Source organism: Thermobia domestica, chromosome 3 (assembly GCF_964235325.1).
Source record: "Thermobia domestica chromosome 3, izTheDome1.hap1.1, whole genome shotgun sequence".
Classification (NCBI taxonomy): Eukaryota; Metazoa; Arthropoda; class Insecta; order Zygentoma; family Lepismatidae; genus Thermobia; species Thermobia domestica.
Window position 1 is genome coordinate 143,793,739 of NC_137456.1, and position 72,089 is coordinate 143,865,827.

The following is a 72,089-nucleotide window of genomic DNA, read 5'->3' on the forward strand; positions in this document are numbered from 1 at the left end:
CCACAAATTGCACAGAAAACCATCAACTGGGGAGTGAATACAGGCTCCACAGAGAGGCAGTACATAGCAGGAGGCAAAGGCTATTTGTGAACCGTAGCTTCCTGTCATTCTGTGATTCTCAATTCGTAGGACGTGCATAATTTTTTGTTTCATGTATTTTCATCCACACTCCTGAGTTCTATGATCATATCTTACGTCATAGAGATCAGTGACATCAAACAAGGAGACAAATTTATCTCTGCATGTGGTAAATAGCCATCGATGAGGTCATTAGTATAGCTTTGCTGATGTTTGTGTGCTAAAGACAAGAAATAGTTTCCGTGCTTTGTCTCTTTGTCTGCGTCATTTAATGTCGGCTATCACAACAAAGGAGCTTCAAAGGAACTTTTGCAAGTAGCCATGTTTTTAAAGAGATGCGTTAATTTTAAGAAATATATTTGCATTTATCAATTTCACTTTTTCTTTAAGTTTGAAAATAACTCAACGATTAAGTTTCCTGATTGCTAATAAAAAAGTTCTTTATCGATTTTCCCAATTTATAAGTTCACACTTCATTTAGGTCTACTTAACTGCAGTGTAGTCGTTAATGCTTTCGTCATTGATGCCAGAGGTCGCGGGTTGAATTCCCGGAGGGGACGCTCAGTCGGAACTGTATGAAAAGCCTTCACGCCAGCCTTCTGAGAGAGGTTTCCCTAGATTTTCTGGAAACATATGTCGGTATGGGAGGTAATATAAAGGAAAGGTCACTTCCTTATTACATTATCCATTTCTTTCTTCTCCACTTCCCCGTGTAGTGTGATCATCGACGAACGTCATCCCTCATATATGACGGGCTTACATTGCCATAGATGCTGAAGGATAGAGCGTCGAATTTCTGATTTCTAATGTACTTAATATTAACTTCAAATTAAAACGTAGCAAGTTTGTTTCGCGTATTTCTCCCTAAATTCTTTTTCTTTTCTTTAAATGTGTTACCAATTCGTGATTTTTTCCCTTACAAAATCTGCAATAAGTAGAAAAATCAACTTTGATGACCAATAACTTGGAAAGCAGAAGTCGGCATTAAAGGCATTTCAAAATGTGTATACCGCACTGAAGCAAATCAAGGTTTCCCTGAATTCCAGGCTTGGACATGATCTGACGAGTTTTTAGATCGCATACAATCTAATCGTTCTTGCGGTTATTATTACATTATTTAGAAAAATCGAATGAAAGATAAATATTTAATAAATTGAAATATGAAAAAGTAAGTGACTACAATTAAAAATTACTACTAAAATTGAACAAAACCACGTACATCACGTGCACACCACGTGAAATAGTTTGTTTTTTATGGCATGATACTGAATTAATATTGAGACTGAAATCACTTTACATTTCTATCATTTTCGGTTTTAGAAGAGATATTAAAGTAGATATGGAATATATTTTTGGGACACTTAATTGATAGCAGAAATCTGCTTGTCGCTATCTGTTAATTTTTACTCTATACTGATCAACGTTAAACTGAAAGTGATTGATTTCTGCTACTTCTGGTTTGAATAGAAGTTTAGGAGAAAACCATAGATAACTACTCTTAGAACGCAAAGTCGATTCAAAATAATAAAAACTATCACTATGTTATCTGTTTTTACTCTATGTAGATCAATATTGAGACCGGAAGTTTTAACCAGTGCCGGATTCAGGTTTGATGGGGCCCTAAACTATTGAAAGGGACTCTTTATACGTCGAAGTTTCTTTTTCAGAGACAAAATGTCGCTCTTTTTTTAGGTTTGAATATATGCTATACACTAATTTATGAATCTAACGGATATCTAAATGGGAACAAGGGTCCATTACAAGTAAGGCTGAGAAACGGGGGCTCCATTTGCAAAGTTGTATCTAATTTTGCAAAAAGAAATTTGGCTTTGCCTGAACGATTGGTTAAGAGCCATTGTCGTTTGAATATGTTTCGGAGGTTATTATATTTATTAAGCTAGAATCAGGCGAGGATGAGATTCCAAAGAAAGTATAAATTAAATAGGAATTTCTCACTGTTATGCATAAGCATATCTTTTTTATTGACGGCGAATTTTAAATAACTTCCATATTACTGTATTCACTCGAATGTAGGCGCTTCTATTTTTTTTCAAAATATAGGGCTTAAATTCGTCAGGGGACTTATAATCACACAATAAGTTTTTAGACAAATAGCGTTAGAGATACCGGTAGATGCATTTTAATTGATTTTTATAACATTGTTAACAATAACAGTGATTTGAGAATTTGTCAATGGAAAGTTCTAATGTCTGTTGTTTAATTTTCAGTTCAAAAACAGTCAATGTAAATTCGAGGATATTATTTTTCAGAATGGATAGAGGTAGTACTAGTAACTATCTGGAAGGATATTTGTAACAAGTCAGTGGTTTTGCAGCCAATGGATACTGTTTGTATAGGCCCAACGAACATATTCTCTAAACCGACACAATTTCTTTTACAGGATCGTTTATATTTGAGGGTCGTTTATGTTCCAGTAAATACGGTAATTCGATAAATAAAATTTTTGATATTGTTTCTGTGTTTATTTCATTAGACTGAAGTTTTAACGCTCGGACTTCATTTGTTCCAGTAAATACGGTAATTCGATAAGTAACATTTTTGATATTATTTCTGTGTTTATTTCATTAGACTGAAGTTTTAACGCTTGGACTTAATTTATCTTCATAGTTGTACTAATTTCAGGAGATGTAGTAGTGTGCCGGTGCTGTGCCATCAGTTGTAGCTCAGAATACTTATCAAATGAACGCAACCAAATGGGGATCAAACTGATGCACAACACGGTACTTAACTGCAAAATTGTGGTTGAATTTAAATAAAATTCAAATGTTTCTAATTTTGAAAAATGACTAGTTTTGGGAAATAGGTGAGAGAGAGAAAGGATGTAGTTAAGAAATAAAGGAAGAGCACTATCCTGATAATTCCAACGAGGCTGGCGTCATCTTGGTCATCTGGAACGATGAAGGGTTTGCCTTGGAGGAACCTGAATGTTCTGGTATCAGCCAACAACTGGAACTTAATCCTGTTGGACTGCTAGGGGCGTCGAATTCTCTCTGTGATACGTCTCTGCGATAATGGTTCTTTGGGCTGTCTTCTTACACCTTCATTACACTAGTCTCAACTGACAAACTCAAAAGTGTCTGTGGCGATGAACCGGCAGAATGGTATTGTTTAGACATGAAGTCGGTCGTCCTCCAATGGTGGGATCTGCTTGTCTCCGATGATCATGCACCTTCCTCAACTTCGTGGCGAATACGGTACCCCTTGTTGTTGTGTCCCCCTTGGTTTTGTGTCGCTGAAGAATGATGACTTTGGAGTTCAAAGGCAATGAGGAAACTAGGCGAATTTATTAACAAATATGTGTTTACAGAGGCTGTCTGGGAATGTACAATCTTGATCAAAGTTTTCTTCCGATGAATTTGAAAGAGTTCATGATTCTGTCGTTGATAATGCAATTTAATAAAATAATTGAATTTAGCGAATTTAGTTAGGAGTTTATACAACTATCTCATGGTCACTTCACATCTAAGACACAGCTACTTCACAGTAGAGTTATTGTGCTATAATTTTAATTGTTGCATTGTTATACAGTAATTTGATATTCCAATATTTAACAACCAAATATTACGATGAATTGCAGTTTGATTGGTTACACTTTTGCAATACGAAATCTCTGCTTTACATGAAAAATATGTTTTTCTTATGTATTTGGCATGATAAAATCAAATCTGTAATTACTTTTTATATATCACTTACCAATTTTGTGAAAAATTGGAAAATTTTAAATTTTGTACTGTGATATACCATATTTTTACGGTGGTGAAATATGATTAATGTATGGTTTGATTATTGAAATTTTGCGTACCTTTTCAGCAGTGAGCCTATATGTGACCTGGTTCTAGAATTTAAGGTGGAATCCAAACCACTGAGTCGCTCAATGTTCCGCCGGGAATGTAACCCAAGATCCCGTGTACCGAAGGCGCGCGTAATACCAGCGGGGAGGACAAACATGTGCTTGAGATAAAAATTGTTGCATATGTAGTATGCCTTACAATATACGCTCATTCAAACATAATCCAAGTGACAATTTTTCTTCTTTACTGAAGGGGTCAACTTGAAGATTTTAAATGGCAAAGGGAGCCGAGTCTTGAATAATATATCGTTGGAAAGGTCTCGACAAGAGAAATATTTTGTCGAAAGTTTCAAGTCCCGATGTTGACTCCATCCAAAATGGACGGGGTTCACATTTTGTGTCCGTAAAATCCGTTGCCACCCCGTGTATCTTCGAAACAACTGAGAATATGATAAAATGAAAAAAAAAAAAAAAAAAGACTTCTCGTAACCCTATCTGGGGATCTGGGATGGACCTTTTATAACTCAAAATAAAAGCCCCTTAAAATAATGGATTTGTATTTTTTTGCGTTTTCTTATATTCACAGTCGATTCAAAGATACACTGGGTGGCAACGGACTTTATGACCACGAAATGTGAACCCCTACGATTTTGGATGGGGTCAACATAGGGACTTCAAACTTTCGGGTAAATATTTCTCTTGTCGAGTCCTTTCCAACGGTATATTACTCGATCCCCTTTGCTATTTAAAATTTTCAAGTTGACCCCACGTACCCCTATATAGGGGTGTCTGGCGTTTACCTTTTATAGGGGCTCAAAACTCATGCCCCTTAAAATAATGATGGACGTCTTTTTTTTTTTTTTTTACGTTTTCGCAGTTGTTTCGATGATACACGGGGTGGCAACGACCTTTATGGACACCCTGTATATACAAATTTTATATGATATATATGCAATTTCAAATCTTTTTCGAGTTCGCTTATCTTTCTTGATTTTGTTTGCGATTCAGATACATCTAAGAAATTCAACTTTAGACTCAAACTCATGGCTTTCGGGGAATACCCACGAGTTGAAATCCGCGACGCAGAAACCACACAACGGCCTTAGTCACCTTACAGTCCATCTCTGTGAAAGTTACAGCACAAACTCAAATGCACGCTCTTTCTTGTTCTGTCAAATCTGTCGATGACACGATATGTCTTTGGATGGATTGTGCTAAAACTCTGTCACGAAATTCAAACACCTCGTAAGACATTTTACCGAACCACCCTACATTTTCCCTTCCCTTTTACGTTAAGTGAAAAAAAAAAACACTCAAACACATGTTTAATTATTTTAAATGAAAAATCAAATGACCAACTTTCATGCCTCTAACCGTAAAGGATCCCGAGATATGGGCATCTTTAATAATAATAATAATAATAATAATAATAATAATAATAATAATAATAATAATAATAATAATAATAATAATAATAATAATAATAATCCAACCCCTTTCCTTCCCTTCTAGGTAAAATATCAAAAACGCTGAAGTATGTATTGAATTATATATTGATATCTTATTATAATAATTGCAATCCCTCTCCCGTTTTCTTTCCACCTCTTTCCCCCCCATTTTACTAAACTATCCAAAAACGTTGAAAAGCGTGTAAAATTACTTTAAATGAAAAATCCTGATACCAAATTTCAAGTCTCTAACGTTAAGAGATTCGAGGAGATTATCATCTCATTAAAATAATTTCCACTCCATTTCGAATTTCCAAAAAATCCTTCCTTATTGATACTCTGCGTCACAAATCTTATCTACTCTCCGAATTTTAAGTTTCTAGCGGTTTGGCTTGTGCGAAGATAAGTTATTCACTCAGAACTGTCTTTTATATATGAATTACAATAACAGCTTATTTTCCAAGAAAAGATGAAATGCCATTAAAAGTCACAATGAATCCCTGGTTCCTTCCTAATGTTTCAGTGTTGAACCCCAAAAGTCACGGCTCTCTATGTTGGTCTAGTAGCTATCGAACGTATACCTTTGATCCTTGATGTATGAGGTTCTGTGGTTTGATTCCCGGTGAGTGAGCATCGAACTCATTACAGTGGTTCAGATCCAACTTTAAACTCTAGCTCTCGTTCTGGAAAGCCACGATTTTCACAAACGACGTAAAGACATACCAATCAATCAACCAACCGAAAAGTCTCATCTCAGATTCAGAGAGCATTTCGGTAAGGAGCGCTGAAGATTCTATATTTCTCTTTATTCAAGGTAAAGGTAATTGAAGTTTCGGTACCCAGATTCCAGTTCCATATCCTTTTTCTAGGACACAATTTTAAGATATAAATTTTTAGTTCAAAGAGTGAACCGTCTTACCCTCCTTCCTACAGCTGCTTGTCCAACAAATGAATCATATCCTTGCTCCTTTAGGGCTTTTGGTGACTGCCTCAAGAAACTAGGGAAAGAAGTATTCACCATTCAAATAAATTGTCTGTATTGGGTACTATTAAGTACCACACACTTTGATTAGATTCTGCTAGGCTTGTCACACAGATTGGATCGGTCGGGAACAGACATTTGTATTTCCCAACGCTAAATGGTGGAAGTAAAAAAAAAAAAAAAAAAAAATCTTTGAGGTTGCCCTTTCCGCCGTCCCTTGGATCCGCCAGTGTTTTTATTTGAGTTGGATAGCCGTGACAAAGATAACCACTACGTCCGTAAATACTGGCCTCAAAGCCAAGATTTCATTCGTGGCACCAAGAACATATCTTGAAAACCAATTGTGAAACCTCAAGATGCATTTTTTGTCACCATTACATGTCAAGCTTGGGTTGTTGAACACGGAGAACGGTTTCATCAGGGCATTGCCACATTTGAAAAGCGTTACAGTGGAAAATGGACTGAAAGTATGCTTGCTGAATATTGTTGATCTATCATCAGAGAGAGTCGAGAAGATGTCCACAAGCGTAAGCGACCAAAGAAAATATTTTAAAGGGTAAGTCAACAAAATAATATTAGTGTAAAACGGCTTCCTAGTTTACATTAGAAAGTAAATATATGCAAGCATGTACGTTTCGTATAATATGTTGTGGTCTATACAACAAAAACGTTGACGTGATGGAACATTTTGGTTTCTACCAATGAATTCAGCACCTGTCATTTAGTTAAAATCACATAATTTCATTTGAAGGACAGAAAAAAAGTTTAAATTTGTTGCACAGTGTTATTTTTAGTATTAACAATTTTCTCAAACATTGCTATTGCTTTCGTTCTCCTCACTATTTTTTTAAATAATGAATTACTATAAATTTCACCTAATTTCAAACTTTCCTTTGTATTCAATATGTTATCGCATACTTTTTTTCTATTTATTCTCTCTAATAACGTTTGATAGCCATGAGTTTGTCTACGTATCAGAGATGGAGTGGGTTGGTGGGTCAAGTTTTCTGAATGGGTTAGTGGATCGTGGTTCAACAGCATGTGACCCACTGTAACCCACTACCCACCGTGACCCACTGCGACCCACCATGACCCACTGCGACCCACCGATTCAGTCTGACCTACCGACTCACTCTGCTCACTCATTCTGAAGACTGGTAAATTTGTCTACGTTTTACTTTCAAGACCTTCATTTCCCTTCCTTTTCCATTTGTTTCTGTATATTTACCTGAGGTGAGTATTTCTAAGTGAAAAAAGAACTTCAGGCATTTTTGGATATTGATATTTGTAATTGTAATAATAGCAATGTGACTTATACTACTATTTGGCTTTCGAGACCTGGAGTTTTTAGAGAAGCTAACTACTGGGAAAAAGTACATTTTAGAATTACTGTAATATATAAATTATTATATAAAAAATTGAATGTAACTATGTGTGTCTGATCATCACGGGCAAATTGCAAAGTCAAGTGAAATGACTTTTGGTATATAGTTAGGCCTTAATCCAAACTGGGATGTTATATTACTTTCATTATAATACATATCCTAAGGAGGTAGTGAGGATCCGAATTTTTGCAAAAACAAATTGATTATCTCGCAAGCCGTTAAACTTACGGAGCTGAAATTCAGCGTATTAACTTTTTATTGACAATAAACGGAATATGTCCTAGCATTTTTTAAGAAATTATCCTTTATAATGGAGGGGAGGGGGGACTTTCTATATATGGAAAATTGGTAGTGAGTTGATTTGTAAAAATGATCAAAAACGATTTATATTAGTTAAGCAAAAATTCTTGGTAATGACATCAAACCTTCATGTGTATTACAAAAAATAAATTTATAAACAAATAAGAAATCATCAGTTTATCAGGCTTTAATTGATAATTTATGCACAAAATTCCTTATCGAAGGTGTGGTAGATGAAGTTTCTGTTCTCCCCGACATTGTCGACATTGCCAACTGACATGGTCGATATGGAAAAGATGTTGTATGGTGATAGAGAGATGATACTTCTTGCTGAGTATTTCAAAACTGACCGAGAAAAATCGTTATCAGACTCAAGTCTAACAAGCAGATTGTAGATGAGGAGTTGCAGAAATCGGGCAGAAGTATCAATTTCCACGACAGAGTGCGAACGGGGATTTTCCCTTATGAATTTACAGATGATTGATATTAGAAATAGACTAAGTGCTCAAACATTGTCTAACTTGTTGTTCATCAATGTTAATGGCCCACCGCTAGACAAGCTCAAAATAGATGAGCTACTTATCTCTTGGCTGAAGGATGGACATCATTCTGCTGCTGATAATTTACGTTGACAGGAAAGAAACCTGATTTCAGATTTGTTTTAAGGTGGCAAATTACGAATTACGGAAAATGTATACTTGTATTACTAATGGCTTATTTGTGTTATTCAACTTTTTACCTAATTTTTAATGTCTCTTGTTTGTTTTTTATAAGCTAGAAAGTAAACTTCTTTGAATAAATATTCATAATAATTGCAACTATGCATATTTGTAACTTAAATTTAACATGGCGTTTTGGTGATTACACAAATTACAATTATGAGCATACTTTACGGAGATGCTTTCACAGAGGATACCCGAGCACCTTCATACGCTATGAAAAACTGATTTTTCAAGTCTTTTGTGAGAAAATTACTGTGAACTGAGAAACCATAACCTTTTCCATATTGTACAGGGGTATTTTCCTGCGAATAGAAGTTTCTTTAGGAATGCGTTGAGAAATTAACACCTGCAAGAATACTCTCTTACTAGTTAGTACAAATGGGAGAGATAGCATTTGACAGTTGACAAATTTTCTATTGTTAATAACTCGGGAACAGATGAATTAATTTGGATCTTTTTGTTGCTATCCTTAGAATAGTTATAACTTGATAACTTGCCAAAATCGGTACTCTAATAGATTATTTTTTGTTGAGTTCTTAGGATAAGAAATTTTGTCAACTAAAGAATACTTTCTTACGTGACTGTACAAGTATATTTTAGGCACTCACTAATTTCCCCCACCTCGAAGTGCTTCAATTTCTACACTGACAAACACTTTACCATTTTATATCGTAAAGGTAAGATGCACCGTTATTGTAACAGAGTGGTGCTTGAGCGATTGACCGTAGAAATTCAAACTCCGATTAGTGACAATTTTACATTCTTCTTTTATTACAAGTGTAAACTCTCAGTAGAGAAGAGGCCGTGGATCATTTGTCAGAGTTGATGATGATGGATTTTGGTAAGTCACAGTGGATGAGAGTGGTTCATGGTGGGTGGTGGGTCAGAGTGGGTCACGGTGGGTGGGTGGTCATGGTTGGTCACAGTGGGTCGTGGGTCAGAGTGGGTCATGATGGCTGGTGGGTCAGAGTGGGTCATGATGGCTGGTGGGTCAGTGTTTCGTGGATCAAGTTTTCATTGACCCACGCCAAATCTGCTACGTATAACCGACGTATTTGCAAATATACAATTCTGAAGATAAAGAGAGTAGGGATTGCAATTATTATAATAAGATGGCCATATCTCGAAATCATTTAAGGTAGAGATACATTAGGGATATCAGAAGTGCGAGGTCGTAGGCCGAGCAAATGGGGAGGTCTGGGAGCGAATTTCCCAGTTTGCCGAAAGCTAGTCTCTCTATATAAAAGTAGTCCTGACTGACTGATTGGTTGATTAACGCCCAGGCCAAAATTTGGACAGGAAATAAGATTTGTGACGTAAGATCTCATTAGGGAAGATTTTTGGAAATTCAACTGAGAAAGGAAGAAGAGGGGTAGTAATTATTATCTTAAAGTGTCCGTATATCGAAATCTCTTAATGTTAGACATGAAATTTGATATATTGACTACTCATTTAAAATAAAACGTTAGTTTTCAACGTTTTTTGATAGCCTATTTGCTCTAGAAGAGAAGAAAAAAGGCAAGGAGAAAAAATAGTAGGCTTGCAATTATTATGATAAGATGGTCAGATTCCCTCGAAACCCCACAAGATTAGAGTTATGTCAGGGATATGAGAAATGCGAGGCCGTAGGCCGAGCAAATGTGGGTGTCTTGGAGTGAAGTCCTCAGCTAGCCGAAGGCTAATACTCGGTATATTTATCAAATTTTGAAAACACTCTACCTACAGTTCTGCGCTTCATATTTACATCACAATACTGACTATTTTAATACTTTAAAATGATTTTCATATATATCTTTAAACCGTCTGTGTTACACATGCGTCATCAATAAAATTATTACCGGTATGAATGCTTGAAACATTCTGAAAAGTTCTTTAAGATTACGTCAAAGAAGATCTGTGTTACTCATTAAATTTAATACTCCCTGTTTTGTTTGAAATATTTTCTCTCAACCACTTTTCTAAGTTCTGAGATCTTCAAATACAATTTTAATTTCCAAGTTTGCTTATATTTCATATGATTCATCCTTGCTTTGTTCTGTAATTTCCTAAGTTTCCTTGAAGTCATGTGCGCCGACTCTTGTGGGTGCGGTAAACCCACAAGATTTTTAGTTTGGACCCGGGTTTGAACCCATTTCTCTTGCGTGTAAGTCAGCTGTGTTACCGACTGAGGTAGGGCAGCTCAACTTATGGTACCGGCATATTTTACTTTATCACAGTATAGCCCTTTATGACAGTGTTCATAAAAGATTTTATCTAAAAATAAATCAATCATCGAGACTTCCATGTAAACATGTAGGTTAACAAGTCATGCCATTGATATGCACCCACATAAATTTTGGAAAGTCTGCGCCGTTGCTTGTAGCCGTATTCCATGAGGAACATTTGTTCTTATTACCATTTTGAAAATAAACCTTTGGCACATTTTTCTCTGTGTTTTACTAAAACAAAATAAATAAATAATACTTCACCATTTTTACTCTGTTATATATATGATCTTGCAGCAAGTCAATGCGATTCTGGGTCTTGACTGCCAGTTGACGTCAACTTCGGTGGTCGCCAACCTAGCTCTCAATCTCACCTCAGAGATGTCTATCCCCATTGCGCCTTTCTTGTGATCAATCATCACACTACCAAGTGTACACTTCAGCAAAGTGGCTTGTATATAAGCACACTGCTGTTTGTTAGTGTCCAACTTGGTGATGTACTTATTCAAATACCTCGTTGTCAGATCTTCGCATGGCATCACTATGAGAACTATCTCCACCTTTAGATAGGATAACTAAATGCCTACTCGTTCGCTAAGAGTGTATATTCACGATTTTTGGTAAGGTTCGTGTTGGCAAGAATGGTTTTATTTGTGATCTCCATTTCAACGATCGTTATCTCGTTCTTTAACAAGTCGTGTATCAGTAAATTTGGATTATTGCTCTCTATCCTCAGCTCCATCTGAGCTCGTTCTATACGTTAAGAATCAATTTTTAAAGGAATTGTAATTATCAAATTTAAGAATTCTTCACAATTTTATCTATTGAGATTATGTGCAAATCTAGTTGCATGTTTCTCTTTATGTATCTCTTTCTTATATCTCAACACAGTTCATCATATTTTTCTAGGCATAATCCCGTTTCATTATCAAATTTGCTAAGGGAATTAGGCTAAACATTCAGCCACAGGAAATCATTTTTTTGTTAACAAAATGCAATTAACTTATGAGAACACTATAACTAATGATCAGTGGAACTATTGATAATGCTTAACGTTTTAAAATACGTTACAGCGTAATTCATTGATTTAACATAAAATACATTTATTTAACAGGAATACACATTTTAGGAAAGATTACAAAGTATATACATTATTCTGCTACATTTATAATTTTACTAATACACTATAAATTGTGAAACATATTATATTTACAATCTGCATCATAGTGATTAAAACTAATGGTGCTATTAATAAATTTTTATTTACAACACATGTGGCCGAGTGAGGTGATAATTTCTACAGTAAATCTGCTATAATATTTTCAAAAAACAAGACAGAAGATCACCATGTACAGTCTTTAAAAAATCTTGTCACTTACGCCTCTTTAAAAACTCATACTATAATGCAACATTAAGTATACAATTTTAATGTTTTGACTTGGAACAAAGATTTTACTTGGCCAATGAAGAGTCACATTTGTTTGCAATTTACAGAGAAGAACAAGGGGATTGCAAAACAAAGGCTGGAGGCTAAACTTATTATTACAAAATTCTATATTTTTTTTTTTTCATTTCAATAAGGGTTTGTGTACACAGTAGTTTAGATTCTGTTATCATAATATCTGTCTTCTGAAGCAGTTACGCATTGTCATTTGACAGCATGCTTAAATTTGTAGAGAAAAAAGTGTAATTGTAGATATAGATATCATGATTGTAGGATATCATAATACAGGAATTAATCGCAACATTGGTGCTAAAAATTAAACTTTAGAATAATTAATTCAAAACCGCTAAGTGAACTATTTCCATCTTAAACCCTAATGAATGTGAGTATGGAGAATACATTTATTTTTAATTAAAAATATGTATCATTGTTATTAGAAGATGTAATGAAAGAGCAGAGAAAAATATATCTACTAGTCAATACGTTGTAACGAATAAAGGAGAAACAACATAAAGGAAAAATAATAAAAGTAAACCTACTGATTAAACAGAAACAAAATAAAAGGATAAGTAATGTTGCTAAGAACTTGGAGTCAAGCTTGATCAGAAAGTTACGTAAAATGAAACGGTTTAAAGTGAAGCACAGCACAATTAATTCTCTTTGGCAATTATAGCTTATAAAGCAATAAATATTGACGTGGTAAAGATATAATGACAATTTTGAGGTATAGATGAAATTATTAGATCATTGAATACTTATGCTTCTTTTCTTTGGTTGCCTTTCCCTTTGTTCTTGTAGGACTAACAGTTAACACGGACTCATCGTTAATTACTGTTGTTGTTACTTTATCTCCATCTTCTGGTGACACACTTGTTTCTTCTGAAGTGTCTTCTGATGTAGTTGTTGCTGATGTTTCTTCTAATTTTGTGGTTGCTGCTTCTGTTGATGTTGCTTCTGCTGCTGATGATGTTGCTGTTGTTTCTGATGCAACCGTTTCTGTTGTTTCTGCATCTGACGTAGTTGTTGCTTCTACTTCTGTTGTAGTAGTTGTGGTTGTTCGTACAGTTGTTGATGTAGTTGTACTGGTCTTTGCATCTTCAAATTCACAAATATAAGCCAGTTTCGTTGGGCAGAGCATATCATTAAGGAGACCTTCTCTATTTATGGATCCACAATCTTCATCCCAGAGCTCTCCGTTATAAGGATAATGATAATTGCTCGGTTCTCCTTTTGACCATTTTTCAAATCCTGCATCTTGTAATGAAGTACCTGAAGTAAAAGTAACGTATTATTGGTATATGTTGATATTTACGGATGTTAGGGAAACTGTGGAGATGGGTGATATTTAAACAAATAAGTAGGTTATTTTTCTTGTAAATTCTACTTGTAAATGATTGTTATTCAGAATAAATATTGCGATTAATATATGTTTAAAGTATGTAGCATTAAGTAGTATTATATGCAGTATTATATGTTGCTACATGTAGCATTATATTAGTTATATCGCAATGGATATTGTTCCAATTCACCGCTGTTCATTCAGTATTTAGAACTGTTATTTAGTATTCTATGAACGATATACTATTAACGATATTCAATATACAGCAGAATATAGCCTCTATTTCTTTTACGATATGAAAAATGTGACAATAAAAAGTACTAACAATTTACATTTTTACTACGTACAAAATAGTAAGCATTTGTGAGATTTTCAACTGCTTAATAATACGTCCCAAAAATATTTATGAGCTTCTTCGTGGCTATATGTTTTTTTAGGGGGGGGGGGGTAGAAGTTTAGAGTTTAGCGTCTATTTTCAGCTTCCATTCTATGAGATGCAACCACAATTTAAAGTGGAATCCGATCTACATAATGATTTCAATCCTGTTCCATCTGTAATCAAACCCGGGACTAGTGTATACACGAGTCGTGTACGTCTTTGCTGCAGGAGACTTAAGTTAGATTCTAAATGGCAGCGCATGTAGTTCGGATTCTATGTTACCCTGTTGGTGCACATTTCATATAGCTTCGGCGTTGAAAGGAGCGCTAAACTTCAATCCAACCAAAGAGGTGATATAATAGATTTTGGTAACATTCTGCTCTACAATGAAACATACAAATATCAAAACACCGATCAAAGCGAACATCAAAACATTATATATTAATTAGTAACTACATAAAATTGTTCAAAGTTTAAATGGTGTTCGTGAATTTTTTATATGCATCAATGAACATCATACTCATTGCTCAATGATCGCTTGTATGTATAAACGAATGCTTCCTCCATGACTGCAATTCAAATTTTAGATTGTCCAAATTAGAGGGGAAACTTAGTGTCCATACCCAAACCTTTGATGAATAAATAATTAAATTTGCGATGTATGTAATCACAACTTAAGTATTTCATCTTGCCATACTCTCCCCTATCTGGAAATTTGTTAATTATCTGTATATAAGATCAATTGAATCAGTAGTTTTGAAAAGGTCATGAGTCAGATAATTTAGATTTTGCTTTAGTCCAACATTTTATCTATTTATTTTGGAATTCCTCACAACAAGTTGTTCATTTCGTACAATGACAAGAAAATTCTACTTTCTCAAACAGAGGTCCATCATTTCATGTGAGTTATGTCTATCAGGATTTTCAAAAATCATTTTTCCCATGTTTTCATAATTTTAGCTTCCTGACTCATGACTTTTCCAAAACTACTGATTCAATTGTACCTCTTATTCTGCTTTATGATAATTTCCTATTCGACTTTATGATTCCTAATAACACTTACCTAGAACAGTTACAAACTTCCCTTCTATTTTTATATCATTAAATCCTATATAAGCGAATCTACTATTGGCTGCATTTGGAATGCTTGGAAATTGATCGAAAAGATAGGCCAGTGCTTCAGATTCTTCGTCAGAGTTGATTACAGCCAAGTGTGCTCCAGATGATTCACATATTCTTTTGGCAGTGGTCCAGTTTTGAGCGTCCAGATTAAACCTGTATCTGCTTAAGTTATAGGAGGGGAAAGGTCCCGCTGAAATTCAATAAGTAATACCCACTTTATCATAATTGCTATATAATATATAAACGGTTAAAATATTAAACATTAATAACAGTAACATACAATTCAAAATAATTAAAAATGAAACTATTAATCAATAATGATGAAATGAAAAAAAGTCAGTAATAAAAGTTGAACATTACGGAATTAATAGAGCTTTCGGTTCTACAAGGAATGTGCAGAAATTAAATTGAGAATATCTCAACAGAAAAATGGAAATTATATAGCTAAAATCTATTTTTATCAAAGAATCACTAATGTTTAAGGAATTTTATTAATACAAATAATAAAGCTATAACTGTAATACTCCATAGTGAAAACAACTATCACTAACACTTAATATGTACTTATTTAAGTTTAAAGTGTTTTAAGGTTCTGGGACTTCAAATAGCGCCCGCCTCTTCACCTTCGAAATCTAACTGTGCTACTCGTCGCCTTCGCTTGCGATGCTTGGTGAAGCTCTTGCGATTCCCAGTGGGTTACGAAATAAATTTTCCTATGAAGCACGCGTAGAGAAATGGGAATCCTATAACAGAATTAGTCTAAGTTCAGAGATGAATTTTGGCAGACGACACTATTGGTGGATTCATATGTATGCCGGGCAATGTCAGGAAAATGAAAGGTTCCATATTCACAAATTCGGTGTTAATTTCCATACAGCAAAGATTATGCTAGTATAGCTTACCGAAAAATGCCCTTCCTCAGTTTCACTTTCTTACACTCAATTTTTGTAGTAAAATATTCATTATATTTATGTTTTTATTTAATTTCTATAGGTATGTAAATATATTTATTATTGTGCAGAAGTATTACCTTTGAACTTTTAACTGGTTTCATTTCCCCACTCTTGAGAAAATAACAAAAGTAACTAATACTGTATTCAGCATAATATTCTTTCATTACTTTCTTACTTATTTTTCTGAAGAACTGACTGGTAAAAAGTCCTTGTCACTTGACTTTCCCGCCAATTTCCTATCCTGCTTTACTTTTCTTTCAATGTTCTCAACTAGTAGTCGGAGCAGTGTTCATACCTATCACTGTATGAACACTGTAAAGTTAGATTTAAGGGTTGAGGTTTCCACTCAAACACTGTAACTGCTTTAGCAGTGAGTTAGCAACACTGATTTATCACGCTGTAACGCTAACTTAAAGTTTAATCGCTAACCGCCTTATGCAGAGTCGTTTCGACGTATGATTAGCGTCATACTAAACTACTGAGTACTGCAGGAGACTTATGTTAGTCGAACTCTTTAGTGTGGCACTAATCGCGCTTCAAAACGACTCTGCATAAGGCCCTAAGATTCTAAAGATGGGGATCTTGGGGTGGAACCAAATGGTGAATTCACAACGCATACAAAATGATGTTAGATTAGATTTCACTTTAAAGCCCTAAATGAAGGAATTTCAAAGTTTGTCTCAAAAAATCCCATTTTCAAAGTTTTGCACCTTCTGGAGTGGCCCTAGGTAAGAGTACATCAATTGCATGTGTTGTAGGTGTAAATGAGTGATAAACAAGGCACATAAACCTTCTTATCCCCTTTGTTGAGAAGAAACCGATAATAATTCTGCCATCCCATTCTGTCCCCTATGGCTGAATATATGTAATTAATAAAGCATGTATTCCTTGTGAACTGGATGCAGTCTTACTACGAACCTTCATATAATCCAGTACAAGGTTTCCTCCCTTACTACTCACTCTACAATGATGACCGAGGCTATCTTCTTCATTAGTTTCATATCGTGTAATTCGTTTATTTTATATTTATTACCTGCCGTCTGCGTATCCTCATGTTAATATTAACCAATACGGGTGATATACGGATAATTATGCAAGTGAAAACAGAAAAACACTATCTCGTTTACACAGGGCAAGAAATAAAATACAGCCATACACTCATTTTTTCACTTTCTTCGCAAATATGAAACTAGTTGAAGTAGATTTGGAATAATTTTCAGAATAACTCACCTTGTACTACACCAATTACGGTAAAAGAATATTCATCATCTCCAGTATTGTCCGTAAAATCAACGTTCCAATCAATTGGTGGCTCTGAACCATTATAATTCAGCTTCACATCTTTCTCCCAAACTCCAGACGAATTCTTATGTCCGTTCACAACCAGCTGAATAGTAAATGTACCTCCATTTGTGACGGCTGAACAACCCGTAAACAGAACACATAAAGTGGAAAATGCAAGAATACAGAATACGATTGTTTTATTTTCCATTGTTTTGTACGGTTACCTGTTGAGAGGAAAAGAGAGAAGAATACAGAATAAATACCACTTTAGGTATAAGGTAATAATTCAATTTGAAAATACAAACAGAGGTAACAGTGGATCAGAAAGGTAGGGGGACGCATGACGTCACTACGTCCCCCGTGCTTATCTTTGCCCATTGTATTTTTTTTAGGAAGTGGAAGGACCCATAGATATTTTCTGGATGTGGGAGAACGTCGTCCACCCGCGTCCCCAACACTTTTACCCCTGAATGAGATACTTATCAATTTAATGTAAACACTATGAAAACGCGACTTACCAGATTAATATGGTGTTCAGCCACCTTTCGCACTCGGAACAGCTCTGATGTGATTTGAATGGAATCATAGAGGTCGTGAATGGTATAAGGTGAAATACCACACCATTCCCCGTGCAGTGCGTTACTCAGTTCCTTGAGAGAGAGAATGAAGACGGAAATGAATCACAGATGTTCAGGTCCGGAGGTTACGCAGACTAGGAAAGGTGCTTAACACTTCATCCTGATGTTCTTCAAACCTCGCAGTAACAATTTCAGTTGTTTGAATGAGAGCATTATCATCCACGAATATTGCTTCATTGCTAGGACATTATGAACCATATAATGCACGTGGTCATTTAAAATAGCGTATAATCACAAGCAATAGAGTTAGCACAGGACCCACTGAAAACTAGGATATCGCGGATCTCAGCATCACAGAACTGCCGCCATCTTCACGATTGGGCGGAGACACTGAGAATTATACACTCCTTTGGATGTTCGCCACACATAAACATGGTCCGTTTTTGATCGAAGGTGAACAATGACCATGCTAGACGTTTCCAGTCATTAGCGGTTCATGTTGGTTACTCACAGCACTATTTGTGTCGTGTTAAACACTTCTGATCTCATATCAGCTGTCTCATCCTACAATCCGACCTCTTATGGCTGTGTTATGAAACTCGCAGCGGATTATGATTGTCGACATAGGTTGTCGGAGATGATGCTTGAATTTATCCGTCATTTGCATTGACGTTGTAAGACTGTTCTGAATCACTATTTGGTTTAATGTCCACCAAAATCTGTCAATGAGAGTTTTCTCGCGGTCACTGTTTCTCTTCATCGATGTAGTTTTGCCGTAAGTTTTGTAGGCCACCATCGCGACTAGAGAGATTATTTGACGCTTATACGTATAAAAACATGAATTATATGGTGAATCAATACATCCCAGCACGCACTACTCCAATCACAAGGAACCATGAAGCTAGCATCCCCTAATACTTTAGACTTCCTGCTGACATACTCTGTATTCCTGCTATTAAGGCTTACCCTTTGTCTATGTTGGACCCACTTTTAAGTCAGAAGATATCTCTAAATTCTGTTGGAACCATGTCTGGGAATTATCTAGTGCACACATTCCATATTGCTGAAATACGCATTTTTGGATAGCATATGTGTGACTTAGCTTAGGCTGATGTGAATCCACGGTTCCACTACTACACATTTCTTGTATTCCTAATAACATGGGCTGCAGTGGAGATTTTCCACATTTTCGGACATCCCTAGATGTAAAACAAAGCACTTTTCTCCATAGGTTTATATAAACATTTTTTTTTTATCTTGGTGTCAGGAATCATCTCCCAAACATTGTCGGTATTGTTTTGAAACATCCTGTATATCTGGGTAACTGGCAACCATTAAGGAATGAGGACCCAAGAATCTAATCCAGGCTTCCTACACCGAAGACACATACGTTAATCATATAGCCACGGCGCCACAAGGGAGTTAATTAAAGTAGATCGAGAAGGTGGAACTATAATACACAGGCAGATGTAAGGGAAGTGAATGTAGGAGTTCTGATTGTATTGATGTTCATGAGATAGGATTCATTGACGGACTTTTGTATCATGGATCTTTTGATTTCTTATAACTTGAAGAAAGCCAATGCAAGACAAGTTCGCAAACATTCGACACTGTGTTTGCGCAAACATTCGGCCATACACGGTTCAACTGTTTGCACAAACTTCAGTTCAATTTTGATTTTGATCGCCTAAACATGTGACTGAAGCAGCTTGTTTAGCGATAGTAATTGCTTGTACTTTGGAAGCGGAAAGACCTGCGAAACTAAAACGGAAAAAGAGGGTGTGGATGAAAGAGTGGTTCAAGAAACGGTCTAAGTTTAATCATCACAATTTAATATCCGAGCTTGAGATAAGTTCGACTGTGGACTATAAAAATTATTAACGAATGGATTCAACTACATGTGGTGAAATACTGGAAAATTGATTTTATTCCTCACTGACTCTCTATCCGCCTTCTGATCTATTTTCTTCATTTTATCCACCAATTTCTCATATACCGCATTTTTCAGATTCCTGTTTTTATAATCTTTACTCCTTACCTTTTACAGTTCAGTTAAATTTCGATAAAGTTCAATAAATTCTCTCCAGAATTCTTGATTCCTATTCATTGACGAGATATCGCAAGAAACAAGCGTCTGTACACTAGGCTTCCTACTCGGAAATAAACCTCGTGTTTGCACAAACATGCCCATACACGGTCCACATGCTTACGCAAACATCATGTTCGTGTAAACAATTTTCGAACGAGTTCGATGTGGTTTGCACAAACAGCCTTGTTTGCAGAAACCGTGGACCGTGTATGGGTCCTATACGTATCTTAATTTTAATGTTACCGTGTCAGTACAAATTGTAAAAAAAAAAAAAAAAAAAAAAAAAAAAAAAAAAAACTGCCATTGCTTCTACTTTAATTTGTATGTGATTCGTAAATCAATAAACTGTCACTTAGTGTCACAGTGGTTCAATATTGCATTAAATTATTTGTTTGATGTTTTATTATACGGATTATTCGTATAGTTCATAGAGGTTATTGTATTAGCTCAAAATTATTTTATTTTCTGTAACTAGTGACAACCCATTTTTGTAAACAGAAATTACAGTGAAGATAAAATATTTTCACTATATTTTCTTAATTGATTCTTGTTCCTCACGTATAAAAACAGGAGGGCAATGGTATTAGATTAGAATCTGTCCCAATTATGTTTATTTATAATTTTACGTCCTCTTCAGCAGTGATACGCACATACACTTTTAGGTTTATAATGTGATATTCATATTACCGTGTAAACCTAGCAAACTAAAAATGTGAGAAAAAGGAAGACAAAAATATAAGAAAGACATATTTAATAAACATTCATGTAGTAAACACCTGTATGCTTATTACATATTTATTTAAATAGTTGAGGGTCAGAAATATGGTAACTAAGCAAAAATAATGAAAAACTACTGGAAGCTTTCGAAATGTGGGTGTTGAGAAGAATGGAGAAAATTAGCTGGGTCAAGCGGAAAACGAATGAGAGAGTGTTAGAAATGGTGGGTGAGAAAAGAACACTTTTAGATATTATTAAGAAGAAGAAGAAGAGAAACGGGTTGGGACATTGGCTAAGAAGGAAATGTGTCATGAGGGACGTGTTGGAGGGTATGGTGGCATGAAAGAGAAGGAGGGGAGAAGGAGATTAAAACAGGATGAATTAATGAACGAAAAATCGTATATGAAGAGAAGAGATTAAGGAAAGACCGTGGAGCATGGAAGCTTCTCAACTGCATAAGTGACCTGTCAATAATGGCAGAATACCTATAATGATGATTTAAATGTGAATACTACATGCAATTCGTTAAATTGCTCTTATCAATAGAGAAAGTTAACAAGTGATTACGAATTTTGAGATCCAGTAATCGAAACTAATTACCTAGTCAATAATGCCAATTAACAAGATTTCCTTCTGAATACTAGAGAATACCACTAGTATACTGGTATTCAAAACGCTAAGTTAATCATTTAAAAAATCAGGTTAGAGGGCGTTGCGTTGCTACAGTATCTGCGGGCTTAACCGGTGCTTTTGATGTGGGCACGCACCCAGAAAAGGGGATTTGCCGATCCCTGACAAGGACCATGAAACACTCCAATAGGTGCAATGTTAATACAGTAATTTATCAACTTCATTGTGTTTATTTACGCATAGCTTCGACATAGATAATATGCCGATTTTGATTCTCCGTTTTTGTTTGTTTGTTTAAAAGAACATATTTTTCCGATGATCTGAAGTAAATTTAATTAGGATCTAATAATAGTCTTTGGGCCTAAACCATGAATCACCTCAACAAATGCAGAATATCGTAATTTATAACTTCATTGTGTGTGTTTACCCACAACTTCGATATAAGTGCACGGATTTTGATGATTTTTCTTTCCTCATTCATACTTCCGTGGCGGTCTTGTGAAAATTTCATTAATATTTAGAGTAAATCTTCGGAAATCATGGGAATCCTCAGAGAGTAACAGTGTTAATACCGTACTTGAGTGTGTATGTTCACTTATAATTCCGTAACGCTTAGATAGAATTGAAGAATCAAAAATGTTTCGTAAGCCGATCCAATTTATGGCAAGTTAGGTCGCATCTTTAGTTTAGGTGTGTACTTAAACTGGTGGGATTACGAATAAGTGAAAAAATAAAAATAAACATTAGAAAACTTATCAACTTTAGAAAATCGCTAAGAAAAAATATAGCTTTTAATAAACAAGAGTTTCGTTCCACAATATGGAACTACAGTAGACTTAGAAACTACATATGGGAATTCAAAACTCAAGCTTGAAGTAATACATGTATAGCTACTGGTTGTAATAAATTAATGAGATCAAAGATTGAATCTATTCATCGGACACTGAATATATATCAAAAAGCCATTATTTACTATGCCTTACTGTTTCTGTCCTATGCCTTAAAAGTTAAAAACGGAAATCACTAATTTGAACCCTTCCAGATTGAACAGATAGTTAAGGGAGGAAATAGAACATACTCTTGAGTCAACTGGAAAATACTGTGTTTTGACATCTCTTACCGTTTTTGGTCTACGAAAATCAGTATTGAAACCGGAAGTAGTAGTAAATTTCAACCAATTTCGTTTTTGTTAGTGTGTTTTGGGATAGTCATGATGCGTTACCTTGAAAGGCCGAATCGTTTGCAAAAATCCGCTTCTCCCTATCTGTTACAGTTTTCGTTTTATGGCGTTAAACGTTGAAACCGGAAATGACTAATTTGAATCACTTCTGGTTTGAATAGACAGTTAATGTAAGAGATGGAACATATTCTTGGGACGCAGAATCATTTGCAAGAAACCGCACCTCAATATTTCTTACCATTTTTACTCTGATACTTGCCAATAGACGGACGCATTAAAGGACAAAACCGACATTTATACATAGCATAAAATGGAAGTCTATAAATATTAACAGATTTAATAAAAGCGCTAAAGAAGAAAAAAATAATTTTGTAAAGCACTAGAAAGATGAAAATAATTTTATAAAACGCTAAAAATGTTACTATTATCATTAAAAATTTTTGAAGGCTGTGCCAAGCGAAACAACTTAGTGGGTAATAAAATTACCATTAACTGATAACTCCATATTAGTCACAGATAATAATTTCTGTGACTTGGCACAATTTCAGTTTTCTTTTAAAGTTGATAGTAGTATTGCTTTAGCACTTGATATAATTAATTTATCCTTTTTAGTGCTTCTTAAATTTATTTTATGCTCTTTAATGATTTTCTTTGAAGTCGGTTAATGTTTTTCTTATAAACGTTTTTATCATAAGAACTTTTTTCATAAATATTTTCCCATAAGAATGTTTTAAGTGGATCCTATAATAATAAAATTTTATAATTGTTTTTATAGTTTCGGTGTTTTTTTTTTGGGGGGGGGGGAGATATGGATGTTCTTGAAGAGTGATAAGCAGAAAACTGTTTCATGTTTTTCTTATTAGCAGACTAACATGTGAGCACATTTATTGCCCTTTGTGACTGAACTAGTCCAAAACTCTGTGAGCACATAAAAAAGTGCTGCACGGTGATAGTGGATTTCATAGTCCAGAGGAATAATGACCAAAAACTGTCTAGGCCTATCATGCTTAGTATTAGCAATATCAACATATTTCTTCATAATGTATTTAAATAGCTCGAGAATCTACATTAAGCAAATTACACAGTAATATAGTCTATTCTAAGCGGAAGACTGTCTTTAAAATCAGTAGATTGAAGTCATAATTTGTTCCTTCGCTCATCAAAGAAGTCCAAAATTTTATTAGCTACGTTAAGTAAACTTTGCACGGTATTAATGAATTGAATGGTTTCAAATCGAGATGATCATGACTTTTGGAAATAAAAGATAAGGACCAGAGCACTAAATTTTTGGAACTAAGTCATGTTATTCTGCGATTACTAATGACACATTTTCTTGTGAAATACAAACAAAATTATAAGGCGTTTTCGCATAACTTCACCTGAAGAAAACTTGTTCCTTGTGGACTTTTTTTTAAAATAAGAAATGACCTATGTCATACGTTATGATTATTAGGAATAATGAAATATTTATTTATAAGATATCATTAATCTTATGAGTCGTATTTGGGAAAACTTTAAAAAATGATAAAAATACTTTCAAGATAATAATAACATATGTATTTATGAAATGTGAAGTACCCCCTAAATAGCCTGAGTTGTTTCTAAGAAAATCATCCGAAAGAGGCCCCTCTTGTATATTTTTCCCAGAAAAATGATTTACACTATAACTAATGTTATTTTCTAGTACGGAAAAAGAATCAAGTGCAAATTGAGAAAGTGTGTGTTCTGTATAAGTTCGAAACTTTTAGAATGAAATCTAGTATTTCATAAAAGAAAAGGAATATATAAAAAAGCAATACCTTCCTTTCTTGTTACATAGAACTAAAATAATATGAGATATCTGGTAGCATATGGCAAACAACTGCACAGTCCACACCTAGAACATACTCGATGAGCTCAGCAAACGATCTAGAAGTGACAAGGAACTAAAAACCTAACTCATTGTGGTGCCCTTCTGCCTTCGCTTCTGCACCCTTAAACTCCATCCGATCTGCTACGAAGGCTATTATTATCTGTGAACTCGGCTAGGAAAAAGTGAAATCGCTAATTTAATAAGGGGTCTTAAAGCATTAAGAGGATAGTTTATACTTCTTTCAACAAAGAAATAATATTAGACCTGGGATACGGACAAAATCTCGTGCCCGAAACATCGCCACCCAAAATCTCGCCGGCCAAAACCTCGCAGGACAAAATCTCGCCGGGCCAAAACCTCGCGTGACAAAATCTCGCAGGGCCAAAACCTCGCCGCGAATGAAACTTTTCTTTAAAATTTACCCAATGAGTTTCTTAATATGCAATTCCACATTACAAATAATAATAATAATAATAATAATAATAATAATAATAATAATAATAATAATAATAATATACAAAACATCGTGTGCGTGGGCTTTCTCGGGTTATTCCCGTTTCCTTCCACTTTCTTTATTCGATCATTTCCTGCACCTTGGTCATCTACGTCTCCTTTAACCTACGGGACATAATCAAGGGAAGTCATAAAAACTCACATATTATTTCATACTTTCATAAATATTATTAGATTTTTGTTAAAATTTTAAGTTTTTGAATGTTCCAAAGTTCATGAAACTACTTTCCTTATGCAGACTTTCTTTCACTATAACCAATTTAAAAACATCCTGTCGCCCTACCTTCACATTGAAATCCTCTGATACAGAAATAGAATTTTCATATGGTATCGCGGGACTTGGTCAAATACCTGTGATACTTCTTCTGAAACAGCGTCTTTTATACCGTCATCCTTATCATCTGTTGGAACATTTACATTTTGGTCAGGCGAGATTTTGGGTATGGCGATATTTCGGAGTGCGAGGTTTTGGAAGAAGAGGTTTTGGCAAGGCGAGGTTTTGGCCCGCGAGGTTTTGGGTGGCGAGGTTTTGGCCAGGCTGGCAGACCCTATATGCGAGTCATTACATAATTCGTCCCATATTTTTAATCTGCACAATGTTGGAATATATACCAGAATTCAAAAGAACAATGAATCAAATAATGTTAATTAGAAACAGTAAATCATATTATCGAAGTATTTATAATTCTTGCGGGAGATGCTAAAAGCGTGATTACAGTAACTCAGTTCCAATAACTAGTGGATCCAGAATGGTCGTTTGGGAGGGGGGCAGATCTCCTCCTGGACATTGCGAGGCTTGAAACACGGAGTTTTACATTGAATCAGAATAAAGTAGCGCAATATTTTATATATGGGCCTATAAAAATGTAGCTTTTTAGTGGAAGCAACCGTTCTTCTGGTGAATCCACCAGTGGTTCCAATTTTATTATTTACAAGAAATGTCCTTTGCATAATTACATTTTTCTATAAACATCAACAATCACATTAAAGTTTGCTACAGACTGAAGTTTATTTCCAATGTTTATTTCCAATGGTGGAAAATAAAAAGTAGTATTATATTACTCTTTTTACATTACTATATTTAGAGGTGCAAACATTAAACAACACAACATTCCTTTGATATTACGCCTATTTATATGGAGTTACATGCATATCAACATGTTCACTTCGCTTTTAGAGAGAAGGGCCATCTATTCTTAATTTCTAACCTTAAACATATGTTTTTCCTCTTTTCCTACTTCTACGACTTTTACATTATTGGAAAACTTTAAATTGGAATATCAAATTAAGTGCATATTGTCTGCATAGATTACATAGTCTAAATTTTTTATATTATCTACGTGTTACTTACGTGTAAACATAGACAATTGATTTTTTACACGTAGACGCATGTCACTGTGTGAAATAAAAACAAAATCGTCAGAGACGTTTTCGAAAAAAATAATAATTTCTTATGTTCATCCTTCAATAAACTATTCTTAATTTTGTGGTAGAAAGATAATTCGAACCCCTTCTTCTACAAGCCATGAAACGTTTAAATCCGTTAAAATCTCGAATACGATTATCGTCGTTCGAAAGTAAAAAGGTGACCGAAAAAGTGTACCACAGATTTAGTGAACAAGATTCAACACACTTTCGTTCCTCTGTGATTGAACTAGTCAATAGCACATTGGTAATAGTTATAGAGTAGATGGTTGTAAAACACGATAATAGCTATCTTTGAGAAATGGTAGGAAAATCTCTTCAATAAAATTAAAATTAACAGATTAAAGCATCCTAATCAAGTTAATCCAAGACTGCTTTACCTTTGATTTTTGATTTGTGTGAACAAGAACATTAATGTGACGTACATGTGTAATTAAACACAGAAAATAAATTAAAGTCAGTTCCATTGTCGAAATAATAATAATAATAATAATAATAATAATAATAATAATAATAATAATAATAATAATAATAATAATAATAATAATAATAATAATAATAATAATAATAATAATGTTTTATTTGTAGTGCTATGAACAACGGTCAGCCAACGTACAACACTATGTCAAAATTGTACATTTATGCATTTACAATTGTAAACATTTGTGAATTTTTTCTCCTATTTAATAAAGACATAGGAGAATTGAAAATATTCGCATGCAGCTTGACTTCTTATGACATAAACTGTTAATACATGTGAACTCATGATAGAGCAATTATCTTAACTTTCTCTATTTTTTCCCTTTTCTTTTGAGATTTTTAAATTACAGTTTTTTTTGTTTTCTTTTAGTGAAATACCTAAAAACTTATTATGCCATTTAACATATTTAATTCCCTGTCTTGTTCTCACATTATGAACTTTCAATAAAATGTTTTATAATATATAAGTGCTGGACAGTTTATTATTTTCAAAAGTTCTGTACTAGTATTAATCATGTAACACACGTCTCTTTTTCAATAGGTCAGGTTTTAAAAATATGGTCCATTGTTCGTATTTATAAGCACTAAAATCGTATTTGCTTTGAAAACACAGCTTCATTTGCTCCAAAGAAAATCTCATACAATGAAATATATGCGTGAACATTAATACAATAAAATATATGCGTGAACATTATTAAACCTCTTGTAGTAAGTTAATAGAAGTCCTTAAAATTTCATCTCTACCTATACACGTTCATCAAATAAAAAATTCTCGTCAAATATTACACCTAAATCTACTGTAATTCTAATTTTTCTAAGTTCTAAGTTCTAAGTCTGTTTATACTCTATCTGGCCATCACATAAGTTAGTTTTCTCGTATATGACATAACTTTTGTCTTATTTACATTAATACAAATTTTATTTTCATTAGCTCAACATTTACACCATGTTGGAGACACACTACGCCAGGATAACCTTTGATAACGTACTATTTAATATCGTCTCCATACATCAAAATATCAACGTCATTAATTAATTCAGATAAATCATTTATAAAGACTGAGGAGAGTTTTTGGGAAATTTCTGTGGTATTCCTCTTTGTATTTTTCCAGCATCAGAGAGCGTTTATATGTTCTTCCTGACAATAAATAAATAAATAAATAAATAAATAAAAAAAATAAATAAATAAAAAAAATCTTTGGAGTCAATCCTATAGCTGATAACTTGTCGAATAAGAGGGGATGCAGACAGAATCAAAAGTTTTGACAAGATCTATATATATAAAAGATCCAATTGTAATCATACAGAGATAACCTTTCAAATTTTTTGGGCTAGTTTATGAAAATTGGAGACGACTTATTTAAAAAAAAAAAAATGTTGAAACTCATGTAGCTAACACTAAAGGCGCCTATCCTGGGGGGGGGGGGTCCCCCAAAGCTCATGTGGGCCCCATATTGTATTTATGAATATACAATATTTGACATAATTTGCATGCAATTTGTCTTAAAATCCTCATATACCTGCAGCTTCTGAATGAGCCCCCCAAATTCACAGATAAATCGGTGCTCTTGTTAACACTTCATTTTAAATGTGAAACGTGTTAGTCTGCGCGTTACAATTATTCCCAACAGTAAACATTACGGTAAGAGGTGTCGCTACCTGTGCTGCCTCTCAAATAGCAATTTGCCAAATGTAAACTATGGTGATAATTTAATAGCAACTTAAAAATGTATTGTTTCAATTTAATCATTAAAAATTAGGATAAGGAGAGTGACCATATGTATTTCTACTGTTATTGCAGAGTCTGTCCGTGACTAAATTAAGTATAACTCACGCGGCGCAAAATAAAGTGGTCATTTTCCTGGGGGCTACTAGAATATAATTTTCTGGTGGACTGCATATCTAATAGGATATCCTGCTGATCTTTTGGGTTGGGTTGCGTTGAATTCACGTAGAAATTCGGATAAGTTACTTTACTTTGATATATATGCCAATGATCATAAAACATGTTGTCTGTCTGGTTTGTAATACTACTACTAATAATAATCATAAATAATAACAGTGCTTGGTTTTATCATTATTATCATAGTACATGGTGAGTGGTCCACAAAACATTGAAAAAGACATATAAAATGATTGGAATTGAAGAGAAAAACATGAAGAAAGTACAGAAGAGTATGATATTGGACATATGTAGCCTTCCAGAAAGTTTGTGCAAACCTCAGAATGAAGGAAAAAACACAGACGAAAGAAATATACTTGGCTAGTCCACATATTACTATATCGCCTTGGCGAAAATGAGAAATAATAACAATAATAATGTTTATTTCTGTGCCATGAGCAGCCTAACGGCTAAAATACAGCACCTTATCAGACAAAAATAAACACTTATTGCATACAATGTAACCTGCCTACTGAAACAATAAAACATAATGATAAAATAAACTATTATCTAAAATAGTATCGAATTAATAATTCCTTGTTAAATTAATACTAAATATTTTTAGACTCAAAATAGATAGGCCTACAGCATCAAAAATACTATAAATAACATTTATCAAACTCTAAAATTCATGCTTCTGTACTGATAAATTAAACTAAATTAAATGAATTGGTTATTCTTTTTTAAATTCAGATTTTGGATTCAAAGTAACCAACGTTGATCCATTTCTCGTATTATACAATAGTATCTTTATAACTATATTATGCAAGCAATGTTCACTATGACACCTATTGTCTAGTATTTTCTGTATAAAATCTCTATCAATAAGTTTTCTCCTGTCACTTAATGCCTCTAATAATAATAATAATAATAATAATAATAATAATAATAATAATAATAATAATAATAATAATAATAATAATAATAATAGTGATGAGCAAATGCAAGACCAAGACCAAGACCGGGGTGGTCTTGGTCTTGGTCTTGTTCTTGCACATCCAGTCTTGGTCTTGGTCTTGCACTGGAACCCTTAGTCTTGGTCTTGGTCTTGTTCTTGCACACCCAGTCTTGGTCTTGGTCTTGGTCTTGCATGCAAGAGTCTTGCAAGTCTTGCAAGTCTTGCATTTAAGAAATCTCAAGCTTTTCCTAGGTAAATTTTACTATGGATATAAGGGATAATAAACTCTACAATGCGCCAATAGTGACGGAAATATAATACGTGTTTCTAAATGTAATATAATTTAACTTTGTGTAAGTATCATGATAGTGTACAACTTCCCACGCTTCACTACTTGTAAGATATGCCTAAATCACAACGTTTCGTAATATGTTTATATTTTTTAACAGATCCAACACTCCTCTGGTTCCCAAACTAGGGATGCTATCCCTGAACGCATGAAAGAAAATCAAGACGGCACAGTTTATTGATATACCATGAAATGCAAAATTATTTTTACACTCTAAAGGCGTCAGATTTTTCTTTTCAACCACTATTAGCTAATCCTTGTATTAATCAAACTTCCAATGAAATATTGAGATTTTGTTTTACAGATTCCAATATGTACTCTATGGGCAGAAACTTGACATTACGCAAAAATGATGAAAAAATTGCAGGCTTTCGATACATGGGCATGGAGAAAAAAAGGAGAGAATTAGCTGTGTTGAACGGACAACGAATGAGAAGGTGTTAAAAAGAAATTAGCAGTAGGGAAGAAAAGAATATTATATATTGTTAAGAGAAGGAAAAGGAAACGGTTAGTATGTTGGCTGAGGAAGAACTGTATTATGAGGGACGTGCTGGAGGGTATTGTGAAAAGAAAGAGAGGGAGGGAACGAAGGAGACTAGTTGAAGGAAGGTATAAAAACAGAAAATTGCTACGTCAAGACGAAGAGACTAGCTGAGGACCACCGAACGTCGAAGTTTCTCAGTTGCAGCAAGTAACCTGCCAATAAGGCAGAATAGCTATTATGAAGATGATGATATATTTAGCAATATTGACTAAAAAAGAGAAAGAGAAAATTAAAATAATAATTATTATTATCAAACCTCTTAATATTTTAGAATAATTTGAGTGAAAACTGAAAACGATTCAACTGTCTATGTCTTTTGTGTAAATTCAATCTATATAAATATTTTGACCTGTATTGGAAATACAAAGTAACGGCACCAAACTCCAAGTTATTTGAAGTCCCACTTGTGAATATGGATTACTAGCATCAATTACCCACTTCGTTGGGTTAAACTTTAAAAATAATAATAATAATATATTTCGTTAGTCAGTCACTTTTTACTATTAGTAAAGCGCTCTGTGATATCAGTCATTTTCGATTATTTTTATATTTCCCTCCTCCTCCCCAAGTTACGAGGCTGAATTTGGTTGTAAGCTGTATCGAAAGTGTCAGTATTCAACTCAGCGAACTAGAAAACTATGGCTTCGACAACAATATTTGTCATTTTCGATCGTTTTTATATATCTTCTCTTCCTTCCGCCAAACTACTGGGCTGAACTTGGATTTAAATAGCATCGGAAGTGTCACTGTTTATCTCAGCGACCCCTAAAACTACAGACTCCATTTTAAAATAGGTCATTTTCGATTGTTTTTAAATATCTTTCATTCCCCTCCCCTAAACTGCACCGTCAAAGTGATATGACAGAAACCACCTCAGGCCCGATCCTCATCTATGTTGAAAATGAGAGCGAGTTCGGTCGGGTGGTTCAAGAGTTATTAAATTATTTTTGTACATTTTCCATCCCCACCTTTTACCCTAAGTTCTATCGTCAAAGTGATTTGATAAAAAAAAAAAAGTCAGAACCTCATCTATGTTGAAAATTTGATCGAGATTGGTCGTTTGGTTCAAGAGTTATTAAGTTTTATTTATTATTTTATAACCCCCCTCCCCCCCTAAGTTTTACCGTCAAAGTGAAATGATGAAAACACTCCCAGGCCCAAACCTCATCTACGTTGAAAATTTGATCGAGATCGGTCGGTTGGTTCAAGAGATTAGGACTCACAAAAATAGTCACTTTCAATTTTATAATATAAATTTATTGTTGTAGTATAATGTTATATCGTTTGATCCCCGATGTGCCGTATACCTAAGGAGGCTAAAAGTTATATTAATAAACAATTATTCAATGTATAAGCATCTGCCCATGAAATCAAACTTGCGGTCACATGCACTAAGTCTTTGTCAATGTCATGAAAATGTTATTTCGATATTAGTTTTAAGAGCACGCATTGAAAATTTCCAACGGATGCTTGAGTGTCGGAGCCAAGGCCATACCCATGTAGTCGAGACCTATGGTGTACGAAATTACCTATGTTCAATAATACATATCTCTTTAGTTTTGGAAAAAGAACACCACTAATATGCTTTGAAATGAAATGAAGTATCTAGTTTAACGTCCCACGATTATGCACCAAGGCGTTAAACAAAGGAGACAGTGATGATGAGAAATGACTGAAATGAAGAAAGTAGGAGGAAACGAAAAAAAATACCTAGAAAATCCATGCACACGGTGTTTGTTCACAAAAAAGCTCACATGAGGCGAGATGACACCGTTATGGCTTGAAAACGAGTAATATCTACAGAAAACGCGAACAACCGATTCCGAAAACGACATACTGATCGACTCACACGGATTGCATAAACTACTGGGAACACATTCACTCCAGCAGCATTTTTACTGAAGCCAAAACATCCATCTCCTTCTTTTTTACATTATATAAAAAACAATTCAAGTAGTGGCGGTACTTGTGCAAGACTCTTGCGCAAGAGTCTTGGTCTTGGTCTTGGTCTTGCAGGTATGGTCTTGGTCTTGGTCTTGGTCTTGCACCCCTTGGTCTTGGTCTTGGTCTTGCATCGGGATTCCTGGTCTTGGTCTTGGTCTTGGTCTTGGTCTTGCATGCAAGACTCTTGCAAAAACTGCAAGACCAAGACTCTTGCGCTCATCACTAAATAATAATAATAATAATAATAGGTAGTATGATACTTGTGAGCTGAATTCCAAAAAATTATGACAATTTTATGACAAAAAAATTATGACTAAAGTCTTTTCTTATGGAGTTTCCTATGACGTCGCCCTTAAACCCCCACCAATCAATCAATCAATGGAGTTTTCGAGTTTAATGTAATAAATTACAACTTTACTATGCTAATGAAGCTTTCACCACTACAGCTTCATTAACATACCTCATTGCGTGAATTATTTTTACTTTTTTACAGGGGTAAAAGTAAGGGGGAACGCGGTGGGACACCGTTATCCCACTTCCAAAAAATATATATGGCGTAACCCCACTTACTAAAAAATACAATGGACAAAGATAGGCATGTGGGACGGCGTCACGATATGCTGCCTCCTACCTGTTCAGTTTCACTTTTACCCCTGTTTTTTTATATAAAAAAAGCTTCATAGATCCAAAATATATAACGAAAAGTCTTCATGATCCATATTAAATCGATGATCGTACTATCTGTTACATCTTACAGTAAAAAAGGTACGTATTCCATATTAACCCGAACATATTAAACACATACTAAAAGGAATAATTACCTCTGAAAAAGTTCAATTACTTCTGGAGAGAATTCTGCTATTCTTATGATGATGTGCGAATAAGAAACTGAACTGTCATTAGGAACAAGAAACTCACACAATCGACACAGCAAATGTCAGGAGCGCTTTTTATAATAAATTCTACTTATAGCAATAACTTGATAGTGTTTTACTTTCATCATTTTTTTTTTGTAGCAATAAAATGTTAATACCTTTTATTACTTCGCTGTATTTCGACCCTCAATCGTCATCAGTAATAGATATCGTCGGAGTTCGGCTTCCGAAACAAAGGTTAAAGAAAATGTGTTAAGGTGAGGTAACAAAAATAAAAAAAAATATTGTTTTCTTAGAAGAAAATGATTTTTAGATCTTGAGTAAATAAGCTCTTATCAAACTTTGCACTTCAGTCAATAAATGGAGAAATAAGTGATTGATAATGATCTATCTGTGTTATTTTACTGCTCAAGCGACCATTCCTATTTAGAACGCACTAGTGACACACTCTGATTGCATTGTTTTAAAGATGCATCGTAACACTACATCACGAATTTTACACTTTTTTTTTTTTTTTTTAAGACAGCATCACTTATAGAGTCTGTCGTGGACGCTTCTATACACAGAATGAATTACTTCCATTTAATTCTATTATTTTTTATTAAATATACTCATATTAAACATTTGTAAGTTACGTTTCGTTATACCCCATAAATTTTACATTTTTTTCCTTTTAGCCACATGCCTTAAAGCAAACAGGCGGAGCCCCAGTACGCTTTAAAGAACCTGTACTACTCTGGAAATGGATTTAGCAAATAACTGCATTTTATCTTTCCATGGCTGTCCTATAGGCTATGGTAGACGGATTCATAATCAACACATAAAGATTATACACTTAACTAATTCTATGGCCTATGGAACCCGAAGGCTCAATGCCACGTTCACAAAAGCTCTCCACTGACTTCCATCCTTAGAAAACTGGATCCAGTTTCTACTTTGTATTAATATTTTTGCGAGGTCCACCTTAATATTGTCCTCTCATCTGCGCCTAGGTCTTCCTAACGTTCGTTTTCCGATTGGTCTTCCATTAAGACTTTGAAAGCGTTCCTATCTTCTTCCATCCTGACCACATGACCTGCCCACCTAAGACTCCTAGATTTGATGACACACAACAGTGAAGATTATATACCAGAGGCAATGAAGTCTTCCTTCGCCTACAGTATTGCAAACGAAGCCCTATCTAAGAAGATCAATTTATTATTAGATATGGTCAATCTTCAAATAATTTGTCCTTAATATAGTGATTTATTTGGATATATATTGGGCATACAAAGGGAATAAATTAGATCAATAACTGACCTTGTGGCAATCACGTAGTCGTACTAATTTTTGGTAATTTTATACCCATGAAAGGAAATGAGATGGACCACGCACACTTATAGTGGTATATATTAGGATCCTAGAGAATATTTACCAAATCTTGTTTTTTCGACAATTCCCAAATTGAAGGAGTGGGCCAAATTTAAAGAGGGGAGCACCAATGTATCCGTGAATTATAAAAGGGAATGGACTCCTGTACACACCCATATAACCATATAAGGTAATAAGACGTCATCAAAGAGGATAAATTAAATCAGGCAATTTCTTACCCATGAAAGGGAACAAAATTTGTCACCCAGACTTACAGAGGCACTTGACCTAGTCATATGCTACCACACCAAATGTTTAAATTTGGCAATTTCCAAAATTTAAGGGGTGGTCCTAGGTATCCCTGCCAAAATCAAGAGGGGGTGATCCTTATGACGTCATACCAAATGATGGGTGACGTGACGTCCTTCATCCAATCAGAACCTAGTGGGATCAGCTGGCCCTCTTACTATTAACTTAATGCAATTTGCATGCTGTTATTTTCAAATCCCAATAACTCATTGTCTAGTTGGTCTAGAGCAGGGATCCGGTGTTTGGGCCCCCGGTTTTTGTCCGGTGTACACTCCGGGAAAATACACAGCTAAGCCCTCTAAGTGTATTTTCGTTTTCAATTCAGTGTTACCAATCCTAGTAATTACGATAATATTACTTTCAACTATTCTAGCAGTGAAGAGTTGCGGTTATTGACAAGACAACCATATTTTTACTTGCTGAATCTAGTAAAGCGTTGTCACTTGGTAACATTCTTTGGTAACTTGGTAACTTGGTAACTTGGTAATGGCAAGACCAAGAGTTAGAATTGATTTTAAGTCTCCCAACAGAAGTTGTTTGTAGATTGGTGATAACTTTTAATACGCAAGAACATTACTGTATAAAGAACTAGAAAGGACATCTATAAATTATTCACAAAACTCTCTTTTAAATAACAACACACAATGCACTTATTTGTGTGTGAATTTTAAAATTAATAAATAAGCTATGGTAAAGATAGTAGAGAAGATTGCACTAAATATATGTATCGGATATGTATAGCCACAGTTAAAGTCATCGTAACCCATTAAAATATTAGCAGATTGATTCTATCCATTAACTAACCCGGCCGAGATAATCGTTTTAACTATCTATTACGGAAATCAGAATTCAAAAATTTGCTTACATATATGGGAAATGGGATATAAATATCCACCGTCAAAGTCGTATTTATCTGTTTATTTTACTAAGCAATTGACTCCATTAACGAACTTAGCGGAGATAATCACTCTAGCCATCTATTGCAAGAAAACAATTAAAAATTCCCTTATATACATGCGATATGGATTATAGATATTTACCGTTAAAGTCATCATTATCCGTTAATAGTTTAATGAATTGACTTTACTAACAAACTCGGCTAAGATAATAGCTCTAGCTATCAATTGAGAAACATAATTCAACAATTTACTTACATGTATGGAATATGGGCTATAGATAGTCACCGTGAGAGACGCTGTTATCCATTTAGTTGTGAACGGATTGACTCCATTGAGGAACTCGACTAAGGTAATTGCTTTAGCTATCTATTGCAAAGAACATCCGTTAAGAAATCGCATCCGTTTAGGAGTTATCGCGTGGAGTAACGGACGAACGTACTAGCAACACAATCTTACAAATCTCATTGCGTGATCCTAATAATAATAACAACAATACTTGTAATAAAAATACTTCTCAATTATTCCTCAACTCTTTGCATGTAAATATATAAATTCGATAAATTAAAATGTTTGAGAAAATCATTAATACCATTTTGTGCAATTACAGTTACTGAGTGCCAGTACTTACCAGTGAACCTTAGAATTCATTTCTGGGTACGAGGTCTTTTCTACGAACCTAAAACAATTTCATATTCCGTCCAAAATCCCTCGTCCCATACTGGTTTATACTTTCGTCACATTATGTTCAGACATATGGCAAAAGAATTCGGAGCTTTCTAAATTTTCTTCCTATATCTTTCCAATGCACATCAGAATGGTTCTCTCATTATTAAGTATTAAGCAAAAGCCTCCTACAATTAAATATATTAAAAGTCTGTGATCGTAAGTCACCCACAACATGAACACAAATCTATTCAGGGAATGGAAACGAATAAATTGCTTAACTTCGGAAAGTAAATTAAAACTTTAAGCCGGATATGGAGAAAATTGCCGATATCAACTGCTTGTTTCGTCATCTTCATTTTAGTGATGCGTTGATCAAGTCACTCACTACAAATGTTTCGTAAAATAAAAATATTATTCTCAATAAGAAGTTGATGAAACTCGCTTCGTCATTCTGAATCGAAAAAATGAAGTGAAATCTTTGAGTTTTACGTCCCACGGTGATGCCGGTTAGGCTAAAGGAGACGGTGATGATGAGTAATGAATGAAATGGTGGAATGAAGAAAGTGGGAGTAAACGGGAGAACCCCGAGGAAACCCATGCACACGGTGTTTGTCCACCACAAAGTTCACTTGGCGGGGGCTAGGATCGAACTCGGGACCCCATGCACCAGAGGGGAACTCTCTACCACTGAATCGAGTAATATAGATTCACGATTATGGGGTTCGGAATCCCTACTTTCCTGGCATAAAATATGATTCTGAATTGGAAGTGGTTATCCGAACTCGAAGTGATATAAGTGAACTTTGTATGGTACCACCCCGAATCGATTCATATCTACATTGTGAAGATTTGAATCAATGGGAACACCTCGAAGGAAAGTACGTTATTCTCATAATTGTGGAATAGTTAACATACTAATTTTAATTTGATTGCTTTCGCTGAATATTATCCAAAGATGCACCCATACAAGAAAGCATGCAAGTATTTGTTATGTAAGTGCTCATAGTGTAACCGAAACGAGACTAAGAAGCCTGCTACCTCAGCTATACAGTAATTATGCGTATACTGTTTGATTTCGCAACGATAACTTCCGAGGTAGGTTCCGAGGCAAAATGCTAAATTTACTTCGTCTCTGAAACATACGTTTAAATGTTAATTATATATATATATATATATATATATATATATATATATATATATATATATATATATATATATATATATATATATATAATTTGTTAAAATATTTCGAGTTCGCAGAACCATGACCTAAGAGTGAAAGAAATAAGCCAAATTAGTGAAAACACCTCTGTACTTTTCCCGCTTGTATTGTTGTGAAAACAAACAACTTTCAATTGTTTCAATTCAATGGGCAGAGAGAAATTTGAATGTTCAGATAGAAATTTCCGGTATTTTGTCCGGGATATTCCGATCTGTGAGTGTAATGAATGTGATACGTATGTAAGGGGTCGTCCACATATTATGTAACGCGGCAAAGGGGAGAGAGGGTTCAGCCTTGCGTTACGAAGTGTGACACGAGGTAGGAGGAAGTTAACGTCTTCGTTGCATAACGTGTTTTTTCTGTAATCTTTATTCTTATTCTCAGGTTTATATGCAATCTTTCAAACAAATAATTTTATTCAGTTCTTTTGATTTTTATAAATAAATATTTATATTGTTTTGGAAAATTGAGAATCAGCCTGTATAAATTGAATTATGCAGAAGGGATTTGAAGATGCTACTAGACATCAATATGACTGATGACGAACCTTGCGTGTATTACAATAGAATAAATCTCTGTTTTGTGGCTATCGTGGCAACGCATTTACGGTACACGCTTTTCTGGAGTTAGTTGTAAGCGATCGTAACTACCGCTTAAAAATGCCCTCGCGTTCCCACTCGTATCGCTATTTCTGACAATATTTATTAAAACTTTTGATTTGAATCATTACCCACTCTATTCTTCGAAAGGGTTACGCATATGAAACAGAAAGAAAACTCTTTTTCGTGGAATAATATTTTCCGCGACAGAACGCTCCAAGCAAAATAACACCAAATTCGTCGGATGTTCATCTCATACTGAATTTTTTATCTTTACATTTGAATTTTCCAAGAGAAATCAAGTTTATTCGCATTCTGGCACTGATTTAGGACAAGAAGAATTTGGAAAGGGGAAAACTGAAGTCCAAAGAAGATAGTCAAAAGCTTGTTCGCAAACGATATGTGTGTTCACGTGTCTCCTTCACGTGTGCAGCCACGTCGAATCTGTCATGTATGGGGAAGAGAACTTCTTTACACCGTCAATACTGAGAAAGTTCAAATACAGAAAAAAGAGGTCAATTCAATTCCCTATTTCACTTGCATCTTCCTCCTTGCCAATCATCGGTGAGCTAAGAGGTTGGTGTAATCTCCTTGGGAAAACGACAGTATGGAATTTCGAGGAATTACGACTGGTTAATTAAACAACCTTATGGGATTAAAATATTACGGTACTACCATTTTCTAATACTATGATTTGTTGATGAAAAAGCACTACAAATATATTCAAAATACAAGCATTTTGTAATGAAAAGTTCTGCCATTAATTTTTTTTTATTCTGATCACCCCCAAAGTAAGCAAAATTGGTGAAAAATAAAAAATCAAAAAGCGTTACAAAACAAAGGGAGGAGGGGTTTAGCCTTACATTACAAAGTGTGACAAGGAGAGGGAGGGGATAAAATTGATCAGAAACAGCGTTACGTAATATGTGAACGGCCCCTAATGCCTACGTGTGCTATCTATCTGCAATACGTTTTTGAATGACTCCAATGTCTTTATTAGTTCTCGCTACATGTACCTTCGAAGCAATGTGTACAAAATAAAGTGGTCTTTTTATCGATATCTCGATCGATTGCTTGTCATGACCAAGTTGCATGTTAATATTTAGACAAAATAAACTTCCCGTGACCTTCGCAGGAAAGAAAAAATGGTGTTATGTCTTAATCTTGTCTTTCCTTAAATTTTCAATTTTATTTTTCTGACAAATCAGTAGGGATGGGCACGAATCGAGCTAAAACTCGACTCGACTCGAAACTCAAAGCGAATTAGAGCCGAGTTTCGAGTCGAGTCAAAGGTAATTTTCTCGAGTCGAGATCCGAGCCGAGTCACTGTTTTGAGGTCGAGTTTCGAGTCGAGTCGAGTTTGATAAATGGTTCGCTTGTTCAGCTCGTTTTAACTCGTTTTGAAATCATTGTCTGATAGACTGGAAAGTGAAATCCATAAGAAATGTAAGCAGTAATGTGGAATATTCTTAGTGTTGCTTACGAGATGGGACACTGCTGTCATCTCGTCTCGTCTTGATTAACGAGACGACAATGGATTTTTATAACTAGACAGCCTTAAATGCCGTGAGCACAAATATAAGTATATACTGTAGTTCTTACCATCAAGGCTTAGACCTGGACAGTCGTAGTTTTGACTCCAAGTAGAAGCCCAACACGTGCAGTGATATCAACCGGCTCAGCTGACTGAACAATTCGTGCCAGCGCGGTTGGGATGAGCCACCAAGTCGATTCAGGTGAGCCATAGGCTCGAGCCGACTAGGTTGGGTGAGCTGTTGGCTCGGCTCGATAGTGAATGAGCTGTGAGCCGATCTAGTCCAGCCGTTGACAACCCTAAACCTGGCTGAGCAGTTTTGGACATTTTTGGCCGGCGACCTTTAACTTTTAGGCCTATTAATTTTTGGCTCGACCGCGAATACTTGCTCCTACAGAACTCGAACCCAGAACCTCGTGAACGATGTCCATGCCTCCTAGACTTCACGATACCGAGGTCAGCAGTCAACTAGATTTTAATATTCAGCTAAAAACCGCCTATCTTTCATGTTTATACACTATGTTATAATAATAATAATAATAATAATAATAATAATAATAATAATAATAATAATAATAATAATAATAATAATAATAATAATAATAATAATAAAGTAGTATCATTGATAATAATTATATTGTCTATGGAAAAAGTACTTGAAACTACACACAGCATTTGGCTCGATTTGCCTCATTTTAGCTCTACTCGACTCGAAACTCGAGTCAAATTCGAGTCGAGTTTCGAGTCAAGTTGGAAAAAATTTTTCGAGCCGAGTTCTCGAGTCAAGCTCAAAGATGTCTATTTCGAGTCGAGTCGAGTTTCGATGAAAACTCGCTCGAATTTGCTCGTGCCCATCCCCACAAATCAGGAATGTTTGGAAGAAATGTTTAGCCCCTTCGGTCCCTATGTCCAAATTTGTAGACCCAAATTGATATATATTTCCTGATCGTTTCGTTAAATCTGATCGATTAATCCCTGGCTTACACACACATGGACATCTGAACACCAAATACATTTTTTTTCGGTAAGCTGGAGAGCAAGTGGCAGAAGCCCTTCAATGGCAGATGCCGGTGGAACACAGGCTTTTTTTAAGTCGGAAAAGTAAGTGTTATTTTCGCCTTATATTCAGGGCCGGCCTTAAGCCGATTGGACCGATTGCTCCCAATCGGGCCCTGTGCTAGTGCCGTCTACTCTACTCTCCAGTGCCGTTTTAACAGCATATTAGGCCCTAGAGCAAACGAGAGTCTTGTGGTACCTATGACTAAATTTTCCTCCTAATACATGTAATTAATACATGCCATTCTACTCGCGGGGCCTTCAATGCTTGCGGGGCCCCTGGCCAAGTGGCTTGTTTTCTTTGTGTTTGTGTAAATATGTACATAATTATTCTGGATGCACACCCTATTTTATTTTGAACGCCCCACTAAGTGAAAGTTCCTGGCGTTCTTACTGATTACGTCACGTGATACTACCGTGAATACCGAGATGGCATCAAATAAGTCAATCTGAGTGCGACTTCTTTGCATATGGTGCCTTCCATTTCAACTCAGGCAAAAAAATATAAATTTGTACCATCACCATCTCAGATATTGTTGAATCTTTTTTTATAGCAACTAGACATATTTTTAAGAGACCCATATTTTTTTGTTTTGTCGAAAAAAATTTTCCCGCCAAGTAATGGGCCATCAAAGACGGGGAGTACAATTTATGAATTGTAGAAGACATGGAAAATGGTCAATTTCGGAGCCTCACCATTCGGCTATGGAGACAGGTAGAGTTATAATTCTTGTTGTGGTATGTACATAGGGATATAAATAAACTATATTTTATTATAGTTTGGTTTGCGCATGCGTATTGTTTTGTACATAAATTAACAAATGAACGTCAATTTATCTGAAAAGTCGAAGTTTGCTAATTTTTTTCGAGCACTTCCGGTTCGAATTTTAAAATTCTGTTTTCACGGTTGGTAAGACCTAGTTACCCGCTTTCCGAAAAAAATTTTGTATCGCTTCTGTGGTCAACCGTTTTGTCGCAAAAAATTCGAGAAATTGTAAAATTTTCAAAAATCGCCATTTTTGGGCGCCATTTTCTCGAAAACACCATTTTTTAAAATTCTGAAATTTTGTCAGATGGTTCAACTTTACCGGAATAATAAACACACCAAATATCATTCTCGACCAATGCTTTATGGATTAACTGCAGCCTTTTAAAGTTAGCGAAGTTTCGCTAATTTTGATGTCACAGTTAGCAACACTGGGAACAATGAAAGTGCAATGATTTGATGATGTTTGTGGTTCACATTCATTAAATGAAGAATAAATGGTTTTCTTGGCTGTTTTTTTTATTATTTTGATTAAAAAGGCTCTGTGAAATAGTAAAATGGGCCTCCCTCTACTCCTCCGTTTTCTTAAACTGAAGTAATCTGAGGTGGAAATTACGATTACGAAACACACAAATTTCAAGTCCACTTACTTAAAATGGTCTTCGGAAACAAAATTTCATTGATATTTTTTTTTTTTTTTTTTTTTTTACATGGACCAATCATTTGCTTGGTGGTTGTCTTCTTTGCTAATAGCATGTAACCGTGCAGATGCTCCAATAGATGTTGGTTCACTCATAACTCATCCAGGAGTGGATCTAGGGGGACGATTGCCGCCCCCCCCCTTCCAGAAGAAGAAACTTTCTTATTTATATATAAATAAAACCCATCCCAGAGTTTGGAGCTCTTAAAAGTAGCTCTAAGTAGCAGTATTACAATCCCCCCCCCCTCCAGAAGTCCGTCCTGGATCCGCCCCTGCGTAGCACATTGTCGATAGTCACAAAACACTTATTTTCACTTCTCTTATGCTCTCCTGGAAACCTCTACCCTGCTGAAGGTTCATGTGGAAGCATAAACAGCACCCTAACTTCACGTAATTCATGATTTATTCATAATATTTCTGCTACGCACCACTGGTTATCATACGTATATGTATATAACAAAAGTTCCTTTTTGCAGATTTCTTAAATCTACACTTTGAATTGCAAAAGTTCGATTTTGGGGGAAGCATGAAGTTAGTTCATGGTGACCCGTTACTGCCATAAAAACTTCGCAATTTTCCGAAAGCCAAAGATAACTTCGTTGAATACCAGTCACCGGTCGCATACTTTCCCTTTTTTCTTCCTGAAGTCGTCGAATTCAGTTCCAGGTAACAAAACGAGAGTAATACCCGGAGTTTGTACTTGCACTATACTCACGAATTCTCGTTCGGTTTTAGTGGGGACGCGGTGGCTCAGTGGTAGAGCGTTCACTTCCGGTGCTTGGGGTCGCTGGTTCAATCCCAGCTCGTGCCGTTCTGCATTTCATTCATTTCTTATAATCACCGTCTCCTTTAGCCTAACCGGCATAACCGTGGAACGTAAAACTTAAAGATTTCATTCAATTTTTTTCTTCTGCGGTTTTAATACGGTGTATCTGTTTTAGCCTAAGGCTATGGCGCGTTGCCACATTCTTTGCCCCCCCCCCTTCCCCACCACCGTCGCAGAGACCCTTGCATGGCCGATTTCACTGCAAAAACACTGCTTTATCGGACCTGTCTGCATCTCGAACATCTGAAAGCGATTTTTAAAGTGGGATGCAGCACCATTAGAAGTCACTGACACGGTTTGGGAAATTGTAGACACCTATTTTCACGTATTCAAACCTTTTTCTATAAAATATATTTTCGCTTTTCTTCGAGTATGTTTAGAATCTTGTCTATGACTATGAGTACATGAGCCGAATCGTGTGTTTTATCGTCGTTTATTACAACAAAACTGTCAATTGTTTCATATTTCGGTGATAACTGAATTTCACTTTGCAGAATAACAGTCCAGTTTTCAACGAAGTCCACATGAAGTAAAATAGAATTTGTATCTTGAAATTTTATACGGTGGTTTTCGGTAGCAATTGATTCTCTTTGGATTTTCTTGATGTAGTCATGAATTACAATTCTTACAGTTAAACCGACAATGTACGATACAAAAACAGAAAGTGGCACAGTTTTTTTTTTTTTTTTTTTTAACGAGATCATTATCCTCCCATATGGCATACGTAACCACTTTCATTTTCATCAGGATCCATAATTAAAGACACCACACTTATTTCTTCCACTCCAGGACATTCACCACATTCTTGAAGAAGACAGCTGTCATTTTCTACGGATCATACCACTAAAGGAAATAGGTCACTCATGACAGCTTCAATACAGGTTGCACCTTTGATTTGTAGCAACACAGTAGCAGCTAACTTAAAATTTGCACAATACACACACACACACACTTCCCTCTCAGGTTGCGGACTGACACACTTTAGTCGAATACTATAAAATTCCGAGTGACCCATTTTTATGCTGGGATTGTTCTGTTTAAAAATTCAGTAAATTTCTTTGGAACGCGTAAGAAAACGTTTCGATTTTTTTTTTTAACTTTTTGTCATTTTTCGATCACTGTAATGACATCGTACTTAATTGAGACTTTGTCTGGAGCATTCGAATCATACTGAGGTAATACTTTAGGCCTTTTATAGATCATCAGAATTCATTGGATGGCCATTTCAAGTAAACTTAAAATTTGTGTGTTTCGTAATCGTAATTTCCACCTCAGATTACTTCAGTTTAAGAAAACGGAGGAGTAGGCGGGGCTCATTTTACTATTTCAGAGAGCCTCTTTGTTCAAAATAATAAAAAACCAGCCAAGAAAACCTTTTATTCTTCATTTAATGAATATGAACCACAAACATCATCAAATCATTGCACTTTTATTGTTCCCAGTGTTGCTAACTGTGACATCAAAACTAGCGAAACTTCGCTAACTTTAAAAGGCTGCAGTTAATCCATAAAGCATTGGTCGAGAATGATATTTGGTGTGTTTATTATTCCGGTAAAGTTAAACCATCTGACAAAATTTCAGAATTTTAAAAAATGGTGTTTTCGAGAAACTGGCGCCCAAAAATGGCGATTTTTGAAAATTTTACAATTTCTCGAATTTTTTGCGACAAAACGCTTGACCACAGAAGCGACACAAGTTTTTTTTCGGAAAGCGGGTAACTAGGTCTTACCAACCGTGAAAACAGAATTTTAAAATTCGAACCGGAAGTGCTCGAAAAAAATTAGCAAACTTCGACTTTTCAGATAAATTGACGTTCATTTGTTAATTTATGTACAAAAAGATACGCATGCGCAAACCAAACTATAATAAAATATAGTTTATTTATATCCCTATGTACATACCACAACAAGAATTATAACTCTACCTGTCTCCATAGCCGAATGGTGAGGCTCCGAAATTGACCATTTTCCATGTCTTCTACAATTCATAAATTGTACTCCCTGTCTTTGATGGCCCATTACTTGGCGGGAAAATTTTTTTCGACAAAACAAAAAAATATGGGTCTCTTAAAAACATGTCTAGTTGCTATAAAAAAAGTTTCAACAATATCTGAGTTTGTGATGGTACATGCTCTGCCTGAATTGAAATGGAAGGCACCATATCTTTTCTTTTAGTATAGCTATATTAAAAGTACAAAACCAAGGGACAAACTTTGCCCTCTCCTGTGAAAAATCCCGTAGATTATTTTTGGAAATGAAATCAAGTCAGGTAAACTGAATGTATATTAGTACGTACTAAGTAGGTGGCTCGTTATGAAGATTATGAAGATTTGTCTTCGTAAGATGGATGAGAATGGAAAACATGACATCCATCTTCAATCAGTTCATTAAGGTTTGTGATCTTCTCATCACGATGTCATTTTGTCTGCAGTCGATAACGATTTCAAGCTGTTTCTACCTTTCATAAGTAACTACCTACGTTGTCCTAACTAGCGTACATTAGGTTTCCCTAACTTGAATTATTTAAAAAAAAGATACAGTTGTTAATAAATCTTTGAACCAACGAATTTATATCAACGTGCATTTCATTATCTGTGTCTTACAGGTATAAACTTATGGAAATATGGATTTCACCATTGTATTTCTTGTAAAATTCTAGCCCAATTTTATATACTACATGACCCTCTGCCTATTTAAAAAGTAAAGTCGAACGAGATACAAGATGGCCGACTTCAGGATGGCAGCCATGATAAGCATACTCTCAAATAGACGTCTACTTCCTCCTGGTGTTGGTTAATGGTTTTTGTTTTTATCCCTTTATCCGTTTGACAAATAAAATGGAATTTTCAAACTTGAAACACATTGTTTATGGACGGAAGCACTTTAAATTCTGTTTTCACTTGTTTCTTGATATTCCACACTTCTCTGCCAAGTTTGATCAAGATACGAGATTTCGACATCGGTAGATTTGCTTGTAAGAGAAGGAAACTATGAAATACTGGTACAGAACCTTCTTGAAAAATTGCGAGGCACAAGGGAGAAATATGTATTTTAAAATTAATTCAATGTCTGCATTTCTATTTGAGGTACTTTCCTGAAAAATTAGCTGCTATAAGCAATGAACAGGGCGAGCGTTTTCACCAGAACATTTTGCAAATGGAAAAACGTCATCTTCCTCTACAAAAACAAAATTATTCAACAATTTTCTCTCTGGACAAAATAGCCTGAGGGCTAGATGTTCTGGTCCCACTTCGCGCTGACAAATCAACACATCTTGTCTTGTCTTTCCTGAACTGACCCAAAGTAATTGTTTAATTAAATCATTTCACAGTCATTAAAACCAGATAGATAGATATTGGTTTTATAGACATTGGTGCAAGTTAGTTGTAAACCTGGGGCCCCGCAAAATGTTCCCAATCGGGCCCCGCGCCACCTAAGGTCGGTCCTGTATATATTATTGCTGCAATCAAGGTTTTTTCGTGATAAACAATTCAAGTTTCAGAGACTTGTTGGCGATTATTAGCTTTGCTTTATCTCTGATGAACAAAAAGTAATGAGAAGTTATTTTTTAATGTCCACAATTGTGTACACTTGTTTCAAATTTGATAGTTGTTTCTCTATATTTTTTCGTATAATTTTTAGGTTTGTTTTGCTGCAAAATTGTTCATTCTAGAAACGGAACACGATATAAATGCATTGAAAGAAGTAAAATATCTGTTATTAACGACAGAATTATTTCATTTCCATTATTAGGCAATATAGGAAAATTTGTAACTACAGTAATTTCTACTATTTGTGCTAATCATTGATGTAACAAATATTGCGAGTATATAGTCAATGATTTTGTTCTTTTCATTCTTAGGAGAGATAACCACAGAAGGTGTTCTAAATTTGCTTGAGAGTTCAGACATCGACGATTCAGATAATGACCTAGATTTCATGGATAATGACTCCAGTAACTCTAGCAGTGAAGATAGTGAAGATGGCGGTGTTGGAAGAGACGAAAATGGTAAGCAATAAATTGTTTTCCTTCTTATCTATTCTAAAGAACTGAATAACCTACACGAGGATACTTGGCCATCACAAGCGGGTCCATTTAGTTGTAGTGCGACATCTTCAAATTTGAATTTTAACTAACTCAGAATTGTGTCCAATTTTTGTACATTTTTGTCCAACTGAGAAAAAAAAAATTGTACCATTCAAATTAACAAAGGAGAGCCATTTCAGAATTTGGCCAGGTCGATCACCTGTAGTGCGTTACTTTCCAATTCGAAATATAAACTAGCTCAGAATTTGGTCCAGTTTTTGTCCAACCAAGAAAAAAAAATTGGTACACTTCAAATAAACGACGGAGGGCCATTTTAAAATTTGGTCACTTCAATCACCTGTAGTGCGACATCTTCAAATTTGAATTTTAACCAGCTCAACATTTTGTCCATTTTTATCCAACCAACCTGTGATTGGCCAAATGATCTTGTGTAGATAGTTAAGTTCTTTAGAATAGATAACGAGTACAATTTATTGCTTATCATTTTCGTCTCTTGCAACACCGCCATCGCTATCTTCACTGCTAGAGTTGCTGGAGTCATCATCCATAAAATCTGGATCATTACCTATATCATCGATATCTGAACTCTCAAGCAAATTAGAGCATCATCTGTAGTTAACTCTCCTAAGAATGAAAAGGACGAAACCATTGACTATATGTTTGTTTCTGAAAAGTGATGACAATCGCTTTTTTTTTTTGTTCCATAAAAGATGAGAAAATGGATATTCAGAAACACGACAAACAATTTGATGTGTCATGTTATGTTCTCAAGAGAGGAGACAAATGTAATGAAATATTACTAAATAAAATTATTATATTTAATAATAATGTATTTAGTTCATGCTATTTTAAGTATATAATGTAGCCGTTGTTTATTGTATCACAAGAATGTAATAATACTACGTATGTCAGAAGGAAGGTGTAGTATAGTAAAAAAAAAAAAATAAAATAAAATAAAAAATAAAAATAAAAATAAAAAACGGTTTAAAATTTATCATAATTGTTCAGAAATATTTAGATATGGAATTACTTGTTATTGAGCCAATGTCCACAAATGTAGACAAAATGTTTTTTTTTTTGTAAAACAATAAAAAATTCAAATTCTGAAAAAATAAATTGAAAAATATGATTTTAAATGATGCAGCATACAAAAAATTGAAAGATGGTTTTAAAAGGTTGCTGGTCTGAGACCAAGGGGGTTAGAAACCAAAATGTCTTATTTTCCTCTACAGACTCAAGATCTAAATCAAAAGTTGCCACATCCCATTTTCTTTCTTTCTTTCTTTTTTCTTTTTCTTTCTTTCTTTCTTTTTTCTTTGAAAAAGCTCGACTTCAGCTCTGAACACAATACTTCTGTCTTCGGAGTTCAAAATGCCATTATATTTCGTAAATGTATTTTGTTTTTAATGTTTTCGTTGAAAGGGCTATGTTGAAAAGCTCGAGCTAACGGATATGGTATTAATTAACAATTTTACTATAGTATTCTTTGACTGTTATGTAACGAAATCACGAACTAAGAATGAAACATCATTCATTTTATTCACGAAAATCATAGTCAATTCTGTAGGTGAAACTGAACGAAGTTTTTTTTTTGTAATGTTTTGAATTTCGTGTACGCGCATAACAATTTTTACAATCACAAGGAGGATTTGTAATCAAGAAATCATTGGAAGCAGAAGCAAGGTGTTTGCAAATACACCAGTCTCTCCCTAATCCGACCATTTCTTGCCCATATGGGTGCCGGATTTGCGGAAGTACCGGATTATTGAAAGGGTCGGAAATTACTACTAGTTTAAACACATAGGGAATACAAAGCTGTACTTTATTAAATCCAAAGACAGTGTATATTCATTTACATAGAAAATTTAGTCGTTTAGTGCGTACATATACAGTAGTATTACTCACTATGAAACTGTCACGAATTTTTACTGTAAGAAAGTCACAATTTCAAAATCATGTATGTATAGCATTGGGGATACGGACAAAATCTCGCGGCCGAAACATCGCGTGGCCAAAACCTCGCCGCCCAAAACCTCGCGGGACAAAATCTCGCCCGGCCAAAACCTCGCCACCCAAACATCGCGTGGCCAAAACCTTGCCGCGAATGAAACTTTTCTTTAAAATTTACCCAATGAGTTTCTTAATATGCAATTCCACATTACTACTACTACTACTACTACTACTACTACTACTACTACTACTACTACTACTACTAATACTACTACTACTAATAATAATATACAAAACATCGTGTGCGTGGGCTTTCTCGGGTTATTCCCGTTTCCTCCCACTTTCTTTATTCGATCATTTCCTTCATCCTGGTCATCTAAGTCTCCTTTAACCTACAGGACATATCAAGAGACGTCGTAAAAACTCATATATTATTTCATACTTTCATAAAATTATTAAATTTTTGTTAAGTTTTTGGATGTTCCAAAGTTCACGAAACTAACCCCGTTAGTTGTCATTACTTTCCTTATGCAGACTTTCTTTCCCTATAACCAGTTTAAAAACATCCTGTCGCCCTACCTTCACATTGAAATCCTCTAATACAGAAATAGAATTTTCATATGGTATCGCGGGACTTGGTCAAATACCCGTGATACTTCTTCTGAAACAGCGTCTTTTATACCGTCATCTTTATCATCTGTTGGAACATTTACATTTTGGTCAGGCGAGATTTTGGGTAGGGCGATATTTTGGGGCGCGAGGTTTTGGAAAACGAGGTTTTGGCAAGGCGAGGTTTTAGCCCGGCGAGATTTTGGCCCGCGACGTTTTGGACGGTGAGGTTTTGGCCAGGCGAGGTTTCGGCCCGGCGAGATATTGGGCCGCGAGGTTTTGGGAGGCGAGATTTGGCCAGACGAGGTTTTGGTCCGCGAGGTTGTCGCCGCGAGGTTCTGGCCGCGAGGTTTTGTACCCAAACCATAGCATTGTTTAACATTTTAAACTAACAACATTGTTGCACATGATAATTCATTGTTGTGCGCATCATTTCTGCTTGAGCGACTAGAGGTCTGATGTTAGCCGGACTACTGAGAGGCCGGACTATTGAAGGCCGGATTAGCGAGAGTCTAGTGTAGTCAAGAATCATCTATGGTTAAAAAGAATGGTGTTTGTCAGTAGTTGTCAACATTTCGGATAAAATCATTACAATAAAAAAAAAAAAAGGAAGCAAACTTCACGGTAAATTGAAGTTCAAAATACTTCTAATTTTTCCACCAATAGATAAGAATATTTTTGTCATTTTGTAAAATTTAAAGTACAATGTGATGGCTTTGAGCAAATTAGAAAGGAAAAAATAATTGAGACAAACAAGGACAATACTTTATATAAAATGACCAGGCTTTCAACTAAATAATAATCCTGCATCCTGCATTCTGCACCGAAATGGAAAAGTCTCTAAGAATCTTCAAATACAGAAAGAGACCACTGTCTGGTCAAAACTCAAGAGCATCTGCAATAAGGTAAAGTATGACAACAGAGAACTTTAAGTGTCTGTTTGCATGTGACATGATATTGGGAGGTCTCTAAAAGTGACAGGCAAATTTGAATGTTTAAATATTCAGCTCATTTCTGTTATAATTGAGTGAATTTATAAATTATTTGTTATGCAATTAATTTAACATACTGTGTTTGGTTTTGAACTCAACACTCTTGAATGTTCACAGTTGAATAATTTACGAGGGGCATTCAATAAGTAAAGAGACAAATTGCTAAAGCTCAATAAAGATTTATTTCAATCTTCCAAAACTAAGGCTATTTTTCAATATAATCCCCCATTACAGTTATGCATTTGTCCCATCTTTCTTGCAGCTTCCTAATTCCCTTGGCGAAGAAATCTTTCGATTTACCACGAAGCCACCTTTGCACCACTGCCTTAACTTCCTCATTGTTAGCAAATCTTTTTCCACGTAGGGCGTCTTTGAGTGGTCCAAACAGGTAAAAATCAGATGGGGCGAGGTCTGGGCTGTAGGAAGGATGATGTAAGACCTCCCAACCCAATTTTTGAAGCTTATCTCGAGTCAGCTGGGCTGTATGAGGGCGGGCGTTATCGTGCTGAAGAATAACTCCTTTTGACAAGAGTCCACGGTGTTTGCTCCTGATAGCTGGTTTAACTTTGTGTTCTAGCATCTCAGAATAGTATAGGCTATTGATAGTTCGCTGATCTTCAAGGAAATCGCAATAGATTGGACCCTGTGTGTCCCAAAAGATGGTCAGCAGCACTTTACCAGCGGAAGGTTGAACCTTGAATTTTTTGCGAACTGGAGAGCTAGTGTGTTTCCACTCCATACTCTGCCTTTTGGTCTCAGGGTCGTAGTGATGGATCCAGGCCTCGTCGCAAGTCACTATTCTTTCAAAAAAAAGCGTCTCCTTCAATCAAACTTCGTTGGGCGTTAAGGCTTGACAAATGGAAAGCCTTGATTCTTTATGAGCGTCAGTAAGCTGTCTGGGAACCCATCTGGCACACGTTTTTCTGTACTTTAAAATGTTCCTAATGACATTGTGAACAGTTCCAACACTTACTTGAACTTCCTCAGCCAGGGACGTACGGAAGGGGGGGGACACGGGGGTCCGGACCCCCCCCGAAATTTAGACTTTTTAAAAATTTAGCCTAATTTTAGGGGCAATTTTAGCAATTTTAATATAAAATAGCTTCATATTTAGTTTGAACCCCCCCCGAAATAAATTCCTGGGTACGCTACTGTCCTCAGCTATCATTTCAACAGTAATTCTTCTGTTATCACGAATAAGTCCGTCAATCCTCGATTCCAACGAAGAACCAGAAACTTCCACCGGACGTCCACATCGGGGTTCATCACCTACACTTGTTCGGCCACGTTTAAACTGATCAACCCACTTGTACACATTCACACGGTTCATACAACTGTTACCGTGCTGTCTCAACATTCAAGAAAAAAATTCACTTGGTTTTACACCTTCTGCGACTAAAAACCTAATGACTGAGCGCTGTTCTTCTAAGGTGCAATCTTCTAGAGGACTTGCCATGATGAATTGATATTTTTGAAGTTATGTTGACATAAAATTACGAAACAGCAGATCAGAGCATATCCCAAGGTTGCCAGCTAACACCCCTGAAACAAAAAAAAAAAAAAAAAAAATGATTAGTGTTAAAAATATAGACTTTGTCTCTTTACTTATTGAATGATCCTCGTACATTGTTTCAAAAAATATCCACTATACTACCACTGTAAGCCAATATTGTTTCATCAATAAAAAATATTGTCATTTGTGACAATAAGAGATTGTAATATCCATTCGTTTAATTTCACTATTTAATTTGAGATACGAATTCATTGTTTCCTTGTAGTTATTGACATGATTTAATTTAATCTTTATTTCTTTAATACTTTTTTTTTTCGAGGCATGATACAGTTATTACCAATCGAGTTACCTGCATATTCTCATTTTTTTCTTATGAAGTACAATAAAGGATGATGTGTACCATCGTAAGCCACGTTACCTGGAGACACTCTGGATGAGATTCATACTGTGTGCACGGAAATTTCATTGAACACTTTTGTGCGAAGAACGGAAGGAGCCATGACTCGTATTTTGAAATGTAGCGATGCCGAAGGCCACCATTTGAACATGTACTTTTTAACCCAGGGGTGAAAGTGGATCTGGAGAGGTAGGGGACGGAAGGTAGCGGAACGACGTCACGTCGTCCCCCTGCCTATCTTTGCCCATTATTATTTTGTATGAACTCGGGGACGCCGGATATATTTTTTGGAGGTGAGGGGACGGCGTTATCCCGCGTTCCCCCTCATTTTTATCCTTGCTTTAACCATTATTTGGAATATTCAGTTGGACTAGAAAGTATCCTAATTTTTCAAACTGGACTATAGCCTTACTTTTCCCAGAAATTTAATTTTGTAGATTGTAAAATAATTTTTCTGTGACAGTTCAATATGTGTATACATTTTTAAAACGCACCCTGGTACTCATTTATGGAATTCTCTACTGAATTCAGTTTATCCCAAAAATATTCTCATGTTTCGTCACTTACAATTATACGATATCCTTGCGCATGTAAGTTATTTACGAGCAATTTTAAATCACTTTGTGATAATGCTTTGTAGAATTAATTTCTTTCCCAGAAACTTTTACTGTTCTTTGTATCACCGGACCATAGAACGTTGCAACAACGTAATAGTAGTAGAAGAATTCTCTTGAAGACATTGTAAAACAATTAAACTGAACAATTCAAAATAAATCTTCTAATAAATTACTAAAGACCACGCCTCACCATAACTAACAGAACACGTTAATGATAGAATATAGAATGTTTTGTTTAGTTTTTAACGTTAACATAGGAAGAATCTCCTCTAAATAATTTTAAATGGATTATAATGCAACACTTATTTACTTTCAGTTCCATTTCATTTCTTTTTTGTAAAGTGGGCTGGAACCACAATATATTTTTATGAAGGCATAAGAAATTTTTCATTATTCTCAATAGTTAAGTTTTAATTTAATTTAGATATAGTCTCGGAAAATTGGTAATCTAAAGTAAAACTCTCCTTTATACTGTATATTGGAATATTACATAATAGCGAACTAGCACTGATTTTTCCTCGCTGGTGTATTGGTTAGTAAAGTACGGGGCAAGAATAAACGACTAAAAATGCCATTAAAACTAATAGCGATTCTGGTCGTTTATTCTTGTCCCGTTCTATACGCATGCCTTTGGTGAACGAGGTCCCTGGTTTGATTTTGGTTTAGAAACCATCGAATATACTACCGTAGTTTAGATTTTTTTAAATGGTAGCTCTCGTTCTATGTAGCCTATCAGCAACCAAATTCAAACTTTAGCAGGGACATTAAATTTATTGAAGACAGTATAGTGAGCTTTTTCCATTCAACTTGATCGACATTTGTGCATGTGTCCGACTACTTCTTCATGATAATTCAAAAATTATCCAATTTTAATGAAACTTAATACATACATATTCATCTTCCTTCAACCTCCCGGAAAAAGAACCCTATTCTTTACGGTTGTCAATTTGAAAAAGAAAAGAAAGAAAAGAAGAATAAAAGGTAGTAAATCATGCCCACTAAAACCTGTTTCGAACTTTTTCATGTACAAACGAAATAAATATTCTTTAGAACACCTTGATCATCCTTAATGGTTTTGGTTGAAATCGAATTTCGGTCGATGACTAGCTGGTAAAAGGGAACAAGTTTCCCCAAACTACGACATTTTCTTATTTAAGTCAGTAGTTGTTTCTTCCAAGCCCTCAATTCGTTTGGAAATTGCCTGTATGTTAGCGATATTTATTGGCGGAGGCAGCGCAGCTAACGGCAACTATTAGACTGATTATGAACCACTAGGAGAGTGATTGACAGATGAGACATATTGTTTCATAATAAGGATTTGATAAGAAAATACATTTCCCTCAATAACTTTTACCAAAATTTTTAAATTTTTGAATTTTGATGCAATATAGTGTATATTTTCTTTTAATCTTCTCAATTACTACACTGCTGTTAAAGTCCGTCAAGAACGAAAAGTTGAATTTACCCCTTCCTCACATGTTAAAAAGTAAAGATTCGCGATATTTTTTCGTATTTTTTTTTAAAAAAATCTTGAGGCTGTATTCAATAACTATATTTCTTTCGAGGATTCCCAATGATCTCCAATGCTTGCTTGTTTAGTTGGTTGACATGGGTCCAAAATCTGTGAAGAATAAACAGGACAGTCTGATCCAAACTACGACATTACTACCTTATGCCACCATTTAATACCTCAAACCCATCCCGAATATGTATCCACGAAAAGTTACGTAAAATAAAAAAAAAAATACTATTTTGTGGAATATTGTAATATAAAGCACATTTTTTTTTTTTTTTTAGCTTGGTTCCTTACAGTTTACAGTTCCTTATTAGCAGCTAAGCTATATGAAACATGAATTTAGTTTAAGGTGGGATTCGACTCATTGTAATGCATTCAAAATTTAAGGATCATCTACCAGAAATAGAGCCCGTAACTCCGTGCAGTAAAAGCGAGCGCGCTATTCAGTAGACTAGCGAAAGGAGCTAGCCAATGTTTAGCTTTAGAATTAGTCGAGAATGAGGAAGTGAATTTAGATATCCTTCACGGTTTACGAAATACGTTCCGCGTTAGTTTCCGCTCAAGTTATTTGAATTTGATGGAATATAACGTATACTGTATGCTCTATGAGATTTTCCCACAGTTTGTCCTGCTTGGGGTTATATCAGTCAATAATGAGGAAATCAATGTAGGCCTACCTTTCCTCCGATGTTCCTTGAAAAATTCGTAAAATAAATCTCCTATTTTTATGAAATATATGGTACCTTATTAGTACAGTCCGGATTTATATGCAAAACGCATGTTTATATTAGCATGCAGAAACGTATGGAAAATATTTTTCTCTTTTCGACTGACGTAAGGATTCGTTTGAGACGCGTATGATAGTGCATGTAAGTACATATTTTAAATGAGTTTCGATGTGCATGTATATTTCGTAAACTTTGCAGGATACTGCATATTTCCGAATTTTATTGCTGCATACTAGCATATTTCAGACTATACGAAAATAGGTTATATTTAAAGTGAACTGAATCACTTTGTAAACGCTAATGTAGAATAAAACGTTGTATAGAATAATGGTTAAAATGTTGTATCCAAAATTAGTCCATCTGACTTGTCTTGCACAATGTCTTCATCGTGTAGCAGAAACAATCAGATTCCAATATCTAGAATAGGTGCGCTTGTATCAAATATAAAGAAAGTATTTGTGAAAGCTCCATCGCGCGTACGTATCTTTCGCGCAGTTGCGAAAAATGTTCCGCTACCTCCGCAACCAGTTTTAACCCGATGAGGCTCGTGGCTAGAATCTGTGTCGTATTATGCAGAAAACTTAAATTAAATGAAGACAGTTATGAACTCACTAAACCCTGATGACGCAACCTCTATTTATGTGTCACACAAATATTTGTCTATAAGGGGGATTCAGAACAAAATTAAGTACATACACAACTACTTCTCGAGAATACTTGAAATTATCAGATAGTTGGAATGCTCTAAGAATGCTTTGCAGCATTCACTCTCGTTGTTGAGCGAATTATCGCAGATTTCGCCCAGTGAAACTCAGGGTGTTGCGGAAATAGCGTCAGGTAAACTTAGCCACGTATTAGGCAGAAATTCCGGGTACAAAGCAATCTGTGACATTGCAAATGTACTTAATGGTGAAAACTTGGAATTAGAAGAGGACCTACCACAAGTAGACATTTGGTGTTTTTCAAATGCACCAGTGACTTCTGCTGATGTAGAAAAGAACTTTTTGATCTACAAAACGTTTCTCACTGATAAACGCAGAATGTTTACAGAAGAAAACGTACGGAATACGTCCATAGTTCACGCAACAGAAGTTATTAAGGTGACATATCTTTATAAATATATTGAAATTTTATTTTCTTATTATATATTTCAGTGCATATGTTAAAATTTTTAATGCAAATTTTAGTGCATATTTTTAAAATATTTTTCATGCATATTTACATGTATATTTCGGGGTTCGTTTGTGCATGCAAATCCGAGCTCTATTTATTAGTTATGTTAGTAAATGATTTTTTTTTTAAAAAATCGCTAAATTCTACCACGGACAACATTACTAGTATTATAAACGAATGAATATTATAACCGAGTTGACTACATCTAGAGTTGATGGTACACGGAATATTCCACATGACAATCATTTCCTTTTAGCTACACGTGTGTGAGCAATTTCATGGTTATTACTTTGTTTGTTAAGGATTAAATGAATTTTATGAAATAATAAGAAATAATGCAGAGCAACCTGGAATTATGAGCTACGAGTTACATTTGTTATCATATAAAAACCAATAAAACTGCAATATTTGCAGTCATGTTTCATAAAATTCATATTTGATATTCTTTTATCTATATGAGAGGTTCTAATGGATTTTGTTTTTTGCACTTCTGCGTAAGTATGTGTTTTAGGGGGAGATAATGCAATTAGATAAGTTGTTCTGTATTGCAAAAAGAATTAGCAACATATTTCAACAGAATAATAAGATGTTTATTAGTCATTATTGAATTTATTTGCTCGTTTGTTTAAAGTAAATATTATTTATTCTTAGGTGGTTTTTCATTTTTTTAATTTTTTTCTTTCATAATTCAATCTTTGAACTCTTAACAACATTACAATAATTTCATCGCAGAATTAGTACTAGTATTTTTTTTTTTTTTTGACTTTGCATGTTAAGTAATAGATTAGTGCTACATTTTAAATCAAATTGCTGATGACGTTTCCACATTCAAATCCCTTCCCAGTAATCAATTGATTGCATTAAATTGTGATAGTATGCACTTTAATGACGTATTATTAAAGACTGTAAATATCTGACAATCATTGACAAGTATAATTTATAGTATATTGTAAATACTAGAGCAAGCCGTGAAGCGAAATTGCGACGCTACTCAAGATATTAAAATAAGTTTGGTAGGACTGGAGGAGGAAAAATCTGGTCAGAGGCGGATCCAGGGGGAGGGGGGCGATCTGGGCAATCGCTCCCCCCACCCAGAAGAGGAAACTTTCTTATTTTGTATATAAATAAAACCCATCTCAGAGTCTGGAGCTCTACAACCCACCGCGCCCCCAGAAGTCCGTCGTGGATCCGCCCCTGAATCTGGCAGATAGCAAAAGGCTTTTAACACTTCTTATTTTTGTAACTTGGATCTACAACTGAAAGTTGAATGCGAAACAAATACACAAATATGAGTAAGTCTATTAATCAGTAATAAAACCAAAGTTTTCTGAGTCAAATACAAGAACTAATCATTTGACTAAGAGTGTTTGGAGAAGATATGGATAATACACATGAGAGTCCTACTTTAGAAAAAAAATCTTCTAACTTCCTGTTAATTTATTGTCACGACGGGGTTGTGAAAAAAGAAGTTTTCATAATAAAAATTAAAACTCATAATGTGTTTGGTTTAAATCAATCTTTTTTGTCTGTTCTGACGTGTAGTATTGTGCCGGCACTTTTGTTCTATTTTATATTGTAATTTGAAATCAATCCATCTGGTAATTAAAATTTGTAATTTTAAGGTCAGAGAAGGTCGGAAACGGTTCATTTCCACTTTTTTTTTTTTTAATTCTTTTATACCGCTTCATAAGCCGTTTTGATTCACTTTTGTCTATTCCTCCTATAATCATTTCCCTTTTTGTTCTTTGGTCAAGAAGAAGTGACACTTTTAACTTTGGCATTCGTCTTTCTTTTTTACATTTAGAGTGAAACAGTGGCTCGGCACATTTACACCAAGTAATATCAAATAAGGTTGCTCTGGCAAATTTTTGAAATTGTACTATTTGAGCATCATATTTAGGGTTGATTTTTTTTTCACTGAATTTAGGAGCTGACGAACTTTCTTGTGATATTGAAGAATTAAGTCAACAATTCGTTGTTGACTTAAAGTAGCTTTTCTACATATAGATCACTTCTTCCAAACTTGAATTTTTATGCAGCAACTATGTGAGTAATGTCCTAGGCTAGCGGATCTTTTCTAGAACCGGAATTATACTTTGTTTCCCTTTTCCCACAGGAATTGTTTCAGCACAATTTCTGTTGTAGGCAGTTGAACACAACTAAACTCCTCTGGAGACCCAATAACCTTGTGAATAATGGTTTTCGTGTCCTCGGACCGTAATTGAGTCTTAGTCTCCAATTTCATGTTGATACAAGCAAAACAATTGCGCACTCACAAACATATATGGAGAAAGCCACAGGCTTGTAGATAATAGGATCAAGCAAGAAAACAGTATCACCCGTCAACGCTACCAAACTAGCAAAAGCACAACACTCAAATGTGATAATTCACCTCAAACTGATTGTTATGCCTGAGCAAGGCAAGTCGATTTGTTTCGATAATTGAGTTGCAGGGGAGGCAGATGACACACACTAACATTATAAATTAAAATTTATCGACTGTCCCCCAAGTCAAAGCGATGTTGGCACCTCAAAAACAAGGGCTAACGATTTTAAATTTCTTTTCTCATTATATTTGAACTATTTGTAAAATAATTATTACTAAGGGTAATACTGTGTAAAGTAATAAATATTTCATTTATTGCTTTAAAAATCTACGACTTCATCCTTTTTTCGGATTTCAAATCAATGGCGGCACCTCAAAAAATTGAGGATCGATTATATTTTTTTCTATTATATTAAACACATTTGGCCAAAATTGGCCACTAAGGGTAACAAGATTTCGAAAAAAAAACTTATCCTACTATACTAGGGATGTTCAAAAATGAGGAGAAAATATTTTGTTCCGAATTTCACTTGCGGCATCCCAAACATTTATTAAGTTCCTGAAAATAGATACACAGGTAAAATTTTACATTTTTACAATTTTAATGGCTGCGCAAGCCGATTGAAATTTTGAATGCTATTGGTATTTATACATTGTTATACATACACATAAATATTGTTATACATTTTTATATACATATTACACAATTACACGTAAAAACATATTATTGCTCATTATATCTACATTATTAAAACTTTGTAAAGTTTATTTGTTGTCTCTATTTTTACACTTCACTTTTACACACTTAGATAGGGTATTCTTTGAACAGTCTGGATATTCTTTCCTGTGTTCCACAGTAACTTGAAGTTGGTACTATTTCTGTTCCTCGTCCTTTGAGATATTACCGGTTTACTCTTGTATGAGGGCAACTCCAGGTTCTGCATGGTTATTAGCTACTTGCAAGTGTTTAACTACTCCACGACCAGCTAAGTAATCAATGTTGGATTTCCATGTCTCCGGACTTTGTGCAAGAAATGTTGTTCGAGCACTCAGACGTTCAAAAAACTGTATCGTGTTCTTCGTTACGAAATTCTCGATTTTGGCATCTGTAGTGAAACAAGAGCATATCGAGATATTTCCATGCGTTTTGGTGGCTCATCATTGCTGGTATTTTTGTGTTCAAGTTTTCCACCATTTCTTGCTTTGTTTCTGCGGACAGTTCGTCGTCGAAGAACGCCAAGCCAATGAGTTATTCGCTCAAGTACCAGAAATGACCACGATTTTTTCCCCTAAGCTTTGTAAACGCCTGGATTGTCTGTTTCATATTTAAGAAAGTTTTTCCGGAATTCTAGATCATTTCTTGGAGCAGACGCAGCAACTGGTGATAGGAACCACGCTTTCACATAAACTTTAAGAAGTTATCACAAAGTTATCAACCTCTTGTAAAGACTGAATTGGTCTCTAAGAATCCATATTTTGAATGCGTACAATCCTTTGCCATCCACCTGGAATGGTGAATAGCTCCGGCTGCCGCAAATCGCACTCGTACTCTAAGGGGTGGAATTTCTACCAAAAAATAATAGTCAGTTCCAAAATGAAATGAAATTTTTGAGTTTTACGTTCCACGCTTTTGCCGGCTAGGCTAAAGGAGACGGTGATGATGAGAAATGAATGAAATTGTGGGATGAAAAAAGTGGGAGGAAACGGAAGAACCCCGAGGAAACCGACGCACAAGGTGTTTGTCCACCACAAAGTTTACTTGGTGGAAGCAGGGTTTGAATTCGGGAACCCATGTTCCAGGTGAATGCTCTACTATTGAGTCACCAATGGACAGTTCCAGTAATTCACGATACAAGCATACATTCCTTCAAAGCTGCTGCCAAAACTATCTAGTGACGACAAGCATAATACAAAAGGCTTTCCTTGGTTTCCTGCTGTTTTGACACAAGCGCCGCTGTAGCGACCAGTATTGCCAGTGGTTCCATGACGTCAGTGCTCCTAGAATGGCATCGGCTTGACTTTGTCCCGTTCCAGATTTTAGTTTTTAGCTTACAAGGAATTGAGTTTTCCCGTGCCAGATACTTTACAGGTAAGCGATCAATGGTTTCTTTTCCTGTTATGTCTGGTAGAATTTTGCTATCTCAATGGACAACTAGAACGTTTGTTGCTTAGAACGTGATCTTTATGATGGCAGCTAACTCAAGCCGTTTGCGTTCGCGAGCTCGTTTGATGGATGAATGACTGATGGGAACTTCGTCCAGATTGTGGCCCAAACCTTTGGCCGTTGCTGCTATAACGAAAGTTGCTTTTCTGTTAGTTAATTTCGATCTATTTAACATAGAAGTAAGTTCCGGAATAATGTGTCTAAGGACTTCTGCAGGGCATGCTGCTGCGTGGATTTGTATTCGTCATTTAGGTTTTACTTGATTCTAAATTATTGCCACTGTCGCTATCGCTCGAAACAAACAGCGTAACTTCGTTAGTGGCGGTGTACGGTGTTTCTGAATTATAATCGTTAAATAAATGAAATGCAAGTTCGGTCACCGGAAGAAGGCCCGTATCCAGGAGGGTCTAAATTTTTGCTGCCCCCCTAAAATTTTCACGGTATGCTTGCAAATGAACTATAATATGGTGATTAACTATTATATAGTTGGATCGGGCCGCTCCTAACTTCAGTCGGGCCCGCCTACATTTTTAGGCTGGCTATGGGCCTGACCGGAAGCCAAATGAAGTGTGACTGCAACTTATCAATTGAGACGAAGCCAAGTCATTTTTTGCTGAACTTGTAACGTAGGTGGAATAAAATTCGTCATTGTAGTGAATAGTGTTTAAAATGTTTAAAGTTTACATTATTTCTAATAGCATGATAAATACAAATTGCAATGGATGCATCAAAGGGAATGAAATACCAATATAAGATGGTAAGGCAGCCTTTGTTGATCATGGTTGGAACAAAAATTTTCTACAATGGCATAGTTGATTTGTAATAAATAATGCCATGAACATGATATTGTACAAAAATGTACAAAAGCAAAGTGTATCACATTGTCAATGCAGCGACAGTAAAGCACTAATTTCATTAAACTTTAAGTCGATTGCGCAACTTCTAAATATTGAGCTATTGATTTGAATTTTGCATGTATTATACAGATGGTGATCAGAAAAATGGAAACACATGTAGTTGGCAACACGTCAGATGTATGGGTTGGCAGTGGTGTCGTGGCACCCGCAGCGCCGGGCGCTGGTGGTGGTGTGTTAGGTCGGTCTCCATACTACGTCAGGCGCAGTGGAACAGCAGTGTCCAGTGGCTGCAGCAGACGGAGGTAGTGTAAAATGGGAGACCTCTCAGATTTTCAAAGAGGGCAAATTGTTGGTGCGCGGTTATGTGGAGTGAGTGTGATGGCAGTGGCTACTGTGTTAGGTGTGTCGCGTGGGACAGTGTCGAAGGTGATGGCGGCCCACACAACACACGGGAGAACCACATCGGGGAAGCGGAACAGTGGGCGGAAGAAACTCATGAGTGAGAGGTATTAAAGCGCATTGTCACGCAGAACCGTCCTGCCACTGCGGAGCAAGTGACGGAGGAACTTAATCAGCACCTCCCCCACCCTGTTTCAACAATCACAGTCCGCCGCGAATTACATGACATGAACTTACGGGGTCGTGTTGCACGGGCCAAACCGCTCATCAGGGACCATAACGCTTTCGCATGCCACAAATGGTGCCGCGACCATGCAACTTGGACCGTTAAGGACTGGAAACGTATGATATGGTCGGATGAGTCATCCTTCACCCTATTCCCAACCACGGGTCGTGTTTATGTGTGGAGAACGCCCAACGAAGCTTATGGTCTGCAGTGTCTCCGCCCAACTGTGAAACATGGCGGCGGCTCGGTAATGCTGTGGGCCGCCATATCATGGTTTTCATTGGGTCCTGTAGTCACACTTAGCGGACGAATCACTGCCAACGATTATGTCGCAAATTTAGGAGACCACTTGCATCCTATGGTCCGGATATTGTTCCCGGACTTCGACTCCATGTTCCAGGATGATAATGCACCCATTCACACAGCTGGCGTTGTTGCAGCGTGGTTTGAGGAACATCGGGATGAAGTTCAACACCTCCCCTGGCCCGCTCAATCCCCAGATATCAACATAATTGAACATCTGTGGTCCGTCTTGGAAACACGACTCCGGCGACGATCTCCACCTCCATCCTCTCTCACAGAACTGGTCGATGCCCTGCACGAGGAATGGTGTAAAATTCCACTTGCTACCATTCACGACCTCTATGCCTCCATCCCACGTCGCATCAAGGCTGTTCTGAAGGCGAAAGGTGGCCCGACACCATATTAATCTGATAAGTTGCAATTTCGTTCAGGTGTTTCCATTTTTCTGATCACCATCTGTATATTTGTAAGATATAATAAATGTAACAAATTTTGGGGGTGCCACGGTAAAATTTCAACTTTTCGAAATTTTGGACCACCTTATACTATACACATCTCTCACACAACGACGCGAACAGAGAATGCGCTACTGTGCAAGACAGATTAAGTAAAACAAGTGAAAAGTTACATTGTTGATTATTTCTGATGAATCAGAAAGGGATCCTATTTGACAAAGAGTAAACTTATAGACTATTTAAAAACTTATAGACTATTTAAAGACATCACAAGGAAGAGACATTGAAATATTAGCCTATGCTCATGAAACAACGAAAACCACTGATCCGCAGCTAGCCACAAACGCTTGTGAGTGAGTATAAAGTATTGAGTTGATTTTGAGTTTATCGTTCCTTTCAGCAGCGAGGCTATATGAGACGGGACCTACTGATTAACGTGAAATCCGAACTACATGAGCTCCGGCCGGGAATGGAACCCGGGTCGGGAGTAAAAAGTAGTCAGGGGAGATCCCATGATGAAATATGGGGTGAAAGTCTCTTCTTACCCTATAGTCACCATAATGATATATTATACACTAAAACCGCCAAGGATATTTACGCCCCCCCTACGCCCCCCTACGTACTTGTGGCTCCAGAAAAGCATACTTAATGCGTACCTTGTTTTATTAATTACATCAATTGTATTATTTTCGGTCATATCTAGTTTATTTTCATAATGACGCTCTCTTTTTCTTCCCACATACACATTGCATGAGTGACTCCAATGACACGTTCAAACGATATTTCGAAACTTATTTCTACAAGTAATAGCCAATGTTACAATTGACCCGTGTTACAATTGCCCCGGTCTCCCCTACTTATGTCGAAATCTTTATTGTGCAAAATGACTTTCTAACAATATATTTTGCAAAATGCTTTTTTTAACCTGTAGACGACGAAGGGATTTAAATGACGCAGCCCCTTTTATACGGCGCCATTTAAGCGTTTTCGTAAGAGTTTACAAACAAGTCCATATCTTCACCCCTATTTATCCTAGGATCATGGTTCATACCTCATTCTCTTCAGCTGGCTTTCAAATGGTACCACTTGCATGCTCGTACCATATACCAGGAGAGGGGAAAATGGTGTTAAAGGGAAAATTTCGGAGGGGAATTTTTTTCCACAATTTGGGCCCCTCTCAAACGGCTCTGTGTGAACGTAGATTTCTCAAAAAAATCTGATAAATAGTACTTGGTATACTAAATGTGTGTGCGAAATTTCAAGTTTATATCTTGAATACTAAGGGCGGGAGAAATTTTATCAAGAATTTCCACAATGCCCCAAATTACCGCAAAACACCATGATCTCAGGTAAAAAATTTCCTGAGACATCTCTATTTACCCTAGAACTATAATCCGCCAATCATTCTCTTCAGAATAGAACTGCCTTTCAGGCGGTACCATTCACATGTCTCCATCAGGTATCTAAGGCGGGAAAATCCCGAAAAAAAAATTTTTTTGGTGTCAATATCCCTTTTTTCAACTTTTAGCCCCTCTGGCTACCCCCTGTTTTAACACAGAAATCTGAAAAAAAATCTGTTAAATACTACTCGGTGGACTGAATGTGCACAATTTCAATCTTCTAGGTGCAAAAATAGGCCCGCAAAAAATTATATATACCGACAATATCCCATATTCCCCTATACAGAAGTATATTTTGATAAAAATTCCCTGACACATCCCTAATTACCCTAGGGGCACGTTTCGCCCATCATTCTCTTTAGAACAGAACTGCCTTTCAGACGGTATGACTCACATGTCTCCATCATGTATCTAAGGCGGGAAAATCCCGAAGAAAGGGATTTTTTGGTCTAAATATCCATTTTTTCAAATTTAGCCCCTCTGGACCCCCCTGTTTTAACGCAGAGATCTGAAAAAAATCTGATAAATACTACTAGGTAGGCTGAATGTTTATGCACAATTTCAATCTTCTAGGTGCAAAAGTAAGCCTGCCAAAAATATATATATACCGACAATGTACCATATTCCCGTATACAGAGGGATATTTTTGAAAATTCCCTGAGACATCCCTAATTACCCTAGAATCATGCTTTGCACATCATTTTCTTCAGAATAGAACTGCCTTTCAGGCGGTACCATTCACATGTCTCCATCATGTATTTAAGACGGGAAAATTTCGAAGAAAAGGATTTTTTGATAAAAATATCCCTTTTTTCAAATTTTTGCCTCTCTGGATCCCCCCCTGTTTTAACGCAGAAATCTAAAAAAAAATCTGTTAAATACTACTCGGTGGAGTGAATGTTTGTGCGAAATTTCAATCTTCTACATGCAAAAATAAGCCCGCCAAAAAATAATGAACATAGGCGTAATAAAAGAAAACATATATTTGAGAATTATGACGTCATCACCTCCTATGTCTCTGCGCAGGAAGGTGTGAAACCATACGTAAGGTCTTTTACAATGCCTCTGGACTTGAAAAACAAAAATAACCCGGACGAAAAAGCTCAAATAGGAGAGTTATAACGCAATGTATTATCTGTAAGGAAAGTAAATGTACACCTATTTTTCGAGTCTGGCATTCCTGCTCTCCATCCGTGGAGAGAATGAGAATTAAATCAATCAAATGTTTACTGAGGGGCAAAAAGAAAAGTTTAATCTAAATAAGACATTGCAGAGGGACACAAGCTGTGAATACGAATAGTGCATAGTGTAAATAAAGGACGGCACCGAAAGAGAAAGCCAGAAACAGCTGTTAAACTTAGAAAAAAGAGTAAAAATTGTTGAAGTGGGAACATAAAACACAAATACAACAAATACGCCGACAACTAAATGTTCACCATGCCATGATCTTGGTGTAGTAGTTAAGGTGCTGCCTTACAAATGCAAAGGTCGCCAGTTCGAATCTTCGGTGAGGACATTTTTAAAAATTTTTGTTAATAATACATGCAGCTCATGAGAGATGGTAAAAGAGGTTGTATTTACTCTTTCGTAGCAATTATTATTGGTAATGTATAGTACTGATAATACTTTTTGTCTTTGCGTATTGCTTTTATTCTTTTCTTCATTTCAAAAGAGAAGAATATCCGAACAAATGCCACCAAAATTCCTCATATTTTGAATGTAAACGCCATTTGCAATTAGTAAAGAATAAAAATTGAACGTTCCGATGTAGCTGAAAAAGTAAAAAGACAAACATGGAAGTGGAGTGTTCGAATCCATACTCATGGGTATTAAAAATACAATTTCTACATGCCTTACACCTCCCGACCACGTTTCTACGTTAGCAAGTAGGAGGTTTGTGTTTAGGTTAAGCTGGTCAATACGTTTTGCAAAGGGGCCCGGTTTAGCTCTAACGCACCACAGGTGCGAGAAGGGAGCAAAACACTTTTTCTCTCTCCCTCTGTGTGTCTATTTATCTATCTATCTGTATATATATAACGCTATTTGTGAATGCCATTACCACCCTAATTTTCAGCGGATTGAGACGAAACTTGGCACAAACATTAATTGTTGAAATATCTTGAGTTCGTTAACCAGAATAATCAGATAAAAATGTTCAAAATGGCGGCCCTTCAAAATCTCAAAAATTTCCAAGGGAACCAAATTTCGCCCATAAATAGGTATTTAGAAAGTTTGAATAACTTTTCCTCTTTTACTGAAATATTTGTATGCAGAGACTTATTGAAATATTGGACCCGATTAATCGCATAAAGAATGTTCACGCCCTTTCGCTACGGTCAGGCTTTTTTTTTTTCAGGAGAGGGTTATTTTTGTATCGGAAAGAGATGATTGTTAGTGATGATATGAAATTACACATTGAAAGCGAAGTAACTTGTGAAACGTGTTATTTGAAAGAATAATATAATAAATGTGCTTTCCCCTAACACAGAGAACTGTAAATCATGTATTTCGAGTTCGGGGGCGCGATGGGGCGAGGAGTGTTACTTGATTTGCTTTTTAGTAACACATTGCATTGCAAATAAAGGTAGGCAACATTAGTGGTAAGTAAAATAATAATAATAATAATAATAATAATAATGAAATTAATAATAATAATAATAACATTAATAATAATAATAGGTGTTGTTTGTGGCAAGGCAATATCTTCCTCAATTCTTCTTCAAACGTAGTAATTGTAACGCCATATCTCCCTTACAAACAAAATATTAGCAATTTATATCGAGAGAACGGGAAATTGTAGAGTGATGGGAGCAACGTTGCACAGTATGCACTCATAGTAATCAGAAAAATAAGCGATTTCAATGCAAAATGAACGAAGAGTCATTGTCATGGGTAGTCATGGAGCAACGGCAGAGCCCTCTTTAGGCAAAATGTCGATAACATATATCGAGAGAACAGGAGGTGATAGTGAGGTGGGACCAACGTTGGACACCGTGAACCCATAAGGCGCATCGAAAAAATTAGGGGGGCGGGCGTCAGCCAGCCTTACTTATTTCCACATAATAATATAAAATTATATTGTCGAAATACACACACGAGTTAGCTAGTAATATTTCATATTATTATTATTATTATTATTATTATTATTATTATTATTATTATTATTATTATTATTATTAATATTATTATTATCGACAGCGTCTTTTCATTACGTGTGCATGTTTGACATGAAGCCAAAGAGAAGATCCATCATTCGTAGAAAGAATAAGAGTAGTCAGTTACTTTAACTGTGAACGACAGCGAAAAATACGAAAAGAGTGATTACCTGTAGCCAGGGGCGGATCCAGGAGGGGAGATCGGGGCGATAGCCCCTCCCAGAAGAGGGAACTTTTTTCATTATATATATATATATATATATATATATATATATATATATATATATATATATATATATATATGAAACCCATCTCAAAGTTTGGAGCCCTCAAAAGTAACAGTATGACAACCCACCGCCCCCCCAGAAGTCGGTCCTGGATCCGCCCCTGCCTGTAGCTAAAAGAAACAATACTTTCTCTCAAATGGATAAAAAATCAAGCCGAGATAGATTAGAACTCGCATGGACGGCGCGAAAAGTCAGTGTTTTGTCCATTTTTTTTCTTTAACTGACTCACCGAACGTGTTTTAGTAACTTACTTATTGCTAATTTTACTTGCTTCACTCGTTTAACTTGCTTTTTCTAATAACTTATAACGACAGGGACACGAACACAGAAACATCGAGGACAGTTAAAAAACATAGATGCTCTCCCGCCGGGAATCGAACCCGGAACACCATACACCAATGGCGCACGTGCTAGCCACTAGACCAGCGGGGAGGGCACTGCTCACCCTCTGTGTCGTTAGGGATTACGACCACTGTATTGCCAGCTATCACTTCTGTGGGTTGTATACTATGATCACATGTTTCTTCTTTGCTGGAAGAGTTAAACCTACATTCTATGTAATACATGAGGTATTTAGACCTACATGCTCTTCATATAATGTAATAAAAGGGTCATGCTGGGAAGAAGAAAAAGAACATTCCTTGGACAAAACGGAAACTATTGGCATCAGAAATATTTATCTACGAGGCATGCGCAGTAGTATATTTCAGAATAGTTACTGTTTAGTTCAGTAAACGAAGAAAGGGGTATAAAAAAGCAAATATGTCGCGTCAACGAGATCGACCAGAGTTGACAGAGGCGGAGCGGATTGATAATTGGTTCTTTATTCTGTAGTAGATCGTATCACAACTTTACGGGAGAGCAGAGAAAGACTTACTAACGCTGACATATAGTAAGCTTTAGTAACACGATCATACAGACACAAATGAATGTAACTGTGAGTACTACAACTTGGATTTAACGAAAGCCGTTTAGATATTCAGTGGTTTGCAGGGTTGTATAAGACACAAAAAGTTAAGACACAATACAATTCTTCACACCTCAGCTTCCAGTAACGAGATACATGCAATTTCTGGATAGATACTGAAACCGCTGTCGGATTTTAATACATGACGTATTGCAGGATACAAAATGCTTTGCATTACTTGTTTGTTTGTAGACAGCTACTAGCTTAGTGTTCTGAAAGGTTGTGTATAAACTAGGGATAGTCAATACCGGAATTATTACTTTTCGGACTCCCGAAAGTAAAACCGGACAAATTCCGGAATTCGGAAAATTTCGATTTTGGAATAATTCCGGAATTCGGAAAAATCCGGAATTTAGAAATTTCTGATTTCGTTTACATTCCGGAATTCGGAAAAATCCGATTTTTTCGAAATCTGGAGTTTTTCTCGATTCCGGAATGTTCTAAATTCCGGATTGTTTCCGAGTTCCGAAATTATTCTGAATTCCGGAGTGTAACTGAATTTCATAATTTTCCGAAATCCGGAAAGTGAAAGTTCCGCTTCCGAAAAATGAATTTATTTTGGTTAATATGAATCGTGGCGGAAATAAGTCTTTGACCAGGTAATGGCGACTTCTTTGAAAGAAATGGGGTGTATGAGAATTCAATCTGTCATATTTGTAGTTTCGTGTGGAGAAAAAAACAAACTTGTGAACCAACGGTTTAAGAAAAACTCAAGTTATTAATGTAAACTTTTCCGACTTCATAAAAGAAATACGAAAGGCATTTTGAATCGAAGAAATATAACATACAAGTTTGCAAGCGGAGACAAAGAAACCTAATGTAACCAGACTAAAACCAAATCTTTTACCGTGTAGCGATCGCGGTTCAGTGGTCAAGGTGCTTGTGCTAATGCACCTTGTATTTTTTTTTACTTTAGGATTTTTGATGGCGATTGATCAGCGATTACATATGTTTTATTATATTCAGATATTTGAATACTCGAATGTTTCAATATTTGAACTATCAAATCTTCAGGAATAATAATAATAATAAACTAATAATAATAATTATTATCTCGTAGAAGATTAAAAGCTTGGAGCTAATTATCGCTCAGGTCATACCATTACAAGCAGAAACGTGACATTTGGAAAGAATATTTCGGTTTGGTTTAATGTTGCTCACGAGAAGAGAAGTTTCTCATCTCGTTTCTAAAACAAATAAAATAACATGAGAATTAACATTTTATATCCGAGACGGGTCAAGACTAACTCAAAATTTTCGTCTCTGTTTGGAGATGAGAATCGAGACGAGACGAAAAGTATCATAAACATATCCCGTCTTGTCTCTATTCTCGAAATAGTGTATGTCCATTCTTTAAGTAACAATTGCTCTGTAGACTGAATCTCATAGGTTATTTCGTTACATTATATTTCAGAGCTCATTGAATTATGCTCTGTGTAGGTATTTTGTATCAAAGCTTTTATATTTACCTCTGCATATCCTAAAAATTAGTTTATTATATGCCTTACTGTTGCGTGATATTCAGTTATATTTATTACAGTTATTTTCCTTAAAACATACAGTAGAATACTTTCTACATGAAAGTTCAATGGAACGTTGTAGTTTAAAATGTTGGTAGTTGCAGAGGTGTGTCTTGAAGCAGTAGCGTAGCCAGGATGTGTGTTTGGGGGGAGGCCAAGTACTGTTATAGGCACATATAGAAAAATTACAAACAAAAAATATATAAACATAAAAATATATAAAAAATTACAAACATCAAAGTACCAAAGTACATTGTCGGACCTCTTTGGGGGGGCCTGCCCCTCCGGGCCCCCTTCCCTACTCCACTGTCTTGAAGGTACGGAACCCTTTCCCCGAAATCTCTACTTTTAAGTAAGTTTTGCCGAATTTCAACGGCAAGTTTTAAACTTTTATTATTATTATTATTATTATTATTATCATTATTATTATTATTATTATTATTATTATTATTATTATTATTATTATTATTATTATATCAACACCGTGTATAATCTTTAAAAGATATACGGTTTGTATCTGAATAGTAAAAGCTAATGGACTGTCGATCTCGGTCGTCGAGAAGTCTTCAGGAGGGAAGGACATCGGTCACGTTCTGGGTTTGAGTTCCGAAGGGGCAAGTTTTCGGGCTCGAGCCAAAAATTGTTAAAAGTTATAGGCTTCAGCCAAACATGTTCAATACAGCTGGGACCGTGTTTAGGCTTCTCAACGGCTCGAGCGGCTCGGCTTACAGCTCATTCACTATCGAACCGAACCAAGAAGTGAGCAGAGCCAACAGCTCACCCAACCGAGCCGATTTGAGCCATCGGCTTAGTTGAGCTGAATCCTAACGTGCCGATGGACTAATTTCAACTTAGCTGGCTTGAACCGGTTCACATGAGCCGAGTAGGGGACCCATCCCAACCGAGAAAGCTCGAACCATCGGCTCAATTGAGCTGAGTCGATGGCTCGTTCCAACAGAGCCGGCTTGGGTCATCGGCTCATCCCAACCGAGCCGACTCGAGCTGTTCGCTCAGTTGATACGAGCCGAGCCGGTTGATATCGCTACCCGAGTTGGTCTTCTGCTTGGGCTCAAAAATCCGACAGTGCAGGTCTC

The 72,089-nt window shown here is 35.7% G+C and overlaps 1 protein-coding gene across 1 annotated transcript; it reads right to left on the bottom strand.

Moving 5' to 3' along the window:
- Positions 1-12,047: 12,047 nt before the first annotated feature.
- Positions 12,048-33,545, bottom strand: LOC145681521 (hemolymph lipopolysaccharide-binding protein-like). Its single transcript, XM_081753165.1, has 4 exons — positions 33,414-33,545; positions 17,398-17,675; positions 15,156-15,404; positions 12,048-13,643 (listed from the first exon to the last, which is right to left on the bottom strand). The coding sequence occupies exons 2-4, from the start codon at positions 17,657-17,659 to the stop codon at positions 13,114-13,116; spliced, it is 1,041 nt and encodes a 346-aa protein (XP_081609291.1). The 5' UTR covers positions 17,660-17,675; positions 33,414-33,545; the 3' UTR covers positions 12,048-13,113.
- Between the last annotated feature and the right edge of the window lie 38,544 nt (positions 33,546-72,089).

Excerpts from the sequence above, each read along its gene's own strand:
- LOC145681521 (XM_081753165.1), bottom strand. The coding sequence starts at position 17,659 with ATGGAAAATAAAACAATCGTATTCTGTATTCTTGCATTTTCCACTTTA. Across the intron at positions 15,405-17,397 it reads CGTAATTGGTGTAGTACAAG|CGGGACCTTTCCCCTCCTAT; the intron begins GTGAGTTATTCT and ends ATTGAATTTCAG. Across the intron at positions 13,644-15,155 it reads GAAGTTTGTAACTGTTCTAG|GTACTTCATTACAAGATGCA; the intron begins GTAAGTGTTATT and ends CTTTTACTTCAG.